Raw genomic sequence first — 72,089 nt, 5'->3', positions numbered from 1 at the left:
ATCAATCTTCTAACACTTTCGCCCCCACACAGATATTAAGACGTTCTGAATCGAATGATCAAAATAAATTGAATGCTACTGCATCTACAACAACCAGTCCCACGGAACAACAACAGCCACAACAAGCGGCTAAACAGTCGGAAGAAAGTAAAGAGCAAACACATAAAACTGAAAATGATTTGCAAGCTAAGCGTACGGAAACTGAGACAAATACGCGCAAAGAACTTTCACCTAATGTGGGAGATTCGGATAACGCCAAGTCGCAGCAACATGAACAGGAACAACGAGCTCCTTTGCCACAAAGAGAAAAACGTCCCAGTCCTAGAAGCGGCGGAGGACGAGATTCTGCTGGTGGTGGACGTGGTAATGACAGAGATCGTATTTCTCACTCTCGTAGTTTTGGAGCCAGTGGAGGTTCCTATCGTGGCGGCAGAGGAGATGGCGGCGGTTGGAATCAACGAGGTGGTAATTCGAGAGGTGGACGTTATCAAAACTCGGGCAATAACCAAGATATGCATTATTCAGATCATGATAATGAGGATAATGATGATGATCACCATTACTCAAGCGGCAGACGCTCGGAGCGCAGTCCCAAAGTACCACGTAAAGATGGTGGTGGTGGAAGAGGCCAGGGAGGTCGAAGCAATGCCGGTTCTTCAGACGAAAGAGGTTTTGCTCCTCGTGGTGAACCCTCACGCAGAGGTCGTGGTGGAGGCGGTAATGTAGGTGACAGAGGCATGAATTCTTCCTCCTCGTTTAGAACACGCTATGTACAGAGTTATGATGATCATAACAAAGACTTGAAACGCACCTCAGAGTCATCGGAGAACAATAATACCGAAGTAGACAAAACCAAGCAAAATCAAATGGCCTTAAGTGCAGGTCTCACTAAAGTCAAAGACAAAGATGGTGGAGAACGTTCTCAAACCCAAACAGTAGCGGGAGGCAAACAACAGTCGCCACCACAACAGCAGCAGCAATTGAAAAAATCCAATGAACCTGAAAAGAAAAACTCGACCACTACACCACCCAAACAGTTTGCAGGAAGTGGCCAACAGCAACGTAAGGAAAGTATTTCAAGTACGAAAACCGATGATGAACGCAGCAACAACTCAAACAACAGCAGCAATACTAACAACCAAGAACGGGACAAGAAATCTGCTTCTAAGGAAAAAGACTTACCCACAACGGCGGCTCCGACTTCAAGAAGCTCCTCCAATATTACCGGTTCAACAAATAGTGCTTCACTGGCGGCTGGAACACAAGCTAAAAAACAAGATTTACCAATGACAACACTGCCAAATGCTGTTACTCAAGGTACAACCATAACAGTAAAACCTACTCAGCAACAGCAGGTAATGCAACAACAACAGCAACCACAAACCATAACCAAACCGCCACCAGGTCTAGGAGGCACAATTATCAAACCAGCCGTCTCAACGTCTGGCATTTCCTCTTCAATGCAGCAAAAAGCGGCGCAAGATTTACAGAAAAGTAAAGCGGATACAAATGCCGCTGCGCAAAAACTCGAAAATGAAAAATCCAAAATGTCAACGGTCAGTTCCATTAGTGTAGACAATAAGTCCAGTACAGGAGGTCTACTTATTGATGGCACACCCGTCAATACCATAATATTCGAAAATACCAATTACAAACAACAAGCACAAGCAGCGCAAATGAAACGTTCCTCGGAATCCTTAGTGGCTTCTTCGGTGGTTGTTTCTAATGTTTCGGGTGTTAATGTTTCGGTAACCGGTGTAGATACTCTAACCAATGCTCTATCACAAATGACATTTGGCGGTAACTCGAAACAAGCAGCCGACAGTATTGTGCAACAGTCTACAGTAGTTGGTGGTAGCGGTGTATCAGCTAATGATTATGATAAGGAAATGAAGCTTGGCTTTTCATTTGGTGATGCCACCGAATCCTACACTTCAGCCACCAAAGGTATGACACAACAACAGAATGACAATGAAACAAAACAAACGAATCAAAATCATCAGCAGCAGCAACAACAACAGCAGCAACAGGCACAAGCTGCTATGCAACAGCAACAGCAGCAACAACAACAACAGACTCCCCAACATCAGCAGCAACAATCTCAACAGGCTCAAAACATTATATCGGCAGCAGATTTAAATATGAAAATTGCCAGTGTCAAGAAAGTATGGGAAAATGTGCAACCGACTTTGTCCAACGAGGCGGCATCTACGGTATTGCAACAACAACAGCAACTACATCATCAACAGCAGCAGCATCAACAACAACAGCAGCAGCATCAACAGCAACAACAAATGGAAGCTGTAGATACTAGCGGTCATATGACTGCCGCTTCTTTTGTAGCCGCTGTGGCCGCCTCCCAACAACAGCAGCAACAACATTTGCCTCACTATGCTGTAACTGCGGTACACATGCAACATCATTCTTTATCTTCACCCGGCACTGTGCCCTCGGCATTTGGTGGTCATGCTTCAGCATTCGATGCTGCTCAATTGGAGCAACAGTTTAGTCAGACTGCCGCCGGCATTGTGGTGGGAGCCAATGATGATAACTCCGTAGTAGGTTATCCCAGTCCACAACAACAACAAAATGTGCAACAGCAACAACAACAGGGTCTCAAACATCCCTCGGATGTTGTGAAACAACAACAGCAGCAGCAGCAACAACAAGTATCAGCTGCCGCTAAACAAATGCAACAGCATCATGCCTCCTCGATGGGTATGTCACCACCACCCAATCTCCAGCAACAACAGCAGCATCAACAACAACAACAACAGCAGCAGCAACAACAACAACAACAATCGGCTGCCCAACAACAAATACATGCACCTTTCTATCAGGCTTCACCACAATTCACGGGTATGCCCACCATACCCAGTCCACCGGCAGCTGTTGTTTACAATTCATCACAAATGCCACCTCCACCCTCGCAGGGAGGACTCTACGCACCATTCCATTCTCTTGATCATTCAAGTCGTTCACAGTTTTCGGCAGCTGCGGCCCACAGTTTTCCCGGACACTTCGGTGCGGCCGCCGCAGCGGGAGGACCCTTTAATGCTTATCCCATACAAACACCACCGAATATGGCTACTGCACCCACCCCCGAAATGTACTCTAACCTCACTTCACAATTCCGCATGGGTGGAGGACCCTCACCGTTTGGCAATCCCAATTCGCAGCAACTAAACAATCCCAATGCCGCAGCCGTGGCCATTATCTCTTCGAATTCCAATTCTTTAATGTCCACAGTGGGTTCTGTCAAACCGCCTCCCTCCTCCCAACAATTAGGCACCATTGGCTCTAAGGGAGCTGGTGGCGGTGGACCCTTTGCCGCCGCTCAACAATATATGAACTTGTATGCTGCTGGTCCACCACCACAGCATCCTCAAGGAGGTCCTCCTGGACCTCCACCGGGAGCCCATCAATTGCAATCGAATAGCTACTATTCAAATTCTGCTGGCGGACCTAGTGGACCTACCGCTTTCTATGGTGGTCCACCACCACAAGGCGCTGGAGCTGGTGCTCAAAATTATGGTCTGGCGGCTGCAGCCGCAGCTGCTAGCCTTTATGGAGGACATGCTGGTCATCAAGGTGGTCCGCCAGGTTCGAATGGACCACCTGGTCCTCCACAAGGTCCCCCAGGTCCACAATCTCAACATACAATGGGCAACTTTAATACACAATTTATGAACTCACAACTGTTAACGGCGGCGGCTATAAATCAATTTCGTGGCGGACCAACGCCACAGCAACAGGCAGCGGCTGCCGCGTACATGAAGTCGAGTCAGCAACAAACGCATCTACAAGATTCGGTAAGTGTTTTTAAAGAAGTGTTATAATTAGTATGAAATTTTATGTTTGTTTTTGTAAATTAATTTTAGATGGGCCGTCAATTGAAAAGCCCTTTGGGCGCTGATGTCAGTTTAAATTTGGTTAAACAAGCTCAATCACAACCAAGTCCACCACATCATAAAAATTATGGAAGTGTAAGTAGTAGAATAGTGATTATGTATAATTCATAATGAGGGAATAAACCTTACTACTTACTAACTGACTGACTCACTTAGTATCTGAGTAACTTGTTAATGAACTATCTATCGAACGAAATAACTATATATCAAGTTAATTAACTATATGTCTAGCTAATTAACTATATATCTGGCTAATTAACTATTATCTATCTAATCTATCTATCTATCTATCTATCTATCTATCTATCTATCTATCTATCTATCTATCTATCTATCTATCTATCTATCTATCTATCTATCTATCTATCTATCTATCTATCTATCTATCTATCTATCTATCTATCTATCTATCTATCTATCTATCTATCTATCTATCTATCTATCTATCTATCCATCTATCTATCTATCTATCTATCTATCTATCTATCTATCTATCTATCTATCTATCTATCTATCTATCCATCTACCTATCTATCTATCTATCTATCTATCTATCTATCTATCTATCTATCTATCTATCTATCTATCTATCTATCTATCTATCTATCTATCTATCTATCTATCTATCTATCTATCTATCTATCTATCTATATATCTATCTATCTATCTATCTATCTATCTATCTATCTATCTATCTATCTATCTATCTATCTATCTATCTATCTATCTATCTATCTATCTATCTGCTTACTTACTTACTTACTTACTTATCCCATCTTTTTATCTCTCTTTACAGTGGGATCAAGTAATGCAACAACAGGCTGCTGCTCAGCAACAACAGCAACAGCAATCTCAGCAGGCCGTGCAACAAAGAATGGCTGGTGGCCCTGGTGGTAATAATCAAAATATGAATCCTAATAATCGTGGGGGAGGTGGTGCTGGTGGTCCACCAGGATCTCAAGGATCCCAGGGACGTTATCCTACGCCCATACAAAGGCCCACTAACTATCCACAACATCCACAGGGACCACAAGTTCAGCAACAGCAACAAGTACAACAGCAACAACAACAGCAGCAGCAACAACAAGCTCAAAGAGGTCAACAACCTCAAAACCTTCGCCAAGGAGGCGGAGGTGGTGGCAATGGTAATGGCGGACCGCAAGGTGGTGGCCCTGGTGGTCCCCAAGGCGGTGGCCAAGTAGGTGCTCCTGGTAATGGAGGAGGCCCTGGTGGTCCCGGTGGTAATAATCAAGGTGGCGGCAATAATAATCCACAATCGGCTAATCAACAGCAACAACAACTGAATAAACCCTATTATGCGAACAATGCGGCCAGTGCTGGTCCAAATCGAGGTAATTAAAAATTACTTAGATTTACTGAAGAACAACATCCACACACATACAAACAAACACAACCACCCATCTCCCTTCCTCACCACAAACATTAAACAATCATCTTTAACTTTATTATCATCAACATCGTTATATATGCATCATAACTTTCCCTCACACACACTTTCCTTTTTATCCTCATCACACACACATACATTTTTCGTGCATTTTGAATTTTAATTTGTTCATAAAAACATGTTTAAAATAATACAAACAAACAAAACTTTAATTAATTTACTTAATAATGCAATAATTGCACATTATTTTTATTATATACATTTTTTTTTTTAATTTATATTTAAATATTGAAAGAAATCTTACTCTTTATATTAGAAAGAATAAAAAAAAGAACAAAACAACAAACTTATTTGCTAAAGAAATATATACTATTTAATAATAATTAACAAAAAGAAAATTTAAAATTTGAATAAATTTATATTTATATGCGTAAAAGCAAAGAAAACTACAAAAAAAAAAAAACTTTCTCTTTTGATTGGTTATTTTATACTTTTGCATAAAGTTTAAAAAAGTGAATTTTTATGGAATTTTAAAAGATCATGAAAGTATTTTGGACGGACAGTGAAATGTCTTTGGCGTTTGCGGGTAATATAATACTTTTGACAATTGGCGTCTTCTTTCAAAAAAATAAATAAAAAAAAAAAAATGCAATTTAAGTACAAAGTGCAAAAAAGGCAAAATTTTTATCAAAAAAAAACTCTATATTTTTTGGAGAAAATAATAAAAGTTAATATTGTTTTTGCTGCAAATTTGAAGTCCTAAAAATTTGTTCATTTGTGGAGCAACAGTTTGCAACATTTTTTAATAAAATACAATTTAAGTGCAAAAATGCAACATTTTTATCAAGAGAAAAAAGAAACACATTTTATATGCAAACAGTCTTGTTTACTAATTTGGTTGAAAGTGTAAAAAATACAAAATAATTCAGTCTATAGACTATTCTGTAGTCTAGTCTATAGACTATTCTATAGTCCAGTTTTTAGACTATTCTATAGTCGAGACTATAGATAATTCTGTTGTCCAGTCTATAGACTATTCTATATTCTAGTCCATAGACTATGCTATAGTCCAGTCTATAGATAATTCTATTGTCCAGTCTATAGACTATTCTAAAGTTCAGTCTATAGACAATTCTATTGTCCAATCTATTACCAATTCTATAGTCCAGTCTATATACTATTCTATAGTGCAGTCTATAGACTATTATATAGTCCAGTCTATGGACAATTCTATGATCCAGGCTATAGACTATTCTAAAGTTCAGTCTATAGACAATTCTATTGTCCAGTTTTTAGACTATTCTGTTGTCCAGTCGATATACTATTCTAGAGTCCAGTCTATAGACTATTCTATTGCCCATTCTATAGACTATTTTATAGTCCAGTCTATAGACTATTCTATATTTAAGTCTATAGATATTCTATAATCTAGTCTATAGACTATTCTATCATCCAGTCTATAGACTGTTATATAATCCAAGTTGAAGACTATTCTAATGTTTAGTCTATAGACAATTCTATTATCCAGTCTATAGATTATTCTATAGTCCAATCTATAGTCTATTGTATTGTCCAGTCTATAGACTATTCTATTGTTCTTTCTGTCGACTATTCTATAGTACAGTTTATGGACTATTCTATAGTCCAGTCTATAGAGTAGTTAATTCTATAGACTATTCTATAGTCCAGTCTATAGAGTAGTCAATTCTATAGACTATTCTATAGTCCAGTCTATAGACATTTGTATAGTCCTATCTATGGACTATAGAATAGTCTATAAACTGGGCTATAGAATAGTCTAAATATATTCCAATCTATAGACTATTCTATAGTCCAGTCTATAGATTATTCTATCGTCCAGTCTATGGTCTATGTTATAGTCCAGTCTATATACTATTCTTTAGTTCAGTCTATAGACTATTCTATAGTCTAGTCTATAGACTATTCTTTAGTTCAGTCTATAGACTATTTTTTAGTCCAGTTTATAGACTATTCTATAGTCCAATCTATAGACTATTCTATAATCCAGTCTATAGACTATTCTATAGTCCAGTCTATAGACTATTCTATAGTCCAGTTTATAGACTATTCTATAGTCCAATCTATAGACTATTCTATAGTCCAGTCTAGACTATTCTATCGCCCAGTCTATAGATTATTCTATAGCCCAATCTATGGACTATGTAATAGTCCAGTCTATAGACTATTCTGTAGTTCAGTCTATAGATTATTCTATAGTCTAGTCTATAGACTATTCTTTAGTCCAGTCTATAGACTATTTTTAGTCCAGTTTATAGACTATTCTACAGTCCAATCTATAGACTATTCTATAATCCAGTCTATAGACTATTCTATAGTCCAGTCTATAGACTATTCTATAGTCCAGTCTATAGATTATTTCAGTCTATAGACTATTCTATAGTCTAGTCTATAAACTATTCTTTAGTCCAGTCTATAGACTATTTTTTAGTCCAGTTTATAGACTATTCTATAGTCCAATCTATAGACTATTCTATAGTTCAGTCTAAAGACTATTCTATAGTCCAGTCTATAGACTATTCTATAGTCCAGTCTATAGATTATTTTATATATAGTCCAATCTATGGACTATACTATAGTCCATTCTATAGACTATTCTTTAGTCCAGTCTATAGACTATTCTATAGTCCAGTTTTTAGACTATTATATAGTCCAGACTATATATAATTCTATTGTCCAGTCTATAGACTATTCTTTAGTTCAGTCTGTAGACTATTCTTTAGTCCCGCATTAAAACTATTCTATAGCCCAGTCTATATACTATTCTATAGTCCAGTGTAAAGACTATTTTAAATCCAGTCTATAAACTATTCTATAGCCCTTTCTATAGATTATTCTATAGTCGAGTCTATAGACTATTCGATAGTCTAGTATATTAGCTATTCTGTAGTATATTCTATAGTCCACTCTATAAACTATGCTATCGTCCAGTCTATAGATTATTCTATAGTCCAATCTATGGACTATGCTATAGTCCAGTCTATAGACTATTCTTTAGTTCAGTCTATAGACTATTCTATAGTCTAGTCTATGGACTATTTTTTAGTCCAGTTAATAGACTATTCTATAGTCCAATCTATAGACTATTCTATTGTCCAGAATATAGATAATTCTGTTGTCCAGTCTATAGACTATTCTATAGTCCAGTCTTTAGACTATTCTATAGTCCAGTCTATAGATAATTCTATTGTCCAGTCTATAGACTATTCTCAAGTTCAGTCTATAGACAATTCTATTGTCCATTCTATTACCAATTCTATAGTCTAGTCTATATACTATTCTATAGTGCAGTCTATGGACTATTCTATAGTCCAGTCTATGGACAATTCTATGATCCAGGCTATAGACTATTCTAAAGTTCAGTCCATAGACAATTCTATTGTCCAGTCTTTAGACTATTCTGTTGTCCAGTCGATATACTATTCTATAGCCCAGTCTATAGACTGTTCTATTGTCCATTCTATAGACTATTCTATAGTCCAGTCTATAGACTATTCTATTGTCCATTCTATAGACTATTCTATAGTCCAGTCTATAGACTATTCTATTGTCCATTCTATAGATATTCTATAGTCCAGTCTATAGACTATTATATAATCCAGGCTAAAGACTATTCTAATGTTTAGTCTATAGGCAATTCTATTGTCCAGTGTATAGATTATTCTATAATCCAATCTATAGACTATTGTTTTGCCCAGTCTATAGACTAGTCTATTGTTCTTTCTATAGACTATTCTATAGTCCAGTTAATAGACTATTCTATAGTCCAGTCTATAGACATTTCTATAGTCCAGTCTATAGACATTTCTATAGTCCTGTCTATAGACTATTTTGTAGTCCAGTCTATAGACTATTCTATAGTCGAGTCTATTGACTATTCTATTTATAGTACACACAATTCTATAATATTGTAGATTGTATCCCACTGTCCCATAGTTCAGACTATAAATACACGATTTATAGTTTACACTTTAGACTATTCTATGGTCCAGTCTATAGACTACTCTATAGTAGATAAATATTAATAAAATGTTTACTTGTGTGAACCAAAAATAGAGAATATTATAGTATTTTCATTACTAATAGTTTTATATTTCAAATTATTTATATTATTTTTCCTTTACGTTTGCCTCATACAATTTTCACACATTTCAAACTTCATTGCGTTAATAAAATTCACACATTTTTTCGAGTAAATCACTCTTATTTATTTAAAAACCTTAACCTAACAATTGTAATTACAAATTTCTTTTCCTTTTCAGCTAATCACAATTAAATTACAAAAAAAATACTGGCAAATTAATAAAAAATAAAACATTTAAAGAAAAGTAAGTTAATTGCTTTTGGTTTTAGTGAAAAAAATTACAAAAAAAAAATAAATTGCGAATTAATAGAAAATTATTATTACATACAAAACATAAACTTAAATAATTTTTCTATTACATAAATAAAAACAATTTCTTATATATTTAAATATAAATGCAAAAAAACATTTCAAAAAAAGTAATTGAAAAAATCTACATACCCAAATAAAACATATAAAAACAAATTATATAAAATATAAAAAAAGGACTTTCTCCCAGAATTATAAAAATTCACACACACACACACGTTTGTAAACCGGCGAACAGGATAGAAACACTTATTTAAACAAAATATTATTATAAATAATAATATAATTAAAGAAAAAGGATTTATAACTAAAAAAAGAAACAATTTCTTTTAAAAAAAGTAAAAAATATAAAGAAAATATTTTATATTTTAATTAAAACATTAAAATATAAAATTAAAAAAAAGAAGTTTATTAAAAAAACAAAAACGCATAGCAAAAAAATGTTTTTACTTCTTGTATCTCTACGAAACTCTACACAACCACAATGTTTATAATTAAAAAAAATTCATTACAAAAAAAAAATTATTTAATTTTTTTTCTTTTCTTTTATATTTAATTTAAATTTTATTATTATTACCATTAAACAAAACCTTTATATTATTATATTAATGAAAACATAACATTATAATTATGCATAATATACATACATATATACATATATATTTTTAATTTTAGCATACAATTTCATCTTCTTTTTTTTAAATAAATAGTTTATAAATTATTATAAAAAAAAACAAGTAAAAAAACCCATGGAAATTAACCAATAATAATGAGTTAAAGTAAACAAAAAAAATATTTATAATATTTTTTATTACAGAAATTTTATATTTAAAAGAAAATTTTCGTTGCACGGCAAGGACATGCCTATAAAAGGACATAAAAATTATGGATTTGTTAAAAAGTGACAGCAAAAAAACTTAACTGAAATTTGTTATTTCGATTTTTGGGGAATATAGCAATATTCCAGACATAGATGGATCAATCTATAGTGCAGACACTATACACTATTCTAAAATCCAGACACAATCGACTCTTCTATAGTCCAGACACTATAGACTCTTCTATAGTCCAAACTATAGACTTTTTTATAGTCTATTTTATAGTCTAGAGTATAAACTAATGTACAGTCCAGACTATAGACTATGCTATAATTCAGACTATAGACTATTCCATAGTACAGATTATTGACTATTCTATAGTCCAGACTATAAACTATTCTATAGTCCAGACTATAGACTATTCTATAGTCCAGACTAAAGACTATTCTATAGTCCAGACTAAAGACTATTCTATAGTCCAGACTAAAGACTATTCTATAGTCCAGACTAAAGACTATTCTATAGTCCAGACTAAAGACTATTCTATAGTCCAGACTAAAGACTATTCTATAGTCCAGACTAAAGACTATTCTATAGTCCAGACTAAAGACTATTCTATAGTCCAGACTAAAGACTATTCTATAGTCCAGACTAAAGACTATTCTATAGTCCAGACTAAAGACTATTCTATAGTCCAGACAATAGACTGTTCTATAGTCCAAACTATAGACTATGGTATAGTCCAGACTATAGACTATGTTATAGTCTAGACTATAGACTAAGCTATAGTTCAGACTTTAGACTATTCCATAGGATAGATTATGGACAATTCTATAGTCTAGTTCATTGACTATTCTATAGTCCAGACTATAGACTATTCTATAGTCCAGACTATAGATTATTCTATAGTCCAGATTATAGACTATTCTATAGACCAGTCTATAGACTATTCTATAGTCCAGTCTATATACTATTCTATAGTCCAAACTATAGACTATGTTATAGTCTAGACTATAGACTAAGCTATAGTTCAGACTTTAGACTATTCCATTGGATAGATTATGGACAATTCTATAGTCTAGTTCATTGACTATTCTATAGTCCAGACTATAGACTATTCTATAGACTATTCTATAGTCCAGTCTATAGACTATTCTATAGTCCAAACTATAGACTATTTTATAAGTCCAGACTATAGACTATGTTATAGTCCGGACTATAGACTATTCTATAGTCCTGACTATAGACTATTCTATAGTCCAGACTATAGACTATTCTATAGTCCAGACTATAGACTATTCTATAGTCCAAACTATAGACTATGTTATAGTCTAGACTATAGACTATTCTATAGTCCAGACTATAGACTATTCCATAGTTCAGATTATATACTATTCTATAGTCCAGACTATAGACTACATATTCTATAGTCCAAACTATAGACTATATTATAGTCCAGACTATAGACTATGTTATAGTCCAGACTATAGACTATATTATAGTCCAGACTATAGACGATTCTATAGTCCAGACTATAGACTATTCTATAGTCCAGACTATAGACTATTCTATAGACTATTCTGTAGTCAAGTCTATAGACTATTCTATAGTCCAAACTATAGACTATTCTATAAGTCCAGACTATAGACTATTCTATAGTCTAGATTATAGACTATTCTATAGTCCAGACTATAGACTATTCTATAGACCAGTCTATAGACTGTTCTATAGTGCAGTCTATAGACTATTCTATAGTGCAGACTATAAACTATTCTATAATCCAGACTTTAGACTATTCTATAGTCCAGACCATATACTATTCCATAGTCCCGACTATAGGCTATTCTATAGTCCAGACTATAGACTATTCTATAGTCCAGACTGTAGACTATTCTATAGTCCAGACTATAGACTATTCTATAGTCCAGACTTTAAACTATTCTATAGTCCAGACTATAGACTATTCTATAATCCAGACTATAAACTATTTTATAGTCCAGACTCTAGACTATACTATAGTCTAGACTATAAACTATTCTATAGTCCAGACTGTAGAGTGTTCTATACTCCAGACTATAAACTATTTTTTAGGATAGACTGTAGATTGTTCTATACTCCAGATTATAAACTATTCTATAGTCCAGACAATAGACAATTCTTTAGTCCAGACTCTAGACAATTCTATAGTCCAGACTATAGACTATTCTATAGTCCAGACTATAGACTATTGTATAGTCCAGTCCAGAGTATAGTCTCAAGCCTATACTGATTTCTTTATTATTCCTCTAAAGGTCTCATCAATGTCAATCGAGATCGAAATAGAATTTAAATCTGAATTTCGATTGTTCAAATACCAGTTGGACCTTTTTTAACTTAAATTTATAAAAACTTTCAATACAAAATATGTTGTCACTTAAATAACTTGAAAAAATCTATAATACCCAGACTTTCTTATAAAATTAAACAGTTTAATTAATGGAACAAGTTTTAAAACCACAAATTTCATGAAAATTATATAAAGAAATTCAAGAAAACTTTGGGAATATTTCTTACGAAATGGTAAATTGAACAAAAATATATTTTTAACAAAAATTTAAACCAGAAACTTCAAATTTAAAGAAACTTTAATATTTTTATAAAAAATGTAAATGAAAATCTTTAAATTAAAAAAAAAATCTTGGGCAAACCCATTAACAACTCCCCTGCTGCTAAAGAAGTCAAGGTTTTCGAATTACAAATTCGCACGTTTTTCACTATTATTATGAACTAAATCAACTATTGTGAACTCTTCGGCTAGTCTACAGTTGTCGAATTTCTATTGTGAATGAGTTACTTGAGTGTAAAAACGTTAAGAAATGTTTTTAGAATAAAGTTTGGAATTACTCTTTAAAACTGTTTAATTAAATTACAAAAAACTCGGACTTGACTTTAAAATCTTAAAAAAGAAATTTAAATAAAACAAACAATGAATAAATGAAATTGAGGTTATGAGAAATATATATAAAATTTATTTAAAAAAAAAAATACATAAAAATCCCTTAAACATATTTAAATAATAAAAAAACGTTAAAAACAAATTAAGCATTAAATTTAAAAAGCCAGCTTATCACTGATATTTAAAAAAAAATCATTAACAAACATTGACAAAAAATGGAAATTATACGAAAACAAATTACTGCTAAAAAAAAATTAAAAAAAAATCACACAAAAATTAAATAAACTGAAAAAAATAATTCAATGTTTTATAAAAAAAATTCTTAGATGTTTCTTAAAATTAAAAAAATACAAAAAACCTAAATAAAAAAACCATTATATAAAACATATACATTTAATTATAAAAAATAAAACGAATTATAAAATTAAAAAAAAAAAAAACGTCTTTGAGACAAAAAAATTTAAAAACTTTTATTAGTTTAAACAAAAGTTTAGTAAGCAGCTGTTAAAAAGCGAAATCTGAAAATAATTTTCAGTTTGAGAAAAACTTATGACTGTTTATTAAACTTTAAAAATAAATTTAAGGTAAATTTCAGTTAATTACAAAAACTTTTTTACTAAATTTCAACAGATTTTAAAGCAGACATGTTTATGTTTTAAAGTACTACTAACCTAATTTTCGCTAGACTATAGATAGACTTGAGTATTGTCTAATCTATAGACCATACCGTCGATTTAACTATAAACTAGACTATAAAATAGCCTATAGACTAGAGTACATACTAGACTTGACAGTAGATTAGACTATAGACTAGACTATAGACTAGACTATACATTAGACTATAGGCTAGACTATAGATTAGACTATATACTACCGTAGAGACTAGACTATAGACTAGAGTAGAGATTAGTCTATAGATTACAGTAGAGACTAGAGTACAGACAAGACCATAAACTGGACTATAGACTAGACTATCGACTAGACTATAGACTAGAGCATAGATTAGACTATAGACTAGACTATAGACTAGACAATAGGACTGGACTGAGACTAGTCTATAGACTAGACTATAGACTAGATTATAGACTAGAATATATTAGACTATAGACAAGACTATAGACTCGACTATGGACTAGACTATAGACTAGACTATAGACTAGACTATAGACTAGACTATAGACTAGACTATAGACTAGACTATAGACTAGACTATAGACTAGACTATAGACTAGACTATAGACTAGACTATAGACTAGACTATAGACTAGACTATAGACTAGACTATAGACTAGACTATGGACTAGACTATAGACTAGACTATAGACTAGACTATAGACTAGACTATAGACTAGACTATAGACTAGACTATAGACTAGACTATAGACTAGACTATAGACTAGACTATAGACTAGACTATAGACTAGACTATAGACTAGACTATAGACTAGACTATAGACTAGACTATAGACTAGACTATAGACTAGACTATAGACTAGACTATAGACTAGACTATAGGCTAGACTATAGACTAGACTAGACTATAGACTAGACTAGACTATAGACTAGACTAGACTATAGACTAGACTATAGACTAGACTATAGACTAGACTATAGACTAGACTATAGACTAGACTATAGACTAGACTATAGACTAGACTTTAGACTAGACTAGACTATAGACTAGACTAGATTATATACTAGACTAAAGTCTAGAGTATAGACTGGACTATAGACTGGACTATAGACTAGACTATAGACTAGACTATAGACTTGACTATAGACTAGACTATAGACTAGACTATAGACTAGACTATAGACTAGACTATAGACTAGACTATAGACTAGACTATAGACTAGACTATAGACTAGACTATAGACTAGACTATAGACTAGACTATATACTAGACTATAGACTAGACTATAGCGTAGAATGTAGATTAGCCTATAGCCTAGACTATACTTTACTGTCTAAACTATAGACTAGGCTAATTATAGACTAGACTAGGAAACTAGACTATAGACTAGAAAAAATACTAGACAGTAGATTAGACTATAGACTAGAGTACCAACTAGACTATAGGTTAGACAATAGAATGTACTATACACTAAACTATAGGCTAGACTTATACTAGATTATAGACTAGACTATAGACTACACTATAGACTAGATTGTAGACTAGACTATAGACTACACTATAGACTAGATTGTAGACTAGACTATAGACTACACTATAGAGTACACTATAGACTAGGCTATAGACTAGACTTTAGACTAGAATATAGGCTAGACTATAGAGTAGACTATAAGCTAGACTATAGAATAGATTATATACTAGTCTATAGACAAGACTAGACTATTAACTCGACTATACTAGTCTATAGACAAGACTAGACTATTAACTTGACTATAAACTGGATTATAGTCTATAGACTAATTTATAGTCTAGTCTGTAGTATAGTCTAGTCTTTAGTATAGTCTAGTCTATAGTTTAGTCAATAGTCTAGTCTATACTTTAGTCTATTGTCTAGTCTATAGCCTACTAGTTAGACTACAGACTAGATTATTAACGTTTTCCATGCCTATTCTACAGCTGTTATCTTGTAACAAATTAGCTCATTCTAATTTATAGTCTAGTCTGTAGTATAGTCTAGTCTTTAGTATAGTCTAGTCTATAGTTTAGTCAATAGTCTAGTCTATACTTTAGTCTATCGTCTAGTCTATAGCCTACTAGTTAGACTACAGACTAGATTATTAACGTTTTCCATGCCTGTTCTACAGCTGTTATCTTGTAACAAATTAGCTCATTCTTCAAAAAAAGAAATTCTCTTAAGAATATCGTTCTTAATCGAAAATTTTAATTTGTTCTCTGGCTTTTTTAATTATTTTTCATTTAAAAGTTTTTTGTTTAACTGAAATTTACCTTTTTTTAAAAAATCAAATTTTACAAAACTCATTTGAAAAGCAAACAATTTAATTTATTATTTTATTAACATTTTAACCCACAATTTATTTAATTATTTAATTTTTTTAATTTATTCTTATTTTTTTACATCAATTATATATAAAAAAACAATTAAATTCATCTCTATTTTAAACAAATTGTATGTATATCAAAAAGAAATCATTAAAAAAAAGTTTTACATTCATATATTTAAAATACAAAAAAAAAATACATAATGTTTTTTTTAATTTTTTAGCTGCTGCAATATTCTCTATATATATAAATATAAACAAATGCTATAATAGTAAATGATAAACCCACAAAACATAAAAAAAACAAACAAAAAAATCATTTTTATAATAAAATAATAAATTTATAAAACAAAAAACAACTTTTTAATTTCCTTCGCAAAACAATTATAACAAACAACAACAACAAAATCAAGTAAAAATTGCATTAAAAAACAAACCATAAACAAAACAAAAATTTATCCATTATATAAACATGGAAATAATTTAAATAAACAACAAAAAATATATAATAATTATATACCTATTATTAAAAAAAATAAATAAAACAAATAACAACAACAATATTATATAAAACACAACAACAACAAAATGGTATAAGAAATTAATTTAAACAAAATAAAACAAAAAAATATGAGAAAAAAATAAAAAAAAAATGAAAACAAAACTTACATTCTACCCCAAGAATAAAAAAAACAAGAAAAAATAAAAAAAATTTAAATATTTTGTAGTTTTATTTATAATTTTATTAAAGGAAAAAGTTCTAGGGCAAAGTTTATCTTCTTTAGAAGATTGTTTTCATATAGTAATCCTGTCTTAACTAAGGAAGACTGTTTCAAAATATTATGCTTCCCGAACGATTAGAACAGATTCTACATTAAACAGAACAGATTCTACATTAAACTAAACACCTGACTATAGACTAGACTATAGACTAGACTAGATTATAACTAGACTATGGACTAGAATATAAACTAGACTATAGACTAGACTATAGACTAGGCTATAGGCTAGACTATAGACTAGACTACAGACTAGACTATAGACTAGGCAAGATTAAACTACAGACCAGAATATAGACTATAGACTTATCAATAGACTGGAGTGTAGATTATGGACTATATTATAAACTAGGCTATGGGCAAGACTGCAGACTAGACTGTAGTCTAGACTAGGTTAGGTTAGGTTTTCTCAGGTAGCCGATTTCGGCTTGGGTCCATGTTGATCCCTTTGTAAAATACCTGTAAGAAAAAGAAAAGAGAAGAGAGGGAGAAATAGGGGAGAGTGAAAGAACAGAGACAGTTGCAAAGAGAAGGAGATGATGAGAAATGAGAAAGCCAGGGCAGCTGCCGTGGATGAGTAGTGTGAGTAATAGAATACACACCCATTTTGACAAATTAATCCAAGCGTCCGAAAACGGGCCTCCGCCAAAGCAGGACAATCGCAGAGAAGATGAGTAATAGTCTCTTCTTCATCCTCGTTTTGACAACTCCTACAGTAATCGTTGAACGGGAGACCAATGCGTCTGGCATGGTTCCCAAATTTACAGTGGCCAGTGATTATCGATATCAGCCTACTTAATTGCGGTCTTTGGAGACCAAGAAGATATTTAGACCTTTGAGGATCCATTTGTGGCCACAGTACTCTACATGTTGAGCACGTGTGTTCACGCGACCATTTGTCGCGAGCGATGCAGAGGCATTTTTCACTGATTTGCCTCTTAATTGCAAGTAGTGGTATACCGCAGAACTGATATATATCCTTTCTGCTAAGCATAGTGCCAGCTCTTGCCAAGGTGTCAGCAATACCATTGCCATACGAAATCCCATGTCCCTTTACCCAAATTAGGGTGATGTTCGAATGTCTCGCCATCTCATTGAGAGACGTCCGGCATTCATGGACAATTTTGGATGTGGAGAACACAACAGTTAGGGATTTAATAGCAGCTTGACTATCAGTATAAATTCTGATATCCCTGTTAGATATCCGATAGTACCTTAGCCAATTTACCGCCCTCCTTATCGCCGATATTTCAGCCTGAAGGATACTACATTCATCATTGAGTTGGAAGGAGATTTTCGTTCCAAATTCCTCAATGAAAATGATACCACCAACTCCTTTCGTCGTCTTGGATCCGTCTGTATACACTCGGAAGCAATTATTTGGCGGAAGGAGAGATTCTTCAGACTCCGAAGAGATATAATATTGGAACTTTCTCACTAGAGACGGTACCGGAATACAATAATCAACAATGTACTGATTATTCGGTATAAGATCTATGATCCTAGCATGGCCTATGGAGCATTGTTTCCACTTGCCAGTTACACTCAATCTGGCCGCAGTTGACATAGCCAATTTCCTTGCAAGGAGATCGACCGAGAGCCAGTTGAACATAGTGAACAACGCCTTCGAAGGAGTTGTTCTGAGAGCGCCTGTGATAAGAAGCGCGGTTGATCTCATTACTTTTTCCAGTTGTTGTCAGAGTGAAGCCTTTTCAAGTGCCTGCCACCAGACAACAACCCCATATAGCATAATAGGTTTAATAACTGCCTCAAAGATCCAGTGAACATTCATTGGATTTATGCCCCAGCATGTTCCTATGGCCTTCCTACAAACATATAGTGCCGTAATGGCTTTAGATGCCCTAGAGAGTACGTTTGTACTCCAAGATAGATTCTTATCAAGGATAACGCCCAGATATTTAGCGCTGTCCGAGAGTTTTAATACTTCGCCGTTTAGGCAAGGAAGAGGAAATAAAGGAATCTTGTATTAGCTAGAGAATAGCACAAGTTCCGTTTTACTAGGATTTACACTAAGACCACATTCGACACTCCACGAGCTAATGATCTTTAGTGCTTGTTCTAGCCTTTGGGATATGGTTTCAAGATGATCGCCTGACACCGCTGCCGCAACGTCATCAGCATAGGCGACTGTTTTATAGCCAAGAGAGTCTAGTTTTACCAGAATATAATTTATGGCCATGTTCCATAAGAGTGGTGATAGTACTCCCCCTAGTGGAGTTTAAAGCTTTTATAGAGATTACACTATAGACTAGACTATAGACTAGACTAAAGATTAAACTGTTGAATAGGCTATAAACTAGATTATAGACTAGAGCGTAAACAAGACTAGACTAAAAACTAGACTGTAGAGTAGACTTTAGTTAAACCTACATAGAAGGTTATAGACCAGATTATAGACTGGGCTATAACGATACTATAGACTATACTATAAACTAGCCTTTAGAAAACACTGTAGTCTAAACTATAGACAACACTATAGGCCAGACTAACGATTAGACTATAGCCTAGACTATACACTAGGCTAAAAAATAGACTAGACCATAAACTAGACAATATATTATAGACTCAGCCAGACTATAGACTCATGACTATACTATAGATTAGACTAAAGACTAAACTATAGACTAGACTAGATTATGGACTTCATTATAAACTATGATACCGACAAGACTGCAGACTAAACTATAGTCTAGGCTATAGACTAGACTACATATTATACTATAGAGTAGACTATAAACTAGGCTATAGAAAATACTGTAGATTAGACTAGAGTATAGACTAGGCTATAGACTGAACTATAGAGTAGACTAGACTATGGACTGAAGTATAGACTAGACTCTATACTCTTGTATAGGTTTAGGTTAAGAAGGGTGCATATCCACTCGGAGACCTTAAGGTCCATTGTGATTCCCTTCAAGGAGTGAGAATTCAAAAGCAGAGAAACAAAATAAAACACACTACAAGCAGACGCGAAAAAAAAAATGTGAAAGGATAGGTATAATTAACAAGTCAGTACCCCAAAGAATAAAGAGATAAGAGAGAAAATCTTCGCCCCCCCTTTAAAACCCAGTCGAAGAAGTGACTAATGCCCTGACAAGACCCACAATATACCCATTTACGTCGTGGAACCTATTTCCTAGCAATTTTAGCCTAAGACTCTGTATCCTAGGACAGCGGCAAATTATATGCTCGATCGACACTACTTCCTCCTCATCCTCGCATAACCTACAATAGTCCGGTGTATTGCTCTCCCATTTACTGACAAAGGCCCAAACTGAGCAGTGCCCCGTTAGCATCCCTATCAGAATTCTTAGACTGCATCTATCATGTCCTATAAGTATTTTGGTAGCTCCTATATCAAATTTCGGCCATAGGGCCTTTGATACATTGCAATCCAATCTACTATTCCAGGACTGGTTTATGATGTCACGTATTCTTTTGAATATCAGCCTGTAATAGTGACAAATGGGCAGTTTTACCATCCTTTCTCTGTCATCTATATCAAGGTTCGAACCTAATCTAGCTAGTTCGTCCGCAACCTCATTACCATGCACATAACAGCGCCCCGGCACCCAACACAATCTAATGACAAAGTCTCATAATGTCCCTATTGGCATTTCTACAATCAGGAGCGAACGTGTATAATCCTGTCTAAAATCTAGACTATAGTCCAGTCTGCAATCCAGACTATATTCCGGTTTATCGCCCAAACAATGTTTCAGTCTAGAGTCCACACTACAGTCCTGAATATAGTCCAGTTTTCTTTAAACCGATTAGCAGCTGAAAAGTTTAACGGAAAATCGATAATTGTTGTAAGAACCGTCTTTTCCAACAAAAATCACACATGAAATACCATTTATTAACTTCATTAAAAACTCAAAATTACTTTTAGTTTAAAACTACTTTTTTATTTTCTTTTCATCAATCACTCCCAACAAGTAGTTCGACTTACAATAGACAGAGAAATTAGTAGATCACACAACTATTTTATATAATAAAAAACTATTTGTAAACTTAATAAATTAGAGCGAAGAAACTGTCAGAAACAAGCAAATCTTAACAAACAAATCAACCTCTCCAGACGACCGGCTGGTTGCCTTCAAACATTTGCCTGTGTGATTGTTAACAACGTTCTAAACTTGTGTTTACATTAGAGCATGGAAATAACAAACAAATAGTTTACTTCTTCTTGGGCTTCATCATGTTGTAGGCGATGATCAAGCCAATAACGGCGTAAGTGGCCTTGCCGACCTAAAAAAAAAACGAAATTTTTATTTCAACCAGCAGCCCCACAAAAATGATTAAATAACACACGGCCGCATTCTGCTGCATTTTAACTTACATTAGCACGTCCAGCAGTGGTGGAACCATTGAAGATTTTGGACAAACCAGATAATTTTTCAGCTTCACCGGCCATTGTTGTTAGTTTCCTGGAAAAATACAAAATATTATTTAATTATTTAGTTTAAAAATTTTAAATTTTCCACAAGAATTTCTTACTTTCGCTTAAAGTGCGTGAAATAAAATTTTCTGCTCTTTTTGCAGTAGAACAAATGTCAAAATTTTCGAGGTTAGGTTATGTTATGTAAAAAAATTCGCAAACTTAAATGTCAAATTTTCGTATTTTCGAAGTTGATTGTAGTATTGCCAGTTGTGAAAGAGAAAACAGCAAAATTTCTTAATTTTATTGTAAATGGTGAAATGTTAATAGATACTGCCTTATCATAATAAGGTGTATAAAGCCAGTTGTATTAAAAAGCGTAGTATAATTTTAGGAGTTATTAAATAACTACACTGTATGCTGCCACCTGATTATATATAAATTTCCGTTAAATAATATTTTCTGTTAATGTAATAAGCTGCCAGACATAACGATTTTTTTTATGTTTTTCCACTTTGCTAAACCGTTACTGACATATCAGAAATTACGTATGAGGACGAATTGAAATTTTTAGCAATTCTTTTAGGGATTAAAACATTTTCCTTTTAAGTATTAGGCATGGCTCTATCTAATTAAATTCTAGATTCTATATCTTAACTAGGTCTGAACTAGAACTGAATAAGAATTAAAATAGAACTAAACTAGAACTGAACCAGAACTGAACTAGAATTGAACTAGAACTGAACTAGAACTGAACTAGAAGTAGAACTGAACTAGAACTGAACTAGAACTGAACTAGAACTGAACTAGAACTGAACTAGAACTGAACTAAAACTGAACTAGAACTGAACTAGAACTGAACTAGAACTGAACTAGAACTGAACTAGAACTGAACTAGAACTGAACTAGAACTGAACTAGAACTGAACTAGAACTGAACTAGAACTGAACTAGAACTGAACTAGAACTGAACTAGAACTGAACTAGAACTGAACTAGAACTGAACTAGAACTGAACTAGAACTGAACTAGAACATAACTAGAACAGAACTAGAACAGAACTAGAACTAGAACTAGAACAGAACTAGAACAGAACTAGAACAGAACTAGAACAGAACTAGAACAGAACTAGAACAGAACTAGAACAGAACTAGAACAGAACTAGAACAGAACTAGAACAGAACTAGAACAGAACTAGAACAGAACTAGAACAGAACTAGAACAGAACTAGAACAGAACTAGAACAGAACTAGAACAGAACTAGAACAGAACTAGAACAGAACTAGAACAGAACTAGAACAGAACTAGAACAGAACTAGAACAGAACTAGAACAGAACTAGAACAGAACTAGAACAGAACTAGAACAGAACTAGAACAGAACTAGAACAGAACTAGAACAGAACTAGAACTAGAACTAGAACAGAACTAGAACAGAACTAGAACTAGAACTAGAACTAGAACAGAACTAGAACTAGAACAGAACTAGAACAGAACTAGAACAGAACTAGACAGAACTAGAACAGAACTAGAACAGAACTAGAACAGAACTAGAACAGAACTAGAACAGAACTAGAACAGAACTAGAACAGAACAGAACTAGAACAGAACTAGAACAGAACTAGAACAGAACTAGAACAGAACTAGAACAGAACTAGAACAGAACTAGAACAGAACTAGAACAGAACTAGAACAGAACTAGAACAGAACTAGAACAGAACTAGAACAGAACTAGAACAGAACTAGAACAGAACTAGAACAGAACTAGAACAGAACTAGAACAGAACTAGAACAGAACTAGAACAGAACTAGAACAGAACTAGAACAGAACTAGAACAGAACTAGAACAGAACTAGAACAGAACTAGAACAGAACTAGAACAGAACTAGAACAGAACTAGAACAGAACTAGAACAGAACTAGAACAGAACTAGAACAGAACTAGAACAGAACTAGAACAGAACTAGAACAGAACTAGAACAGAACTAGAACAGAACTAGAACAGAAGCTAGAACAGAACTAGAACAGAACTAGAACAGAACAGAACTAGAACAGAAGTGGAACAGAACTAGAACAGAACTAGAACAGAACAGAACTAGAACAGAACTAGAGCAGAACTAGAACAGAACTAGAACAGAACTAGAACAGAACTAGAACAGAACTAGAAAGAACTAGAACAGAACTAGAATAGAACTAGAACAGAACTAGAACAGAACTAGAACAGAACTAGAACAGAACTAGAGCAGAACTAGGACAGAACTAGAACAGAACTAGAACAGAACTAGAACAGAACTAGAACAGAACTAGAACAGAACTAGAACAGAACTAGAACAGAACTAGAACAGAACTAGAACAGAACTAGAACAGAACTAGAACAGAACTAGAACAGAACTAGAAAAGAACTAGAACAGAACTAAAACAGAACTAGAACGGAACTAGAACACAACTAGAACAGAAAATTGAACTTGATCTCAAATAAAACTGGAACTTAAGTACATAGAACTGAAGTAGTACTGAACTAAAAATGAAACAAACTGAAACTATACTAGAAGTGAACAAAAACTAGAACTCAACTATCACTAATCTAGAGCAGAACTGGAACAGAACTATCACTAGTTTAGTGCAGAACTAGAATGGAACGAGAACTGAACTAGAACAGAAGTAGAACAGAACTAGAATATAAATAGAACAGAACTAGAATATAACTAGAACAGAGCTAGAATAAACTAGAACGGAACAGAACAAGAACAGAACTAGTACTAAACAAGTAAGAGTGTTATATTCGGCTGTGCCGAATCTCATATACCCACCATCAAACCGTATGCCGTAAAAGGAATGCTCCCCTATAAACATCAGGGTGATATTTGGAATATGGCTTAAGTCAATTATGGACCGAGCTCTTTTGAACTAACAAAATATTAATTTTTAAAAAACAAATATTTTATTTCAATTCTTAAGCCGTGAGCGTCAATTATGAACCGATACTCATAAAATTTTGTACATAGATTATGTATAGAACTTGTTTATGCAAAATTTCAGCGCTATATTCGTATTTTAAATAAGGAACACTCGTATTTTATTAACCAAAACTCTTTCCTGAAGGGAATTACCGACACATTCCGCATGAAATTCGGAGCGAATTTCATAACCGTAACCGTATTTCATAACTCATATTTTTAAGCCAGTAATGATCGTTTAAGTAATTTTCTGAAGGGGACCTTATATGGGCTGTAGGGTAAATTATGGACCGATCCTACCTAAATTTGGTGGAGAGATTTTGGCACTCATTAAACTTATGTGCGTCAATTTTCGTCACATTCATATTTTTAAGCCAGTAATGAGCATTGTAGTTATTTGCAGAGGGGGACCTTATATGGGGGAAGGGTCATTTATGGGCCGATCAAAAAAAATTGGTACAGAGGTTTTAGCTCGTAAGAAACTTACGTGTGTAGCATTTCATCGCTTTACTCGTATTTTTAAGACAGTAATGAGCGTTTAAGATATTTCCTGAAGTGGACCCAATAGGGGGAGTAGGGCCAATTATGGACCTATCCACATAAAAGTTATTAAAAAGATTTTGGCTCGCGAGGAACTTAATTGTGTAAAATTTTATGGCTATATTCGTATTTTTTAGCCAGTAATGAGCGTTAAAGTCATTTTCAGAAGAGGACCTTATATGGGGGGTAGGGTCATTTATGAGCCGATCCTAAAAAAAATAAGTAGAGAGATTTTGGTTCGTAAGAAACTTACTTATACCGAATTTCATCGCTATACTCGCATTTTTGGACCAGTAATGAGTGTTAAAGTAATTTTCTAAAGGGGACCTTATATGGGGGGTAGGGTCAATTATGGACCGATCATTAAAAAAATTTGGTAGAAAGATTTTGGCTCACATGAAACTTATTTATGTTGAATTTCATCGCTATAATTGCATTTTGGGGCCAGTAATGAGTGTTAAAGTCATTTTCAGAAGGGGACCTTATATGGGGGTAGGGTCATTTATGGGCCGATCCTAAAAAAATTAGTTAAAAGGTTTTGGTTCGTAAGAAACTTACTTATACTGAATTTCATCGCTATACTCGAATTTTTAGGACAGTAATGAGTGTTAAAGTCATTTTCTAAAGGGGACCTTATAGGTAGGGTCATTTATGAGCCGATCCTAAAAAAAATAAGTAGAGAGATTTTGGTTCGTAAGAAACATACTTATACCGAATTTCATCGCTATACTTGCATTTTGGGACCAGTAATAAGTGTTAAAGTAATTTTCAGAAGGGGACCTTATATGGGGGGTAGGGTCATTTATGGGCCGATCCTCAAAAAATTTGGTAGAAAGATTTTGGCTTATATGAAACTTATTTATGTCGAATTTCATTGCTATACTTGTACTTCTAAAGCAGATATGCCCGTTAAAGCTGTTTTTTGGAGGTCCACTTGTATGGGGGCTATCCGAAAAAGTGGACCGATATTGCCCGTTTTCAATACCAAACAAACCTTAATAATAGAGAATATTTATGCAAAATTTCAACTGTCTAGGTCCACTCGTGTGGTCCCTATCGTGATTTCAACAGACAGACGGACGGACAGACGGACGGACATGGCTAGATCGTCTTAGAATTTAATAAGGACCCGGAATATATATACTTTTATGGGTCTATGACCAATATTTCGATGTGTTACAAACGGAATGACAAAATCAATATACCCCCCATCTTTTTTGATGGTGGGTATAACTAGATTTCAACTAGAACTTGAACTGAAATCGAACTAAAACTGAAGTAGGGGTGCACCAGAACTAAGGTAGGATTGATTTTGAGCGGAACTTAGTATAAATCCTTTAACTTCTTTGATAGGTACTTTTATATATTTTTTTAATAAAACACTGAGATTTTGAATTTACCATACAAGTGTATATATATTTTTTGATCATTTATAAGATTTTTTGTTTAGATTTTTTTGCCTATATTTTAAAGAGTTTTATATTACACAATCATATATTTCGTTCACATTATAATAGATTTATATTTAAAGTATTTTTTTTTAATTTAAGAATATAACCACTTAATTACTAAACGAAATTACTAATTAAAGCTAAAAAGTAAATTTTATATTATTATTATTTAGACATATTTATAATTTTTTTATTTTAGTTTTATAATTATTTTGTATTATAAACATTTAGAAATTAAGTGGATTTTGGTGAGTTTATATTTTTTAGATTATAACATTTACATTAAAAATTAAATGCACTGGTTTTAAAAGGGTGTGTATTTTATTATTATTATTATTAAAATTTAGAAATTATATTTAGAAAAAAATAAACTAAAATCACAATTAGCTGCTTAGAAATTAATAAATAAAACTATTTTTTTTAAAGAAATTTATATACAGTTTTAAATATGGTTTTTGTTTTTCTTTAATTTATAATTTATTATATTTTACACATTTTTTAAAAAAAGAAATTCGTTGTTATTTTGTGTAAAATTAAAGATTTTCAAAATGATTTCGTTTGATTTGTTGTGCTGAGGGTTTTTGTCTGGACTAAGTTAAGTTTTGAATAATATATTTTAAAAGTATTTATTATTAATAAAACTAAAAATTATTATTATTTGTTTGTGTTTTTGTTGTGTTATTGATTTTTACCATTAAAGTGTCTAAAAGCGTGTTGATTTTTTTTTAAAAACTATTCTTTTAAATTTACAATAAAACATCGATAAATAAATTTCATCTATTCTCTACTTCTTCTCGTTTGATCATTTTAATATCTTTAATGGGATCCTCATCGGTATCATCACAAATATCAATCTCTTCTTTATCACAATCATCATCATCGTTATCGTCCTCAGCCATAAGATCATCATCATGATCATCATTAAAACGTGCTAAATGTTGAGATTGTTGTTGTTGCTGTTGTTGATGTTGTTGTTGTTGCTGCTGCAGATGATGAGCACTTAAATCTCTTTGATGTTGTTCTCTCTGATATTCCTCCTGACGGCGGCGATGTAATTCAGCAGCCTCCGCCATCATTAGCTGATGTTGATGCTGTTGCTGCTGCTGTTGTTGTTGCTGCTGTTGATGTTGCTGATGCAATTGCTGAAGATGATGTAAATGTTGCTGCTGATTGTAGGGATGATGCTGCATACCCGTATGATGTGAATTGGTCATAATATCATGATTTACAGGAGCCAAACCGCCGGCGGCACTAACATGTGTTTGAACTTTATGTTTACCCTGATGATGGGTGCTATTATCGAACAGCAGTCGTGAAATAGAGAACGACGATATGGGTGAGTTGTGAGTACTGCCGGCCGAATAAGAGGTATTTGTATCATCCGAGGTGGGAGTTTCACGATCACTATCATCCGATTTTAAAACATCGGCTGCCTCGAGTGATTTTTTATGCATTCCTAAAAGCCAAGGCGCCACCGATTCATCTTCTTTGGCAGATTTGATAATGGTTTCAGGCAGAGGTAATGAATGTCTAACCATGGCTCCGTAAAGGCCATACTCGGCCATTTTGGTACTGTGGCCCCAACATTTTTCGGTTTTACGCCATTTAGCACGACGATTTTGAAACCAGACCTGGAAGTAAAGAAGAGAAAGAGGTGTCGAATAAATAAAAGGCTTTAGATAGGAAACATGTAGAAATTTCGGAATAAATACTAGAAAAGAACTAGAACAGAACTTGAACAGAACTAGAAAAGAACTAGAACAGAACTAGAACAGAACTAGAACAGAACTAGAACAGAAGTAGAACAGAACTAGAACAGAACTAGAACAGAACTAGAACAGAACTAGAACAGAACTAGAACAGAACTAGAACAGAACTAGAACAGAACTAGAACAGAACTAGCACAGAAATAGAACAGAACTAGAACATAACTAGAACATAACTAGAACAGAACTAGAACAGAACTAGAACAGAACTAGCACAGAAATAGAACAGAACTAGAACAGAACTATAACAGAACTAGAACTGAACTAGAACAGAACTAGAACAGAACTAGAACAGAACTAGAACAGAACTAGAACAGAACTAGAACAGAACTAGAACTGAACTAGAACAGAACTAGAACAGAACTAGAACAGAACTAGAACAGAACTAGAACAGAACTAGAACAGAACTAGAACAGAACTAGCACAGAAATAGAACAGAACTAGAACAGAACTAGAACAGAACTAGAACAGAACTAGAACAGAACTAGAACAGAACTAGAACAGAACTAGAACAGAACTAGAACAGAACTAGAACAGAACTAGAACAGAACTAGAACAGAACTAGAACAGAACTAGAACAGAACTAGAACAGAACTAGAACAGAACTAGAACAGAACTAGAACAGAACTAGAACAGAACTAGAACAGAACTAGAACAGAACTAGAACAGAACTAGAACAGAACTAGAACAGAACTAGAACAGAACTAGAAAAGAACTAGAACAGAACTAAAATAGAACTGAACTAGAAAAGAACTAGAAAAGAACTAGAACAGAACTAAAATAGAACTAGAACTGAACTAGAACAGAACAGAATTAGAATTGATCTAAAACAGAACTAGAGCAGAACTAGAACTGAACTAGAACTGAACTAGAACTGAACTAGAACTGAACTAGAACTGAACTAGAACTGAACTAGAACTGAACTAGAACTGAACTAGAACAGAACTAAAACTGAACTAGAACTGAACTAGAAAAGAACTAGAACAGAACTAAAATAGAACTAGAACAGAACTAGAACAGAATTAGAATTGATCTAAAACAGAACTAGAACAGAACTAGAACAGAACTAGAACAGAACTAGAACTGAACTAGAACTGAACTAGAACTGAACTAGAACTGAACTAGAACTAGAACTGAACTAGAACTGAACTAGAACTGAACTAGAACTGAACTAGAACTGAACTAGAACTGAACTAGAACTGAACTAGAACTGAACTAGAACTGAACTAGAACTGAAGTAGAACAGAACTAGAACAGAACTAGATCAGAACTAGATCAGAACTAGATCAGAACTAGAACAGAACTAGAACATAACTAGAACGGAACTAGAACATAACTAGAACAGTACTGGAACTAGAACATAACCCGAGCTAGAACAAAAGTAGAACAAAAGTAGAACTGAACTAGAACAGAACTAGAACAGAACTAGAAATGAACTGAAACTGAACTAGAACTGGGCCCAAATTATGGCATACGATATAGATCGAAATCTCCATTTAGATTCTATAGAGAACTAAAACTGAACTAGAACTATACTAAAACTGAAGTAGAACTAAAACTGAAGTGCAACTAAACTAGAACTAAAACTGAAGTGCAACTAAACTAGAACTGGAACTGAAGTAGAAAGAGAAAAAATTAAAATTTTTGAACCTGAAAGCAAATTTTGTTAGAAATTCAGTGACAACTTGACGTACATTTCAAGAGCTGCAATTCACAGAAGAACTGTGAAAGTAACAAGTAACATTTTTTTTTTAACTCACTTTAAAGAACTTGTTATGAAATTTATATCTAATTAAAGCGAAAAAAAACTGAAATAATTTCTAATTAATTTGGCTACCGTTTTGGAACAACGTTTTGACACGTTTTTCAAACAACGGGTGGCAATTGTTACTGTTGCAAAGTTTTGAGTACAAACCCCCGAAAATCCACCACCAAATCTAAATTTAGTTTTGTTTTAAAATCAGCCGCAAACAAACCATTTTCAAAATTGACAAGGCAATTGAATATACAGGGTCATTATCATAAAGATTTATTTTCGCCAAAAAAAACTGTAATTTGATCTACAATTAAATAAAATATAATACAAATGAATATGTTCTATATATGAGGAGATAAGCAAATATATTTGCCATTTTTTTTTTGTTCTGTTTTGTTGTTTTGGCACAAAAAAGGTCATTTGAAAAATATATTTTTCAAAAATATAAAAATATCCTGCATGTGGCGGTTTTATATCCTGTTTAACTCTTCTTTTTTTTTTAAAAGGTTTTATATTGGTCATTGGTTTTTGTGTAGTTTTTGTTGTTTATTGCGGCTTAAAATTTTAATTAAATTATAAAACGCTCATGTTTCAGTTATATTCTGCATTGAATTCGTACAAAAAAAAAAACTGATGAAAAAACAACCTTTAAAAATAAATGTAAAAATATTTTGGGTATTATGTGTATTTATTATGAAATTTTTTGGACAAATATTGAGTAAATATTTATAAAAGAGTTTTATTATACTTTTTTTGTAATATTTTCTATATTATTTGTGGATATTCTTTCCATAACGGAAATATTAATAAACTTGTTTTGTTTTTGCTTTCATTAAGGAAGTTTTTGGGTAATTTTGTGAATATGGGGAAACCGTTATTAAAGTTTGAGATTGTTAGTTTAACACTTGCTTGAAAGTTTTCTAATTGTATAACATAAAATACTGTTATACAGATAGAACATACTAGTTCCCGTTCATTCAATTCTAAATAACTTATATTTCTATTTTAGTTCTAGTTATGTTCTAGTTCAGTTCCGGTTCAGTTCTAATTCAGTTTAAGTTCAGTTCTAGTTTTAGTTCTAGTTCAGTTCTAGTTCTGCTCTAATTAATTTCTAGCTCAGTTCTAGTTCTGCTCTAATGCATTTCTAGTTAAGTTCTACTTCAGTTCTCGTTCAGTTCTAGTTCATTGCTAGTTCAGTTCTAGTTCAATTCTAGTTCAGTTTTTTTTTTTTTTTTTTCTAGTTCAGTTCTTGTTCAGTTCTAGATCAGTTCTAGTTCAGTTCTAGTTCAGTTCTAGTTCAGTTCTAGTTCAGTTCTAGTTCAGTTCTAGTTCAGTTCTAGTTCAGTTCTAGTTCAGTTCTAGTTCAGTTCTAGTTCAGTTCTAGTTCAGTTCTAGTTCTAGTTCAGTTCTAGTTCAGTTCTAGTTCAGTTCTAGTTCAGTTCTAGTTCAGTTCTAGTTCAGTTCTAGTTCAGTTCTAGTTCAGTTCTAGTTCAGTTCTAGTTCAGTTCTAGTTCAGTTCTAGTTCAGTTCTAGTTCAGTTCTAGTTCAGTTCTAGTTCAGTTCTAGTTCAGTTCTAGTTCAGTTCTAGTTCAGTTCTAGTTCAGTTCTAGTTCAGTTCTAGTTCAGTTCTAGTTCAGTTCTAGTTCAGTTCTAGTTCAGTTCTAGTTCAGTTCTAGTTCAGTTCTAGTTCAGTTCTAGTTCAGTTCTAGTTCAGTTCTAGTTCAGTTCTAGTTCAGTTCTAGTTCAGTTCTAGTTCAGTTCTAGTTCAGTTCTAGTTCAGTTCTAGTTCAGTTCTAGTTCAGTTCTAGGTTAGTTCTAGTTTATTTCTAGTTCATTTCTAGTTCATTTCTAGTTCAGTTCTAGTTCAATTCTAGTCAGTTCTTGTTCAGTTCTAGTTCAGTTCTAGTTCTAGTTCAGTTCTAGTTCAGTTCTAGTTCATTTCTAGTTCATTTCTAGTTCAGTTCTAGTTCAGTTCTAGTTCAGTTCTAGTTCAGTTCTAGTTCAATTCTAGTTCAGTTCTAGTTCAGTTCTAGTTCAGTTCTAGTTCAGTTCTAGTTCTGTTCTAGTTCTGTTCTAGTTCTGTTCTAGTTCTGTTCTAGTTCTGTTCTAGTTCTGTTCTAGTTCTGTTCTAGTTCTGTTCTAGTTCTGTTCTAGTTCTGTTCTAGTTCTGTTCTAGTTCTGTTCTAATCCTTTTCTAGTTTTGTTCTAGTTCTAGTTCTTCTAGTTCTGTTCTAGTTCTGTTCTAGTTCTGTTCTAGTTCTGTTCTAGTTCTGTTCTAGTTCTGTTCTAGTTCTGTTCTAGTTCTGTTCTAGTTCTGTTCTAGTTCTGTTCTATTTCTGTTCTAGTTCTGTTCTATTTCTGTTCTAATTCAATTCTAGTTCAGTTCTATTTCAGTTCTAGTTCAATTCTACTTCAGTTATGGTTCAGTTCTAAGATTTTTTAGTGTTCACTTCCCACCATAATTTATCAATTTTATTTTATTGCCTAACACGCCCACTTTTAAAACTTGTTTATGAAATAAGAATCTTCCTTTTTTCGAGAATTCCCAAAACTAATTACATTAAATTTAACATTCAAACATGACATTAAACGGTCAATTTTCAATTTGTTAACAAACTTTTAACGCAAAAACCCCAGGGACAACTTAATCTTAAAATTCAAACAAAACATTTTCCCACAATTTCAAGTGTAAACGCGTGTCTACTGGAAAGATTTTCTTCTTTACTCTGGGGATTAAAAGTAAAGTAAAACGAACTGTGGATATTATAATAATTATCATGTTATTGTTGTTGCTGTTGTTTAAAAAAAAAACTGTTAATGAAACTGCAAGAGAGGGTGTGGATAATATTTGCATTTATATGTTTTATACAATGAAACATGAAAAAAAAGCGGCAGAAACAACCAAATTATTTCCACTAGAATTAACAACACTTAACACCCTCTGTTTACATTAGTTTGTTTTTGGGTAAAACAGTTTCCAATGTTTTTTGTTGTGTGACAACATAGTTGCATTTTTTAGGCTGTTAAAGCAGTAATTTTCTTCTCCCTTTGTGTTTTTTACAAGATTTTATGATAAATGTCTTTTTATAGCGTAGATTTTAAAAGTATTTTAAAATGTAAATGTTATTTTTCTTTTATTAAATAAAATTTTTTACACTTGACTTAATAATTCGATTATAAACTTTAATGTTTATATATTTTTTCTTTTTTTTTGTCCATGTTTTGTTTTAAATGTTAATTACATAATTATGCAATTTTCTATGAATTTTTTTTGGATTTTTTCTCTAGTTTTTATACAAATGCTTTTGTTAGAGGAAAAAAATTAACAGCTCATTATACAAATTAATGCAAAATATCCGAGCAAGAGTAAATAATTAATGGTAGCATTGTGTTAGATGAAAAAGGATTCAATGCAGAAAAAATAAAAACAAAGCAACAATTATTATAACAATTATGTTATTATCCTGTTATACAGCAGTAATATCATTATGGAAATATGTGAATTATAAATATGAAAATTTGCAATTTGCTTTAAAAGAGAAATGTTTTATATATTTTTAAAATTTGTAACCAAAGTATGATTTAAAAAGGCTATTTGGTTTTCAAATTCGTATTTTTACTTAAAAAAGGATATTTGAAAGGAAATCTTAAGGCAACTTAAGTAAAATCATTCAATATTTTTAAAGGCTTTTAAATAAATCTTTTACATTATATTTCTTTTAACTGTTTTCAATATTTCCCTAAAAGAACACTTCACAATTTACTTTTTTTAAAAAACCTAATTGCTCATTTTATGTTAATTTTCTCTTTAGATTTTAAAGGATATCCTTAACAAAAAATCTTTTTAAATGCATTTTGCTTGAAAAATGCATTTCCTAGCACATTTTTTTTTCTTAGTTCCGTGGCTTTTGCCTAACTGTGGTTATTATTAAACCTAAATTTTTGTGAACAGTTGTTTAAGTATTATTGTTATATACTTGAAAATTTATGATTTTTTTTAATAAATCTAAAAACACCCTAAACATTTACGAAATAAAATAACCTGCAGATGAAATACCACAAGAAAAAGGGAGTAAAATGCAACAGAGTTAAAGGCAAGTAAAGAAAAAAAAAAACACAAATTGCTAATTTGAAGAATTCAATTAAATAATTTTAGCAAATATTTCTATTGTTTTATAAATTTTAATAATTAAATTGTGTAATATTTAAACAAAAGATTTAGTAAAATATTAAACATTTTAAAAATTTGACTTTTAAAAACGTTTGTTTACATTTCCTTTAGAGATTGTTTGCCGCTCTTTTTGGCAAAAGGGTTTGCTAGTTTTACGTAGAAGTTAAGTTATTGTAAAATTGTTTATTTGAATAAAAAAAAATAAGATATTATTAATTAAATAGCTTTAAATTTTGATAATTTATCTTTTGTTTACATTTTGTTCTAAGATTTTGTGAGATTCACTGTAAAATTTACGTTTGTTAGTTTTATAGGCAAACTATAGACAATACCCTAAACGATAGATGAGGGTATAAACATGACTATAATCCAGAATATATACTGTACTATAGTCCACACTATAGACTACACAATAGTCTAGACTATACTCTAGACTATAGACCAGTTTATGTCCAGTCGGGTCTATAATCTAGACTATAATCTAGACTATAATCTAAACTTTAATCTTGACTATAGTACATACTATTGACAAGACTATAACATAGACAAGACTACATTCCAGACTATAGACTTTAGTCCATACTGTAGACAATGTTATAGTTCATACTATGGACAAGACTATATATAGTCCAGAATATAGGCTATACTAAAGACTACACTATATTCCACTTTATTTACAGTAGAGTCTATAATTTAGACATTAATCTGAACTATAATATCTATTCTATAGTCTGGACTATAGTCTAGTCTATAGTCTGGACTATAGTCTATTCTATAGTCTGGACTATAGTCTATTCTATAGTCTGGACTAAAGTCTAGTCTATAGTCTAGTCTATTGACTATAGAATAGACTTTAATCCAGACTATAGAATAGACTATAGTCCAGACTATAGACTAGACTATAGTCCAGACTATAGAATAGACTATAGTCCAGACTATAAACTAGACTATAGTTCAGATTATAGACTAGACTATAGTCCAGACTATAGACTAAACTATAGTCTGGACTATAGACTAGACTAATGGCTGGACTATAGTCCAGACTATATGACTACACTATAGTCTAGACTATAACCTAAACTATAGTCCAAACTATGGACTAATCTACAGTCCAGACTATAGACTAGACTACAGTCCAGACTATAGACTAGACTATAATCCAGACTATAGACTAGACTATAATCCAGACTATAGACTAGACTATAGTCCAGACTAAACACTAGACTATACTCCAGACTATAGACTAGATTATACTCCAGACTATAGACTAGATTATACTCCAGACTATAGACTAGATTATAGTCCCGACTTAGTCTATTCTATTGACTAGTCTATAGCCCCGTCTAGAGGTTAGACTATGAACTAAACTATATAGTTTCGACTGTATTGTAGTTCAGAGTATAGACTAGTTCATAGCCCAGGCTATAGTCTGGCCTTCAGTCTTTACTACGAACCAAACTATAATCCTGACTGCAGACTATACGAAGAGTCTCCGACTGCGATTCACCAATCACATTTCAGAATAATGGTTCTTTCAAATAATAGCATATTTACAAAATAAAGTATTTATAATTTTAGAAATTATTCTATTCTTAATAAATTACTTCTTTTCACATTGATCTTCTCTTTTCTAGTTTTTCACTTTCCTAAAAGAACCTTTCAAAAATTCTAATGACAACTTCACGCAGAAAAGTAAACAACTAATGAAAGTTGTTTTTTAATATTTTTTGTTATTATTTTCATAAAATCTGGTTAAAATTGGTTTCAGATCTTAATATTCACATAGTTTTTGCATTTTTTGTATTTCTTTTCCTTAAATTATTGCTGGTTTTCTTTAAATTCAACTTTTCGCCTTGAAATTCTTGTTTTGTTTACATTTCACAAAACAATAATATTGACAACTTTACTTACAAAACAAACAAATTTATGACGCCTTTAAATTTTGCACATTTTCTTAATTAAAAGTAAAAAATTTTTATGTAATAATTAGAAAATTTATTTAAATTCATTAATTTCTTGTAATAAATAATACAAGAAAACAAAAACAAATTCTCATTTAACTTGAACTTGCACAGGCGCTTTTTTTCGCTTGGTTTTTGCTTTTGTTTTTACTTTTGTGGGTTTGTGTGTGACTTAAATACAAAAAAAAAATGTGTTAGTGTAACTGTATGTGTGTTTGTATGTTTATTTTCTGGTTTGTTTTGTTTGCTAAAAGACAGCCATGTTTGTTTTTTTTTTTTGCTTTACTTTTTTTCTTGACTTTCAATATAACCAAGCAAGCTTTTTTCTCTATACAATTGAAATCCTTGAAATTTTTACGCAAAAAAAACCAAACAAAAAACGTAAATAAAAAGGGAAGAAAAACTTGTTAAAAAATCAACACTCAAACCTTTTATTTACAAATTAATGGCTGAATATAAAAAGTGAAAAAAATATTGTATATTTTACGGGTGTAATTGTTTGAGAGTATGACAACGTATGATGATTGAACAACACCAAAAGGGTAAGGGGTAACAAAAAAGTACTTGTATGTTTGTATGTATGTAAGTAAGTAAAATTGTATTTTTGTAGAGGTTTTTGTTATTGCCATATTATCCTTTTATGTCAATTTTTCCACTACAGCATATTTTTAATTGAAGTGTATTTTTGATTTATGTACGCAAATGTAAAAATCTGTCTGTTGTAGGCAATATGTGTTGTTGCTCTATATTGGCAATTGTTGTTTAGTTAATTGAATTTTAATTCTTTTTTTAGTATTATTTCGTAAAAAAAAATCCCCTAAGGGTTCATTTACTTACACACTTGCTTATTCATTTAAATTTCTTTTTTATTCAATTTTATTTTCTATAGCCTAAACTAAAGGCGTTGCTAATTTTTGCAACGAAGAAAAAAATTCACGCAAAGTACTTGTTATTGCAACGTTATGCAACCGCCATAATGCAGTTGTCAAATGTGTGTGCTTGTCAGTCATTGATTTAATTGGGGTTGTGTTGATGTCTCGTCTAACTTGCATAATGGCTGCAATTGTAAATTTGCCAGAGGTAAATGTTGAGACTTGTGCGAGTGTGTGTTAAAGGAAAGTTGCATACAAAGTTTCTTCTTTAAAATCAAAATTTTCAAGTTTAAAAACGTGTAGAAATTAATTAAAAACTTCTTAAAATAATATAAAAGATTAAAGGTAATTTTTGAAGGGTTTTTCGAAAAAGAAGTGTTTCATTGTTAATGGAATTTGGAAACTCTTGATTAATGAACAAATGGCTAAACAAATAGTCCAGAATTTAGACAATACTTTACACTAGAATATGGACTAGACTATTGACTAGACTATAGACTAGGCTATACTATAGACTAAACTATAGACTAGACTATAGACTGGACTATAGACTAGACTATAGTCTAGACTATAGACTAGACTATAGACTACACTATAGACTAGACTATAGACTAGACTATAGAGTAGACTATAGACTAGACTATAGACTAGACTATAGACTAGACTATAGACTAGACTATAGACTAGACTATAGACTAGACTAGACTAGACTATAGACTAGACTAAGACTAGAATATAGACTAGACTATAGACTAGAATATAGACTAGACTATAGACTAGACTATAAACTAGACTATAGACTAGACTATAGACTAGACTATAGACTAGACTATAGACTAGACTATAGACTAGGCCATAGATTATACTATAGACTATACTAAAGACTAGAATATAGACTAGACTATAGACTAGAATATAGACTAGACTATAGATCAAACTATAGACTAGACTATAGACTAGACTATAGACTAGACTATAGACTAGACTATAGACTAGACTATAGACTAGGCTATAGACTAGACTATAGACTAGACTATAGACTAGACTATAGACTAGACTATAGACTAGACTATAGACTAGACTATAGACTAGACTATAGACTAGACTATAGACTAGACTATAGACTAGACTATAGACTAGACTATAGACTAGACTATAGACTAGACTATAGACTAGACTATAGACTAGACTATAGACTAGACTATAGACTAGACTATAGACTAACTATAGACTAGACTATAGACTAGACTATAGACTAGACTATAGACTAGACTATAGACTAGACTATAGACTAGACTATAGACTAGACTATAGACTAGACTATAGACTAGACTATAGACTAGACTATAGGACTAGACTATAGACTAGACTATAGGACTAGACTATAGACTAGACTATAGACTAGGACTATAGAACTAGACATAGACTAGACTATAGACTAGACTATAGACTAGACTATAGACTAGGACTATAGACTAGACTATAGACTAGACTATAGACTAGACTATAACTAAGACTATGACTAGACTATAGGACTAGACTATAGACTATACTATAGACTAGACTATAGACTAGACTATAGACTAGACTATAGACTAGACTATAGACTAGACTATAGACTAGACTATAGACTAGACTATAGACTAGACTATAGACTAGGACTATAGACTAGACATAGACTATAGACTAGACTATAGACTAGACTATAGACTAGACTAGTAGACTAGACTATAGACTAGACTATAGACTAGACTATAGACTAGACTATAGACTAGACTATAGACTAGACTATAGACTAGACTATAGACTAGACTATAGACTAGACTATAGACTAGACTATAGACTAGACTATAGACTAGACTATAGACTAGACTATAGACTAGACTATAGACTAGACTATAGACTAGACTATAGACTAGACTATAGACTAGACTATAGACTAGACTATAGACTAGACTATAGACTAGACTATAGACTAGACTATAGACTAGACTATAGACTAGACTATAGACTAGACTATAGACTAGACTATAGACTAGACTATAGACTAGACTATAGACTAGACTATAGACTAGACTATAGACTAGACTATAGACTAGACTATAGACTAGACTATAGACTAGACTATAGACTAGACTATAGACTAGACTATAGACTAGACTATAGACTAGACTATAGACTAGACTATAGACTAGACTATAGACTAGACTATAGACTAGACTATAGACTAGACTATAGACTAGACTATAGACTAGACTATAGACTAGACTATAGACTAGACTATAGACTAGACTATAGACTAGACTATAGACTAGACTATAGACTAGACTATAGACTAGACTATAGACTAGACTATGACTAGACTATGACTAGACTAGACTAGACTATAGACTAGACTATAGACTAGACTATAGACTAGACTATAGACTAGACTATAGACTAGACTGTAGACTAGACTATAGACTAGACTATAGACTGGACTATAGACTAGACTATAGACTAGACTATAAACTAGACTATAGACTAGACTATAGACTAGACTATAGACTAGACTATAGACTAGACTATAGACTAGACTATAGACTAGACTATAGACTAGGACTATAGACTAGACTATAGACTAGACTATAGTCCAGACTATAGACTAGACTATAGACTAGACTATAGTCCAGACTATAGACTAGACTATAGTCCAGACTAGTCTATAGTCCAGACTATAGATCAGGTTATAAACTAGACTATAGTCCAGCCTACAGATTATACTATAGTCCAGACTATAGAGTAGACTATAGTCCAGACTAAAGACAAGACTATAGATTACACTACCGTCCATATTATAAACTAGACCAGAATCAAAAAATATTTTTATATTTCTGCTTTCTTTAATCCTTCCGGCTATTAAAAAGTCCTTGTGCTGTGCTTTTTAAATATTTCAAAATTTAATTTTCTAAATCTAAACTTTTATTTGCCAAACATTTTATGGTCACTGCAGTAATCTCCTCAAAAGCTATAACTCACTATAATGGAATTTAAAATGAAAACTAAATATAGCTCAAGCAACAAACAGCAACAAATAATTTAAAATGTATTCCTTTTATAGGAAACATTATTACATTTTTAGGTAATAAATAGAACACCTACCTGTATACGATCTTCGGCTAAACCCGTTTTCATAGACAACAATTCTCTGGCACTAACATCCGGATAGTGGGCATCTTTAAATGCTTTTTCCAATTCCTCCAATTGATTACTCGTAAATATTGTACGACCATGACGACGTTTATTTTTCTTTTTACTACCCCCGGCAGGACCCAGCAGTACACCATCTGGCCCCGTAACCGGATGATGACCCAACAAACCATTTGCCGCAGCACTGGCTGAACCATTAAGGAAAGCCTCATGATGTGCGGCAGGATGTTGATGGGCAGCATGATGATGAGCTGCTGCAGCAGCCGCAGCATGATGGGCAGCCATGGGATGGGCATGAGGATGTGCATGTGAGTGAGCATGATGAGCTGCAGCGGCTGCTGCGGCATGATGTGCCAAAGCGGCGGCAGCATGTTCGGCCGGTGAGAGAGTGGGTCTAGTGGGTGTTGTAGATTGATTTGCTGGATTATTGGAATTGGGTGTATTGGCATTTGAGTTTGAGGAGTTATTTTGGCTACTCGTTGAGGTTGAACTAGATTTACTGGGTGAGTTTTCGTCAATATTGTTGTTGTTATTCGACTGAGATCCTGCATATTCATTATTGCCACGTGAGTTTTGTTCTGTAAAAGTAAATTGAAAGAGGATTTTCAATAATTTTCTTTAAAATTCTATTAATTTTTAAATTTATGTTTAACAGTTTTAAATTGTTCATTAGAGAGAGAAAAAATTCTTTTCTAACCCTTTATTCTCATATGTATATGTATTTGCAAAAAAAGGTCCTTTTTGACATTTAAATAATCTTAACTTATCAATCTTGTCTTCAGGTTTCTTTCACAGTTGTCAAAATATTTTAACAAAAGAACTAAAAGAATTTTATCGTTTCATAAAAAATCTTTCAAGTATTTATTGTTTACAGGGATTTTGGTTACAAGGAAATAGGTTTAAGTCTGCTCTTTTTGTTCACATTTCAGTTTTATTTTATTTTTTTTTTCTTTCTTTAGTCCTTAAACATACAGAACAAATCCTACATGTGTTTTGTGTGAAACGTGCCAGGGATTTGTATGTGGAAACATGAAAATTTCTTCTTTTATTGTTATGGGTGCGGTATATTGTGACAGTTTTAAATGCTGTTAAGTGAAAGGTGCAAAATTGTTATACGATTTTCCATTTAACCCCTAACAATTGTAAATCAATCCTATCAGGAAATATACATACATACTTATTTGTATGTAAGTGTTAAAGGAATAAGAAAATTATCAAATAATTTGTTAAACATCTTTATAAAAGTCTCATAAATGCATATTGTTAGGGCAATTATTGGCATAAAAGGTGAGCAAATTAAGAAGGCGTTTTTTTAATGGGTGTTTTGTTGTAGGTTTTTTGTTTAAAATATATTTATTAAGAATTATTGAAAGAGAAAAGGCTTAATATTAATTTTAAATAGATTAATATTGGCAGATTTCAAAGAACTTAAGATATTTGCATTCATAAATATTCAAAGACGATCAATTGGATAATGAAAATAAGATAAACTATACTAGACAACTGTACAGATTACTAATTATATTACAGACCAGATTATACACTAAAGACTATACTATAGACTGGATAATAGTACTGAAAATAGATGTGACTATAGTCCAGACAATAGATTTTACCATAGATCTGACAATATGCTAGACAATAGGCCAGATACAGTTCAGACCATAGTAGATTATATACTAAACCACAGACTAGACTATATACTACACTATAAATTAGACTATAGACTTGACTAAGGACTAGACTTTAGACTTGACTATAGACTAGACTATACACTAGAAAGGGCACTAAGCACCAATACTCTGTTTTTGATATTTTGTGCAGACTATAGACTAGACCATACACTAGAATATAGACTAGACTATAGACCAGACTATAGACTAGACTGTAGACTATACTATAAACTAGACTAGACTATAGACTAGACTAACGATAAAACTATAGACTAGACTATAGACTAGAATATAGACTAGACTATAGACTAGACTATAGACTAGACTAAAGACTAGACTATAGACTAGACTATAGACTGGACTATAGACTGGACTATAGACTAGACTATAGACTAGACTATAAACTAGACTATAGACTAGAATATAGACTAGACTATAGACTAGACTATAGACTGGACTATAGACTGGACTATAGACTAGACTATAGACTAGAGTATAAACTAGACTATAAACTAGACTATAGACTAGACCAGATTATAGACTATAATATAGACTAGACTATAGACTAGACTATAGAATAGACTATAGACTAGACTATAGACTAGACTATAGACTAGGCTATAGACTAGACTATAGACTAGACTATAGACTAGGCTATAGACTAGACTATAGACTGGACTATAGACTAGAATATAGACTAGACTATAGACTAGACTATAGACTAGGCTATAGACTAGACTATAGACTAGACTATAGACTAGACTATAGACTGGACTATAGACTAGAATATAGACTAGACTATAGACTAGACTATAGACTAGACTATAGACTGGACTATAGACTAGAATATAGACTAGACTATAGACTAGACTATAGACTAGACTATAGACTAGACTATAGACTAGACTATAGACTAGGATATAGACTAGACTATAGACTAGACTATAGACTAGGCTATAGACTAGACTATAGACTAGGCTATAGACTAGACTATAGACTAGACTATAGACTAGACTATAGTCCAGACTTTAGACTGGTCTAAAGTCCAGACTATAGAATAGACTATAGTGCAGACTTTAGACTAAACTATTCTCCAGACTATCGACTAGACTTTAGTCCAGACTATGGACTAAACTATTGTCCAGACTATACACTAGAGTAAAGTTCATACTATAGATTAGACTATAGTCCAGACTATAGATTAGACTATATACCAGACTTTAGTTCAGACTATAGAGTAGACTATAGCCCAGACTATAGACTAGACTATAGCCCAGACTATAGATTAGACTATAGTCCAGACTATAGACTAGACTATAGTCCAGACTATAGACTCTAGACTAGATAATCTAGTCTTGACTATAATCTATACTATAATCATAACTATAATCCAGACTATTGAATAGATTGAAGTCCAAACTATACACTACTTTCTTAGTTAATGGAAACAACCAAAAATCGTTTAAATAGAAATCTTTTCGTTTTCGAATCAAATTACATTTGTAGCTGTCATTTTCCTAAACTTAGTTTAACCTTTGTTATATATGTAAGTTAAATTTTGACAGCTGTTTATGCTACTACCTTTTTTCAATTGGTTTTACTTTCATTTTCTCTGCCGTCTTTTGGTACTTTCTTTAAGTAAATAGTTTTTCCTTTAATATAGAAATCTGATAGGGAAAATATATTTCTATTGAAACTATTATGAATGGTTAATTGATTTCACTCAGTACTTTTCTTTTGTTTTTTACTTAATTAAACAATTAATTTGCCAATTTAAACAAAACCTAAGAAATGTTATAACAACAACTTACTATTTTTATTAAATCAATTAACAAAGAAAAGGAAAAAGTATTAATGTTAACAAAAAGAAAAATAACTTAGTAAAGTATCGCATGTCTATAAATAGAAAAAAGAAAATTTTTACAGAAAACTAAGAGGAAAACTGATATTAATATAGTAATAATAATAATAAAGTTTAAGCATAAAAGAGGGGTCAGTGTGCTAATAGCTGGTATCTATTGTTGAGGTTAGAAAGGAAAAAAACAGGGATGATTTTTTTGTGTTTGAAAACAAAACATAATTGTTAATTGATGTGTATATAATTTGCTTATGGCCAGTGGTCAGTAAAAATGTTTGTTATATGAACACTGTTAAGGTTTTTTTTTTGTTGTAAAAAGGCTTTAGGTAAATTGTTTAATTAGTTTTGGGATTATTAGCAATTATGTTTAAGCGTTAAACATAAAAGGTATATGAATAAAAAAAATATTAATAAAAACAATATAACTTAAAAGTAATTATCTAAGCATAAAATAAAAACAAATTCAATGAACAATAAAGTTTTTACAAAAAAAAAATTATTAACAGTTTAAAAGCTTATTATTTATTATACTCCCACATTTAAACAGCCAGGCTGGGATTACTACCAATTTTTGCAACTGTGTGCTATTGTTAATTAGAACATTGAACTTAATGATTAATTGAAGTGTAAATTTATTTGTGGGTGTTTTAATTAGTGTTATGTTTTTTATAAAAAGTTATTAATAGAAATTACGAAAAAATTTCGAGGAAATATTGATTTCTTTAAATTTTAAAAGAGAAAATGAAGCAGAAAGAGGCAATTTATTGAAAAAGCAAAAAACTGTCTTTAATTTTAAAATATCTACCAGACATTTCAATTATAATAAATTTTCATTCTTAAAAAAGTCTTGCAAACAAGAACAGAAGAAGCCATAGCTAAAAGGCAATTTAGCTAAACTATAGTATTTACTTAGTAATTTTCCACCATTTTTGTGTTAAATTTTTCTTTACTCCTCTCCTCTCCTAAGCTCAAATCTTAAGGCAAAAAGAAAAACGTTAAAAAACTGATGACTACCAGCGAAAGAGGAAGCAGCAAACGAAAAGGAAATTTTTGTTGACAGGAAATACACTCGAAATTGGCAATTTTGCATTTACGTTAATAATACTCAAGCGTATTTACTACTTCTACTACTATGATTACTATTAGGTTGTACTGCTACTTATTTGCTACCTTTTTTTTTCGTCCTATTCTACTACTTTTTTCTACATTTTTCTCTTATTAATAAAAAAAAAGAAAACAAACATCTTAAGGCAGACAAATACAGCAGAGAAAAAGAAAAACAACGTAATAAAATGTAAATAGGGGGGAAAGTCAAGAAGTAAAAATACTTTAACGAGCTTAAAAAAGGAATACATTTAGCGGTAAGCAGTAGGCAAAAGAATTTAGTTTTTAGGGGAAAGGTAGGTAGGGGGGGTTGTTGTATTTTTAAGCTGTTTTCCTTTTAGACAAGCCAATATTCATACATACATATTTACATATACATATGCTGCCTTAGCAGAGCAACAACAGCAATTATTTGTAATGGAGACATTTATATGAATAAAATATAACAAATTAAATTTTTCCTTTTATGTTTTTGGAAAATTGAAACAAAAAGGAAGATAATAACATAAATAGATTAATCGAGAGAAGGAAGTAAAATGAAATCTTTTGCTTTCTTTGGATTTTCTTAAATATATATATAGATCTAAGTCAACATCCAAGAATCAAGGCTATATGGTGTCTAGTCCATTGTCTTTGGATTTTCTTAAATATATACAGATCTAAGTAATCATGCAAGAATCAAGACTATAGTATATTGTCTAGTCTATAATCCAATATATAGTCTAGTGTATAGTGTAGTCCATAGACTAGTATATAGTCTAGTTTATAGTTAAGTATTTATATAGTCTAGTATATAGTCTGGTCTAGTTTGTAGTCAAGTCTATAGTCTGGATAATAGTTTAGTCTATAGTATAATCAAAAGTCTAGTCTATAGTGTAGTCTACAGTCTGGTCTATAGTCTTGTCTATAGTCTAGTCAATAGTCTAGTCTATAGTCTAGTCAATAGTCTAGTCTATAGTCTAGTCAATAGTCTAGTCAATAGTCTAGTCTATAGTCTAGTCTATAGTCTAGTCTACAGTCTGGTCTATAGTCTAGTCTAGTCTAGTCTATAGTCTAGTCTATAGTCTAGTCTATAGTCTAGTCTATAGTCTAGTCTATAGTCTAGTCTATAGTCTAGTCTATAGTCTAGTCTATAGTGTAGTCTATAGTCTAGTCTATAGTCTAGCCTATAGTCTAGTCTATAGTCTAGTCTATAGTCTAGTCTATAGGTCTAGTCTATAGTCTAGTCTATAGTCTAGTCTATAGTCTAGTCTATAGTCTAGTCTATAGTCTAGTCTATAGTCTAGTCTATAGTCTAGTCTATATTCTAGTCTATAGTCTAGTCTATAGTCTAGTCTATAGTCTAGTCTATAGTCTAGTCTATTAGTCTAGTCTATAGTCTAGTCTATAGTCTAGTCTATAGTCTAGTCTATAGTCTAGTCTATAGTCTAGTCTATAGTCTAGTCTATAGTCTAGTCTATAGTCTAGTCTATAGTCTAGTCTATAGTCTAGTCTATAGTCTAGTCTATATCTAGTCTATAGTCTAGTCTATAGTCTAGTCTATAGTCTAGTCTATAGTCTAGTCTATAGTCTAGTCTATAGTCTAGTCTATAGTCTAGTCTATAGTCTAGTCTATAGTCTAGTCTTTAGTCTATAGTCTAGTCTATAGTCTAGTCTATAGTCTAGTCCAACGGTTCCCAAAAGGGGGTCCGCGGACCCCTAGTGGTCCGTAGCAAAATCCTAGGGGGTCCGCGAAGACGAACGAAAAAAATCATGAATAAAAAATATTCTCTATATGTTAGAAAATATTAAAAATATCTCCAAATTTTTCATAAATACTAAAATACACAATTTTTATTCAATAATCCCAGATTTGTTGGTGACTCTTTGAATTTTATTGTTTCGGTCGTTTATCAGGATGAAGCTAGGCGCTACAAATTTATTGTTTCACTTTTATAAAGTAAAGTATTACGTGATTTGTAATTTTTATAAATATAAATGTTTTTATAGCAGACGGATAATGATTTGCCTTAGAATTAAATACTGATACTAGTATCCCGGAATATGAAGTTAGGTCACATTTCATAATATTTTTTTAAATTGTAAGCAAAAGTGTTAATCTAGTTAATTTTAAATATAAATATTCCATTCCAACGTGATACACAGATTTTAACTTCATTTTGTTGTCCAATATTATTAAATCAACATCAGAAAATTCATAGCGTTTTGCGTAAATAGTCAAAACCACGCAGTAAAATAATTCGTAGGTATTTTAAAATTCAAATTTAAGATCCAAATTCACAGTACATTCGCAAAGAGTTCAAGTCATATTTTATGTGGGTAACGCATTCCGCAACAACATCGAAGAAGTCTAACTTTCACATATTTTCCCGAAAATTTAGCTTACATACTCAGCTCACTCCTATGCAATCGCAAAAAAATTTAGAAACATGACTCTTTAAGCACATGTCGACAATACTTGTTAAAGAAACCTTTTCTCTACCTTGACGAGAAATGAACATGAAAGCTCTCACGATCATAAAATTAAACATCATGTTAGAAGTCATTCTATATTTAAAACCATGAAATTGAAAACATCTCCGAAATACTAAATGTTCTCAATGTACGGGAATATTTTATAGGGTTTATGGACCAGGACTAAGACAATTTTCGAACAATTACACAGTGATACAGCAAAAAAATGCAGGGGTTCTCATATACCAATTCCATTTCGTTATAGTCCATAGAGTAGGAATTTATTTTTAATTTTTCCCGATCACTTCGTTTAGTTCCTTTTTAAGAGCAAAAGTTGTGAAAAAGAGCTATTTCTGAAGTTTTAACTTTAAAAAAATATATGTCTGGTAGTTTGCAACCGATTTTCAAATTGGATATTTTGTTTTAAAGATACAAGTGTTGTCTTTCAACCCAAAAAAATAAATCCAAAATTTATGATTAATGTCTTGGTTACGGCCATTTAAGTAAAAAAACTCACACTTTTTTCACAATTTTTAATTTTCATACTGCTCTACGTTGGCCATGAAGCAATAACTTTAGCTTTTATTACATTTGAAAAAAGCCACATTAAGTTGGGTTTCCAATGATGGTCAATTTATGATAATCGATGAAAAAGGTTATGAGTTGTGCTAAGTTTTATAAAAATATAGCATATTTCTTCCATACAAAAACGTTCATGTTTCTGGTTTTCTTTGTAACAAGTTTAAAAAATGTTTATAAACATTTTTATACAAAAATTAATTTGTATGGAGAAAACCAAAAATTCGAGAAACATGCTATTAGAAAAATTGGCATAAATTATCCAGTTTTTCATAGATTTTTATGAAATAACAAGTTTTAGAAACCTTCCTTTATGTGATTCTTCAGGAAAGTAATAAAAGATGAACTCACTGCCTCATGGTCAAAGTAGAGCATGATGAAAATGAAAATTTTTTAAAAAAGTGTGAGTTTTTTTACTTAAACGACCGTAACTCAGACATTTGACCATAAATTTTGGATTTCTTTTTTTGGATTAAAAGACACTTGTATCATTAAAAAAAAAATCGGATTTGAAAATCGGATGAAAACTACTAAACTTATGATTTTTCAAATTTAAAACTTCAAAAATGGCTCTTTTTCGCATCTTTTGCTCTTAAAAAGTAAGTTAACGAAGTGATAGGGGAAAACTAAAAATATATTCGTACTCTATGGACTATAACGAAATAGAATTGGTATATGAGAACGCCTGCATTTTATTTTTCTTCACTTTTGTATCACAGTGTTATTTATAACAATAAGATATCAAAATATGTATGGGGGTCCGTGAAATTAAATAAATTCCTCAAGGGGTCCGCGAAGTAAAAAATGGTGGGAACCGCTGGTCTAGTCTATAGTCTAGTCTATAGTCTAGTCTATAGTCAAGTCTATAGTCAAGTCTATAGTCTAGTCTATAGTCTAGTCTATAGTCTAGTCTGTAGTCTAGTCTATAGTCTAGTCTATAGTCTAGTCTAGTCTAGTCTATAGTCTAGTCTATAGTCTAGTCTATAGTCTAGTCCATAGTCTAGTCTATAGTCTAGTCTATAGTCTAGTCTATAGTCTAGTCTATAGTCTAGTCTATAGTCTAGTCTATAGTCTAGTCTATAGTCTAGTCTATAGTCTAGTCTATAGTCTAGTCTATAGTCTAGTCTATAGTCTAGTCTATAGTCTAGTCTATAGTCTAGTCTATAGTCTATACTATAGTCTAGTCTATAGTCTAGTCTAGTCTAGTCTAGTCTATAGTCTAGTCTATAGTCTAGTCTATAGTCTAGTCTATAGTCTAGTCTATAGTCTAGTCTATAGTCTGGACTATAGACTAGACTAGACTGGATTATAGTATAGTATAGTATGCACTATGGACTCGCCTATAGTCTGGACTATAGCCTAGATTATAGTATTGTCTATAGTTTGGGCTATATTCTAATCTGTAGTCTGGACTATAGTCTAGCCTATAATCTTGACTTTACTCTAGTCTATAGTCTGGACTATAGTCTAGCCTATTATCTGGACTTTACTCTAGTCTATAGTCTGGACTATTCTAGTCTATATTCTGAACAATAGTCTAGTCTATAGTCTCGACTATAGTCTCGTCTATAGTCTCGACTATAGTCTAGTCTATAGTCTGGACTATAGTCTGGTCTATAGTCTGGACTATAGTCTAGTCTATAGTCTGGACTATAGTCTAGTCTATATTGTCTATAGCATAGTCTAGTCTATAGTCTTGTCTATTGCGTAGTCTAGTCTATAGGCTAGTCTATAATCTAGTCTACAGCCTGGTCTATAGTCTAGTGTATATAATGGTCTAGTCTATAGTTTAGTGTATAGTCTAGTGTATAGTCTATAGCCTAGTGTATAGTCTAGTGTATAGTCTAGTGTATAGTCTAGTCTATAGTCTAGTCTATAGTCTAGAGTATAGTCTAGTCTATAGTCTAGTGTATAGTCTAGTCTATAGTCTAGTGTATAGTCTAATGTATAGTCTAGTCTATAGTCTAGTCTATGATTTGAACTATAGTCTGAACAATAATGTGGTCTACAGTCTGGACTATAGTCTAATCTATAGTCTGGACTGTAGTTGAGTCTATAGTCTGGACTATAGTCTAGTCTACAGTCTGCACTGTAGTATAGTCTATAGTGTGGTCTATAGTCTAGAAAAGAACTTCTTTACAGACTGTATTTAGTCTGTAAAGCACAAATTATGTATATCTTAAAGGAATTTGAGTAATACTATGCTAAAGAAATTTTCCTTGATTTTTTGGATTTTATAGAAATTTCTTTTTAACTAGAGTTTGATTTAAAAAAATTTCTATTTGTTATGTATTTTCCTATTTAATTTCCTTTTTATTTATTTTGCTATTTTTTGCATTCTCTTTTTCCATTTGTTTGCCAATTTTATATGAAAGCTACTGATTGCTAACTAGCATGACTGTTTTTTAAGCTATTCATCATTTGATACTCGAGAGTTTTAGATATGTATGTATGTATATATTTTCCTTCAGCTCTAACCATTTTCATTGTGCCATTATTATTATTTCTTTCTACTTCATTTTTTAACTTTTTTTTGCTCTGCAATACAACAAAAATATGTATTTCTTGACTAAATGCCTTTAGAAAAGGCGGGGGAGGGGGGTTAAGTGTAAGGGGGCTTTAAGAGGTGGTAGAGTAGTTAACAAATATATAGCAGTGCAGGGCATTCTAACAAATACTTTAAACACAAGTTATTTGCTTTATTTGAAAATCATCTCTTATTTACAAAGTTGTTGTTGTTAAACTTTTAAAGTTCGATTTATATTTCCTTTACACTTAAGCTTTGATTTTGTAAGTTGCCCTTAACTGTTTAGCTTTTGTGTTGTTGAAAGCATTGTTCGTTTGCTTGGTTTTGTGTTACGCTTATTTTCCAATTTTCTCTCTTGGTTTTTTTTTGACTCTTTTTCCCCTGGAGTTTCCTTCCTTACATTTCAGTTTCTTCCTCGTTTTTCAAGATTTTTATATAAATTTTTTTTTAGATATTTTTTACTCGTTTGCATTTTAATGATTGTTCTGGTATTGTATTCTCAAAAAGCTATTGTTGTTTTGACTATGAAGTTTATGTTTTTTTTGCATACTTTTATTTATAAACGTCACTGAAGCTTAAATTAAATAATTAGATAATTTGTAGAGAGGTTTAGATTTTCACTAGAGTACCATGAAAGGTATGTATGAATATAAAAATTTGAGAAAGTTTTAAGTAAATAATAGGGGAAATGTTGGGAATAAAACCAATAAAGAATAATCAATTATTAAACAATTAGTTGGGTTGAAGTTAAAGTTAAATTTTTTCAAAGGAATTTTTAAGGAAATTCTCAAATTTGAATAAATTTTAAAGGAAAAGTTATAGGAAACAAAACCTCTCTGGAAAATTTTGAGCTTTTTTGTCTAAAAACTTTCTTACAAAGTTAAACATACATTTTATTGTTTTAAAACAAAACTAGGTAAAAAGCTTTCTTAATTTCACTGTTCTAAAAGCTCTCACATGATTAAAAAACAAGTCAAAGTTCTCATTTGTTACTCTTTGCCGATGCTTGCTTTGCACTCAAAGTCCAAATGCTTACATCCAAATCTTTACATTAAGTTAAATATAGATTTTATTGTTTTAGGCTAAAAGCTCTCTTGGTTTAACTGCTCTAATGGATAAACTCTCACATGTATAGAAAAGCTAGTTATAAAGCTCATTTGTCACTCTTTGCCGTTGCCAGTTATAAAACGACACATTGCTATGCAACCAAAACTAACTCGTTTTGACAACTTAGCTCTCCGAGTCTAAAAGTTTTCGTCCAAAGCTTTACATTAAGTTAAATAAACACTTTAGTGTTTTAAAACAGAAATAGACTAAAAGCTCTCATGCTCATTTGTCACTTAACTTAACAACTTTACTCTGAATGTCTAAAAACTTTCATCCAAAGCTTAATTGTAACTTTAACAAATATTTCATGGTTTTAAAACAGAGTTATGCTAAAAGCTTTTTAGCTTTAAAAGCTTTAACATGCTTAAAAAACATATAAAACAAGTCAGAGAGCTTTTTTGTTACTCTCTGCCGATACCTAATCGAAAACGATACCAGACAAGTTTGCTAATCTAATCAATTGCGCATTTGTTTTGACAACTTTGCTCTCAAAGTCTAAAAACTTTCATTCCAAGCTCTAAAGTTTGTCTAACCTACATTTTGCTGTTTTCAAACAGATATAGGCTAAAAGCTTTCTAGTTTTCACTGCTCTAAAAGCTTTAACATGCTTAAAACATATAAAACATGACACAGAGCTTATTTGTTACTCTCTATCAATGCCGGATCTAAAATATATAATAATACCAAAGAAGTTTGCTCTCAAGGTCTAAAAACTTTCATCCGAAGCTTTACAGTTAGTCTAATCTACATTTTATTGTTTTAAAACAGAGATAGGCTAAAAGCTTTCTAGTTTTCACTGCTCTAAAAGCTTTAATATGCCTAAAAACATTTAAAACACATCAGAGAGCTTAGTTATTACTCTCTACCGATGCCTAATCTAAAAAGATACCAGACAAGTTTGCTAAACTAATCAATTACTCATTAGATTTTACAATTTTGCTCTCAAAGTCTAAAAATTTTCCTCCCAAGCTTTACAGTTAGTCTAACCTACATTTTATTGTTTTAAAACAGAGATAGGCTAAAAGCTTTCCAGTTTTCACAGCTCTAAAAGCTTTAACATGCTTAGAAACATATAAAACTCATCAGAGAGCTTATTTGTTACTCTCTGCCGATGCCTAATCTAAAACCAGACAAATTTGCTAAACTAATCAATAATTCATTTGATTTGACAACTTTACTCTCAAAACATAAGTTAGCTTAAGCTTTAATATTGTTTTTACCACCCAAAATTGTCTTTCTCATTACCATTTAAATTTCTAATAAAAAGAAAAACAAAATTCCATTTATTTAAATGTAAATTTTTCTTCAATTTTCAATTACATTAAAATTCGTTCTGCCTTTACAACAAAAAAACATGTAGTTTTTACAAATAACTTGTTCTGTTTTTGCCTTTAAAACAAAAAGCACGTTTGTAATGGTTTAATAAATATTTAAACAACATATTATATACCTATAACATATGGTTTTTTATTTCTGGTACATTTCTTTTTAACACCCCCTTTTTATAACATTTACCCTTTCTAGCGATATATGTATTACATACATACATAGGTGTTTCATTTGTGTATGTGTGTATCTGCCGTTATATCAGTCAGGGTGGTTTGTTTTAAAGTTTTTCGTACAATAATTTGTTAACTTTTTAACCCCATTTTTTGGGTAACTGTATACAAAAAAGGGTGTTTTCCAAAAAGGTATAGCAGTTCAAAAAGAAATTAAAGACAAATTAAAGTTATATCGTATTAAATACTTAATTTAAATTTTTGGAACTTTCGTCAGTTTGAATTCTCCATCACATTTAAATTTTTGGAACTTTCGTCAGTTTGAATTCTCCATCACATTAGGAAAAGAGAGATGTCTTCTAGTCTAGATAAAAGTTTGAATTCTTATTGTCTCCTTGTGGAAGGATGGTGGTAAAAAGAAGTATTTGAAAGTCTTTAACTAATATGGATTTCTTCAAAGTTCTTCGGGTTTAAGCCCCTCTAAATACAACCTCAAAAATTCAGAAAATTTTAAAGCGACTAAAACCTATTCTCCAGCCACATGAAATAATAAGAAAGAAACTAATTTTCAAAATAATAAAGCACTCAAAGCTCTCATGATATCATCGCACGATCCAGATCGCTCTTTTAGGACCATGAGATCAGTGATCATTCGAATATCATCTGCAGATATAAGTGAAGAAGAAGAAGAATATTGAAATGATATATATTTGTATTGTATGTAGTTCCAAAGCTTGTCTCGTAAGTTCTTTGGCCATATTATTTGCTCAGAACAACTGGGAAATAATAGGCTATAGTCATGACTTGATCAGTGATCTCATTCCCGTAAGAAACTTCCCATTACAATAAGAAAAAACGGTTTTAGGGTTCCCTTTGGATTCCCTTGAGGATTTCCTCTTCGAATCCGAGAATTTTCGCTTATAAAATATCTTCTGATCGCTGATCTCACAAAGACTATAGACTAGACTATAGATTAGACTACAGACTAGACTATATACTGGACTATAGACTCAGCTATAGACTGGACTATAAACTAGACTGTATACTAGACTATAGACTAGACTAAAGACTAGACTATAGACTAGACTATAAACTAGACTGTAGACTAGACCATAAAGTAGACTATAGACTAGACTTTAGACTAGACTGTAGACTAGACCATAGACTATACCGTAGACTAGAGTATATACTAGACTATAGACTAGACTATAGACAAGACTATAGACTAGAATGGACCATAGACTAGACTATAGACTAGAATGGACTATAGACTAGACTATAGACCAGACTGCAAACTAGACTATAAACTAGACTATGGACTACACTATAGAATAGACAAACAAAGAACTAACTAACTAACTAACTAACTAACTAACTAACTAACTAACTAACTAACTAACTAACTAACTAACTAACTACTAACTAACTAACTAACTAACTAACTAACTAACTAACTAACTACTAACTAACTAACTAACTAACTAACTAACTAACTAACTAACTAACTAACTAACTAACTACTAACTAACTAACTAACTAACTAACTAACTAACTAACTAACTAACTAACTAACTAACTAACTAACTAACTAACTAACTAACTAACTAACTAACTAACTAACTAACTACTAACTAACTAACTAACTAACTAACTAACTAACTAACTAACTAACTAACTAACTAACTAACTAACTAACTAACTAACTAACTAACTAACTAACTAACTAACTAACTAACTAACTAACTAACTAACTAACTAACTAACTAACTAACTAACTAACTAACTAACTAACTAACTAACTAACTAACTAACTAACTAACTAACTAACTAACTAACTAACTAACTAACTAACTAACTAACTAACTAACTAACTAACTAACTAACTAACTAACTAACTAACTAACTAACTAACTAACTAACTAACTAACTAACTAACTAACTAACTAACTAACTAACTAACTAACTAACTAACTAACTAACTAACTAACTAACTAACTAACTAACTAACTACTAACTAACTAACTAACTAACTAACTAACTAACTAACTAACTAACTAACTAACTAACTAACTAACTAACTAACTAACTAACTACTAACTACTAACTAACTAACTAACTAACTAACTAACTAACTAACTAACTAACTAACTAACTAACTAACTAACTAACTAACTAACTAACTAACTAACTAACTAACTAACTAACTAACTAACTAACTAACTAACTAACTAACTAACTAACTAACTAACTAACTAACTAACTAACTAACTAACTAACTAACTAACTAACTACTAACTAACTAACTACTAACTAACTAACTACTAACTAACTACTAACTAACTAACTAACTAACTAACTAACTAACTAACTAACTAACTAACTAACTAACTAACTAACTAACTAACTAACTACTAACTAACTAACTAACTAACTAACTACTAACTAACTACTAACTAACTAACTAACTAACTAACTAACTAACTAACTAACTACTAACTAACTAACTAACTAACTAACTAACTAACTACCTAACTAACTAACTAACTAACTAACTAACTACTAACTAACTAACTAACTAACTAACTAACTAACTAACTAGCTAAATCTTCTCTCTGTAGTATTGAACCTACAACTCTGAAACAGAAAACTTTTTTATCCACCTTTACCTCTTTATCTTGCTAAAACAGCATTAACAACTTTAAGTTACACCCTGTTATTTTTCTCCCTGTTCCATAGCTTTTTCCTTTATTAAATTAACTTTTTAACTTGAGTTGTAGCAAAAAACAAGATGAAACCTGTTAAATTAAAATTCTTATAGATTTATAAGCTGCACATATGAGGGTGTATTTTTTAAGTAAAATTCCTAAGGGATAATAATTTTTGCAAAACAGAACAAAAAATGCGAGAGTGGAAGTATAAGTGATAAGTAAAATTAAGATTAAAAATAAATTGGGAAACAAACTTGAACGTTTTCAAGAAAACTACCAAATGAAAACTTTTGAAAAGAAAATAGCAAGTTTTGGACTTTTCAAACCTGCCTCGTTAGAGCTGTTATAAGCCATTTGCTTTTTACTAAATTTCTTGTTTTTCAGAGGCGGGGGAATTGGTTATTTATTAACTTGAAAATTAGTAGTTAGATTTGCGTAAAATTTAATGAAATTATTGGAAATTTTTTCTACAAATTGCAAAAAAACAGTTGATTAACTGTTTTTTTAATTGAAAAATAAAATCGTTTTTTTTTTTGGGTTTATTATACATACCTAAAGGGAGTTAATAAATAAGGGAAGAAAATTAATTCCTGACAAAAAAGGGAACTAAATTTTGGGTTTAAATAACAAAAAAATAAACAAAACATTTCCTGGTGCAAAAAAGTAGCAAAGAAATAAGATATTTTGTAATAGAAAAGGTATCCGCAAAAAAGGGCAATTAGTAGGTTAGAAACTGATAAATATCTAAAGAAAATTGAGCTGGAAATTAGTAAAGAAATGTTCTTTTTTTTTGTAAAAAATAAACAGCTTGTTAAATTTTGAAATTAATAAAAAGATCTTTATTTAAAAATAATAAAAAGAGCAAAATTGTAGAAAAAAATTTCTTTTAGTCATTATTTTCTTTATAATAATAACAATTTTTTTTAATTAGAAAACCTACTCAGTTTTTGATATTCTTTTTTATTACAATAAAAATAAACATTTCATATTAGAGATAATTTGAAAATTGGTTTTCTACTTTTATAAAAATAATAATGAAAACAGGTTGTTGTTTTCTCGTCTGTTAACACTTGAGTTGATGTGTTTTGTTTTTGAAGATGACAGTTGTTAAGAAGTCTTACTTTTTTTTCTAAAATTTCTTCTGGCTACCTTTTTTTCTCTCTTAAATTAAATTTCTTTTGTTAAAGGTTTTCTTTTAAGAGATAATTTCTGTGAAAAGTACTTTAACATGTCAGCGTTGTAATAGGGATCAAAATATTAAAGTTGTTGGGAAAAATATATTTTCAAAACTCATGTTTAGAAGTGTTTAACTGGGGATTCTAGGAAGCGTGTGCCTTGGAAAAACCACTTGAGTTTTTTTCTACAATTTTTTTTATTAAATAAACTTAGATTCTTATTTATTTAATAGAAATTCTTAATAAAACAAGTGTTTTTATATAAAAGTTATCAAACTGTTATTTAAAAACTTGAAACGATTAATTTTTTTAATTCATTCAATTAAAACTTAATTTCTTTCTGAAATTAATCAAATTTTTGATCATTTTGAAGCTTTTTTGTGTTTCCAAAAGTAAACATTACTTTTAAATAGTCGGCAAGGCAGTTTAATACAGTGTTGCCATTTACAGATTTGCAGTGCATAATGTAGAAAATGGCTTAAAGAAGTAAATGAAGATGGGACAGAAGACTAGACTGGTCTATAGTCTATCTTGACTATTTATATATAGACTGGACTATAGAAAGGTTTATAGTCAAGACTGTTCTATGGTCAAGACTATAGACAGGTCTATAGTCTTGACCATAGACCAGTCTATAGTCAAGACTATAGACAGGTCTATAGTCAAGACTATAGACAGGTCTATAGTCAAGACTATAGACAGGTCTATAGTCAAGACTATAGACAGGTCTATAGTCAAGACTATAGACAGGTCTATAGTCAAGACTATAGACAGGTCTATAGTCAAGACTATAGACAGGTCTATAGTCAAGACTATAGACAGGTCTATAGTCAAGACTATAGACTGGTCTATAATCAAGATTATAGAATGGTCTATAGTCAAGACCATAGACAGGTCTATGGTCAAGACTATAGACTGGTCTATAGTCAAGACTATAGAATGGTCTATAGTCAAGACCATAGACAGGTCTATGGTCAAGACTATAGACTGGTCTATAGTCAAGACTATAGACTGGTCTATAGTCAAGACTATAGACTGATCTATAGTCAAGACTTTAGACTGGTCTATAGTCAAGACTTTAGACTGGTCTATAGTCAAGATTATAGACCGGTCTATAGTCAATACTATAGACTGGTCTATAATCAAGATTATAGAATGGTCTATAGTCAAGACTATAGACTGTTCTATAGTCAAGACTATAGACTGTTCTATAGTCAAGACTATAGACTGTTCTATAGTCAAGACTATAGACTGTTCTATAGTCAAGACTATAGACTGTTCTATAGTCAAGACTATAGACTGTTCTATAGTCCAGACTATAGACTGTTCTATAGCCAAGACTATAGACTGTTCTATAGTTAAGACTATAGACTGTTCTATAGTTAAGACTATAGACTGTTCTATAGTTAAGACTATAGACTGTTCTATAGTTAAGACTATAGACTGTTCTATAGCAAAGACTATAGACTGTTCTATACCCAAGACTATAGACTGTTCTATAGTCAAGACTATAGACTGTCTATAGTCAAGACTATAGACTATTCTATAGTCAAGACTATAGACTGTTCTATAGTCAAGACTATAGACTGTTCTATAGGCAAGATTATAGACAGTTCTGTAGCCAAGTCTATAGAATGTTCTATAGTTAAGACTATAGACTGTTCTATAGTTAAGACTTTAGACAGATCTATAGTCAAGACTTTAGACAGATCTATAGACAAGACTATAGACTGTTCTATATACTAGACTATCGACAGTTCTATAGTCAAGACTATAGACAGTTCTATAGTCAAGACTATAGACAGTTCTATAGTCAAGACTATAGACAGACCTATAGACAAGACTATCGACAGTTCTATAGTCAAGACTATAGACAGTTCTATAGTCAAGACTATAGACTGTTCTATAGTCAAGACTATAGACTATTCTATAGCCAAGATTATTACAAGTCCTATAGTCAAGACTACAGATAGTTCTACAGTCAAGTCTATAGACTTTTCTATAACCAAGACTATATACTGTTCTATAGTCAAGACTATAGACTGTTCTATAGCCAAGACTATAGACTGTTCTATAGTCAAGACTATAGACTGTTCTATAGTCAAGACTATAGACTGTTCTATAGCCAAGACTATTATAGTCTGTTCTATAGTCAAGTCTATAGTCAAAACTATAGACTGTTCTATAGTCAATACTATAGACAGTTCTATAGTCAAGATTATAAACTGATCTAGAGATGATCTTGATATATATTTAATAATGAATTTTGAGTGTTCTCTATCCTTTCTCTCTCGTTTATAGTTAGTTGCTGAGAGAAGGGTAATATCATCATAAATTTTCCTAAATGAAGATCGTTTCCCATTTAAAACATAATTTTAAACTTATTAGGAATTACATGACTTTCATTTCATTCAATTAAATGATGCCTGGTTTGTTCCTTTTCCTAAAACAACATTTTTTTTGTGCCAAAATATCTAGTGTCTTAAGCTATTATATGCTCTAGAGTTAAGATCTAATGCAAAACAATACCTTTCTTTAAAAAAACCCACAATAGACATAAAGTAATCAAATTATGGTTAAGGAAAGTTGAGCCCATTCAAAAAAATGCACACAATAAAGTAATTGTTTATAGAGTGACAGTGTTAAAATTGTTAAGAATATCCACACAAAATTGAGGATGTCCGGACTTAACACGTATTGTTTAGGGAAGGAAAGATAGGCAGGCAGGCAGAGAGAGAGGGAGGGCATAACTTAAAGAAAAATATCACACCTTTTAACACAAAAAAATTAACATAGACAAACAATAGACAGAAAGGAAAGGAAAGAAACACACATAAGTGTAAGAAATACTTCTGCTACACGCACTTAACTACCTGCTAGAAAAAAACCCTACAGCAGTGATGGGCAGTTAACTAAAGTAAATGTTAAATTAACAGAATACAAGGCGCTTTTTGTGAATACTAGCAAAAACTTGCGCCCAGAGGTAGAGCTGTATTAACTGAGAAGCTTTCAGTTATTAGTTCCGACAAGCAGCAATTGTTGGACCCGACACTGGTATTGTGGTTATATTTAAATGCCCTTAACTGCCCTAAAGCTTTAGCTAAAGAAAACTTTAAATGTGTGTTGTTGTTTTTGCCTTTCTTTCAAAAATGTTAATGACACGTAAAGGTAGAAAAAAGGTGCAAATATTCACACTTAAACACTTAAGCAGGCAAACACTATAAAGGTGCGAAAAAGTAGGCGTTTTGTCTATTTAACCAAAAAATATATATATATATAAAATAAACATTGTCAATATGTTTAGACGAATAAGGTCTTACATTTCTGGCATTAGCAAGAAAAGAAAACACTTGAGAGGAAAGAAAATATGACCCAGGATTTTTCAAATAAAACTATTTAGGTACTTGTTGTTATTGTAAAGAAAATCCACTTGAATTTTTCTTCATTCTACGAATTATTTGTGGTATTTTTTTCTACATATTTTTCCAGAGGTTTAAGATACAGATCTTTTGGCAGTCTGTGGTTAGTTTGTGGTTTATTTATTTAAAGGCAAATGCTACTGTAAAAAACACGTAAAAAATAAGGTTTATAGTTAAAGTTACAAAACACTAAGAGAAATAGTTGATATAAAAGAGAAATAGACTTAATTTCATAATAGTTTAAGTCAAAGAAAGCCCTTAAGCAAAAAAAAAAAAAAACCAAACATTTGTTTAATCTATTTCGAAAAAAAACCTATTGGCCACACTGTTTATAAGCATAATTTGCACTGTTGTATCGACATTTACTATTGACAGCTGATCACAAAACAATTGTTTTGTTTAGTTCAAGCATTAACATTTTAATTAAATAATGCTTTAGAAAAATGTTTATTAAATAGAAAATTGCTATAATTTTAACAAAACCTTTCAAAAATTTCTTTTAATTTATAATTTTTCTCACTGTGTAAACTCTCTAAAGTTTGTTTTCTTTCAATTGTTATTTTTCTCGTTACTTTTCTATAAAACTGCTAAAGTCAATATTGTTTGTATTATAAACATCCTTAAAAAAAGTACTCTCAACACCTTACATATGTCCTTTTTAAGGATAACCATATGTTTTTATGCTATTACACTGTTTTCTTAATACATTTTTTCTTCTTTTAAAAGTAAATAATGTTACCTTTTTTATGGATACTTTAGGCTACAAATGTACTTTTATTGAAGGTGTTTTTTTTTACCAACTAAGGAGTACATAATACTTTGTTGACTTTTTCAACATTATCTAGTGGGTAGTTTTATTTTAATGCCCACTTTACCTTAATATGGGTATCAGTTTTATTTTTAGGGGTGATGTCAATAAATAACAAATTGACCAATTGACTTGTAGTTAAAGAAAGAAGAAATTGTTAATAGAGGGGGCAGTTCAATAGTGAAAATATTTGAATTAAAAGTGATCGTGCAGAGAGTTCATAATGATCAAATGCTAAACTAGAATCAAGGTAATACTTGCCAAAAACTTATACTGCTCGATTTTTTAACCTAATCTTCAGTTAAAAGATCTCTAATAGAACTTTAATAAACTGTTTAGTAGAGAAAATATCTGCTTCAAAAGTGATCATACAAACAAGAAGAACTCTAATACAAACAAGAAGATCGTCTAAGATCATTTCAAGTAAATTCATACATACATATATGATTCTTAAGCAAGATCGTTAATGAAGAAGTTCGAAAAAGTGAATATCATCTCAGATCATTCATGTTTTTACAAGATCTTCTAAGATCATTAAAACTAAACTTGCAAAAAAGATCGAAGAGTGTTACTAGATCGTAGAAATGAAAGAGATAACAAAGTTTTGTAAAACTTTTGATAACTAATAAAGTTAACTGCAACGATCTTCATAAGGAAAGATCACTTTTGATAACTAACAAAGTTAACTGCAACGATCTTCGTAAGGCAAGATCACTAGTAGGTTTATAAAAGATCGTTAAAGATAGCTTTCTTTAAACATTTGAGTTGAATAGAAAATTTGTTTTCAAAGTGTTAGAAAAGATAGACAAGATCGCTCTCGCTCTCTTACTGTTTTAGGCCGAGTTTGACTAAAGTTTTTTTGTTGAAAGACACATATTGTTGCTTAATTTTTGTATCAAGAGTAGACATCACTGTAAACATTTAATATGTATTTCCAATATGGCGTTAAACTGGTCTTTACTGCTAATGTGCGTGTGTGTATATAACTGATTAAACTCTTTTAAAATTATATAAATAGAAAACCCTTTTTAACACCTTAACAAAACATAAACTCATGCTAATTTTGAAATATGTGTTTCTCTTTGTGTTAATCTAAAAAGTAGAGTGGAAGGGGTGGGTTAATTTAACTAAAAATAGAAAATACTTCTTTTTTTTGGGTGACACCCCAGAAAAAGAAGTGACACATAAAGGTGTCATATTTAAAGGAAATTAAAAGTTTAACGGTTAAATTTTGGGAAACAATTTAAAAGAATTTTTGTTTTAGAGAGAGAGTATTTTGTAGAGAAATTTTTTTTTAAAATATTTAATAAGTTAAAGGATTTATTGTTATTATTTTGTAGTTGGAAACCATTTGCATGTTTTGTTTTTGTTCTCAAACACAGACATGTTATTTTATACATAAGGCTTATTAGAGGGAAAGAGTTGCCACTTGGTTGCCACTTTTATTGTTGGAGAAAAAAAAAAAAAAAAAAAAAACGAAGATGAGAGTTAGATGGGTGTGTATGTGTGTAAGTTTGTTTTCAGGCTTTTCTTTTCATTGCCGGTTGTTGTTGCTGTTTTCATATTATGTATTCATAAGCTGGATTTTTATGCTATTGTTGTTGCTTTAGTAGTAAAATGCTTTGTTGTCGTTGCAATTTTTTACGCTTTCGGTTATTGTTTTTACTCAATGGCTTGTTGTTACACTGAGCAAAATGCTGAAACGTTTTTTAAGTTTTTTGAGAGGAAATTGTTTAAACTGAAAGTTTTCCAGTCGACAGTCTGGAGTTTGTAGGTTCGATAGCTGCCAGGGGACGAGGTACCAGCGGACCAATATAATCCTTAGACCGAAGTACATATTTTGTAAAGGAGCACACAACATGCCCGATCATACATCTTACTTACAATCTAACTAACTAACTAACTAACTAACTAACTAACTAACTAACTAACTAACTAACTAACTAACTAACTAACTAACTAACTAACTAACTAACTAACTAACTAACTAACTAACTAACTAACTAACTAACTAACTAACTAACTAACTAACTAACTAACTAACTAACAAACTAACTAACTAACTAACTAACTAACTAACTAACTAACTAACTAACTAACTAACTAACTAACTAACTAAGTAACTAACTAACTAACTAAGTAACTAACTAACTAACTAACTAACTAACTAACTAACTAACTAACTAACTAACTAACTAACTAACTAACTAACTAACTAACTAACTAACTAACTAACTAACTAACTAACTAACTAACTAACTAACTAACTAACTAACTAACTAACTAACTAACTAACTAACTAACTAACTAACTAACTAACTAACTAACTAACTAACTACTAACTAACTACTAACTAACTAACTAACTAACTAACTAACTAACTAACTAACTAACTAACTAACTAACTACTAACTAACTAACTAACTAACTAACTAACTAACTAACTACTAACTAACTAACTAACTAACTAACTAACTAACTACTAACTAACTAACTACTAACTAACTAACTAACTAACTAACTAACTAACTAACTAACTAACTAACTAACTAACTAACTAACTAACTAACTAACTAACTAACTAACTAACTAACTAACTAACTAACTAACTAACTAACTAACTACTAACTAACTACTAACTAACTAACTAACTAACTAACTAACTAACTAACTAACTAACTAACTAACTAACTAACTAACTAACTAACTAACTAACTAACTACTAACTAACTAACTAACTAACTAACTAACTAACTAACTAACTAACTAACTAACTACTAACTAACTAACTAACTAACTAACTAACTAACTAACTAACTACCTAACTGACTAACTAACTAACTAACTAACTAACTAACTAACTAACTAACTAACTAACTAACTAACTAACTAACTAACTAAGTAACTAACTAACTAACTACCTAACTAACTAACTAACTAACTAACTATCTATCTATCTATCTATCTATCTATCTATCTATCTATCTATCTATCTATCTATCTATCTATCTATCTATCTATCTATCTATCTATCTATCTATCTATCTATCTATCTATCTATCTATCTATCTATCTATCTATCTATCTATCTATCTATCTATCTATCTATCTATCTATCTATCTATCTATCTATCTATCTATCTATCTATCTATCTATCTATCTATCTATCTATCTATCTATCTATCTATCTATCTATCTATCTATCTATCTATCTATCTATCTATCTATCTATCTATCTATCTATCTATCTACCTATCTATCTATCCATCTATCTATGTATCTATCTATCTATCTATCTATCTATCTATCTATCTATCTATCTATCTATCTATCTATCTATCTATCTATCTATCTATCTATCTATCTATCTATCTATCTATCTATCTATCTATCTATCTATCTATCTATCTATCTATCTATCTATCTATCTATCTATCTATCTATCTATCTATCTATCTATCTATCTATCTATCTATCTATCTATCTATCTATCTATCTATCTATCTATCTATCTATCTATCTATCTATCTATCTATCTATCTATCTATCTATCTATCTATCTATCTACCTATCAACATTTAGTTCCTTTCCCAATTTCTCACAGTGTTTTTACAATTTTGTTCTTATTTTTGTCTCTTTTTATCCTGCCCCCTTCCGCCCACTTAATACATATGAAGTGTTGCATCTTAGATAGCTAAGTTAGCCCACTTATTATTGTGGGTTCTTTTTTCTCATACACAGTATCATAGAAAAATTTTGCTACAAATTAACATATGTACATGTAAAAATATTCATACATACCTACGTAGGCTTTATCTTAAAAACATTGTATTATATGACATTGACTAAAAAACATAAAATTTTCTTTAGGTTTTTCTTTTGTTTTTTTTTTTCTTTTATTCATTCTAAGATGAAGAGGTTTTTTCTACCTTTTTCTAGTATTAAGTCTTTTCAACACGGTTCAAGTATACCCAATGGATGGGTTAAAGAAGAAAAGAAAGCAAAAAGAAACTAATTAGCCTAAGATTTTTCTTTTACACACAATGTACAAAATAAGTTGAGCAGGTTTTTTTTTTGGTTTAGAAAAGCTAATTTTTGTTTAAGGAAAAATAGAAAAAAATAAAAGTGAAAAAAAATTCTAAAAAAAAATTCACAGAATCTTCAAGTTTGAATAATAAAAATTTCATTAGTTTTGTTTTAGAAGATCATACCAGGAACTTTTTAAAAGCTTTCCATACTTCGCTTCGAGCAAAAATCAAGAATCTAGAAGTTTGGTTTACCATAGAGTTTGTTACTCAGTTATTCACTTTTCATTATAGCTAAAAGCTCACTATGTGAACTTTGTAGAAGCTTAAGTTCGGCTTTTTAAATTTCACATAAAGCTTTTAGCAAAAGAGTTTAAACATAAGCAGCTGTTTCAAAAAAAAAAAAATTAAGTAAGTTTGATCAGCATAGATGTTGTAATGTTTAACTTACTTTTTATTGTAATTAGAAGTTAAATATTTGAACTTTTTAAAAGCTTTAATACGGCCTTACTACTTTTTCTTATAAGATTTCTATTAATATGTTTAAAATGCGCTCAAAACTTAGAGAATCATTTTGATTATTTATGAACTTTGCTAGACTTTTACTCACTCTCTATATAAACTTTTAAATTTCAGTTAAAGCTTTTTTAAATTTTGTTTAAACTTTAGCCGCAGCTTCAAAATTATTAACACATTTTGATCTTCTCATCTATCCCTATGTTTAACACTCTATTACTCACGGTTTATTTAAGCTAGAAGTTTAATGTTCGAGCTTTTTAAAACCTTTGTAAGCTTTTTTAAAAATCTTTTAACAATTGTTTAAAACTTTACTTAAAACTTCAGGAAAACTTGGTACTTTATGGCAAAAGTTCGCATTTTAGTGGGCAAACTATAAAGCTCTATAACTAACTGGATATTTAAACTATATGGTTTAGACTTGCTGGTTTTAAAAGCTTTAAGCTTAATCTTTAGTTTGCGTATAAACTTTTGTTGAAAACTGTTTTGTTGAAAGAAGAACTTTTCTTAATAGAAATACCAAACTGAAATCGTTTTGTAAAATTTGTTGCAAATCGACTTGAACTTTTTAAAAGCTTAAATCCAGAGCTTTGATTTTGCACCAAGCCCTAATAAAACTTTCTACAAGTTTAACTTCAGAACCTTAATTTTCTTATTAACTTATGGTCTAATAAGACTGTGATCTTGAAATACGAAGAGAAAATCGTTTTGAAAAACTTGTTTTGACCTAAAGTTTTCAAAAGCTTAACCCCAGAACTTTGATTTTTCTATAAACTTTTGAACAAACTTGTTCAGTAGATATTTTGAAATCTTTTACAAATCAGTTTTGGGTCTAGAAATTCGAACAGAAACGATTTGAAAAATTTGTTGAAAATCGACTTGAACTTTTTAAAAGCTTAAGTCCAGTCTCGCCTTTTTACGCGTTAGGACTTTGTTTTGATAAAATCACTTTGAAGTTTATTTTGAAACACTTTTTTGACTAAAACTTTAGAAAAGTTTTGATTAAATCTTCTATAAAACTTTTTGTTGAATTCTTACACAATTTTGTTCTATTTTTTAAAAAAATTAAAAAAACTCACCCGCAAACTGTGAACCAAAATGCTGCTGAAAATGACCCCTAAACTCATGGGGCGTACTAAAACCGGGCGGCAGGAACCCTCTCAAATAAGCAGCAGCCGCCAAAGTGGTCATATGATGATGATGAGCGGCCGCATTCAATTGGCCAGCATGATCGGCAGCCGCATAACCGGCGGCCGCATAAAAATTGGCCGGATTAAAGACGGGTAATTGCACATGAGCAGCGGCGGCTGCAGCAGCAGCAGCGGCTGATAAACGACTAACATCGGGCGATAAAGATCTAGAGTCACGATGACGACCATGCGACGAAGAGGCGGGAGAAATGGGAGCATTATTACAATCACTGGGCGTGTGGGCGGCAGGAGGCGAAGAGGTGGACAAACGTTGGGCGGCAGGAGGCTGAGAACTAGAGCTGGAATTGTGTGAAGAGGGAGGTGGAGTGGTGGCGTTAACAGGCGGTAGAGCGGCATGTGGATGCAAATGAACGGGATGAGGATAGCCGGCGGCAGCGGCGGCTGCAGCAGAACCCACTCCCAAACCCAAAATTTCCTGTATGGCAAAGGGAGTGCGCATTTTGGTGGCTTGCATTTTTACCGACGGCCAACTGCAGAGTTGAACTTTTTTAGTTTTTCAGTTTTTTTTTTAATTTTTTCAAAATTTTTTTTAACAATTATAAATTTTTATTTAAATTTTTATAAAAACATTTTGTTTTTTTTAGAAATTTTTTAAAAAAATTTAAGAATTTTTTAAGTTTTAAATTTTTTAAACTTTTGTTTAAGTTTTATGTGTTTTTTCTTTAAACTGTTTTAGGGGTTTTGTTTAAAATTAAAATCAAGGCATATTTTTAGGCTTAATTTATTAAAAACTTTTCTTTTTTTTAAAGGATTTTCTGGGGTTTTTAATCTCTTTTTCGGGAAATTTTCTTAAAATGTAATTTTTTCTTTAATTATTTGTTAAATTTTTTTTATTAATTTTTAATATTTTTTTTTTAAATATTGCACTTTTTGTTTAAAAATTTGTTTAACAGTTTTTTTAAAAACTCATTTTTATCAAAATTTATTTTGAACTTTTTAAAACTTTATTAATTATCCGTTAGATTACACGTGTTTTAAGATTTTTCAAATATTTTTTTTTCTTTCTTGTTTTTAAAAATCCATTAGATTAAAAATTTTTGTGAAAAAAAAAAATTTTTCTTTAAATTTCATACACTCAAGACTTGACGCACGAAACGTTGCTTTTGCTCAAAGTACTAAAATGAACTGAATTGTGGCAAAGGTTTTGTGAATGGAAAAAGAGTATCCAAGAGTTTTGTGCTTAAAACACACTAATACCAAATTAACCCTTATTTAGCCATAAAGGTTAGACAATGACAACTGTTTTTCTCAACTCTAGCCATTTCAGTCTAACCAGTTTTTTTTTCGAATCTCAATACAAAATCCAACTAGAATATCTGTTAAATAAGGGGCAAAGCAGATTCCAATAAGTATCTTTTAAGTATCTAAATATCCATCAGATACATTTATTGCTTGGCTGCTCTTCCCATATATAAGGGGGAAATTTATCTCTTCTAAAGCTATCACTTTTACTCTTTTTTAAATACCCACCTCAGTCATCTCTTTATCTCTTTCTCTAACACTAGTTACAGTTACTATAGCTTTGTATCTCATAAATTTCCACTACAACCAGGTGTGAGTGAGAGAGTATGCGCCAGATTTTTCTATAAGAAATCTTTTTTTGTTGAATTTTCTTTAATGAAGTTCAGTTTCTCTTTCTCAAATTTTGTTTTAAACAGTCACTGAGCTTTGTGTTTTTAGGATTTGTAGACAATTTTGAACTGCTTTACGCACTTTAATTATAAAGATTTTTAACATATAGCATTTGTAAGCGGAAAACTGTCAAAACCCCACATACATCGAGTTCCATTTGTTGGTGAAATTAAAAAAAATTAGTTGTTAAAAAGCCCAAAAACTACATATCAAGTAAAAATTTCTATTCAGATTAACAAAATTTTTTTGAAGAAATCGTTTTAAAGTGTAACCGTGGCAAATGGCAAATTTTCCACATTCTTGAAAAGTAAATTTGTGATTATTCGGCAAACTTTGAAATGGGGCATAAACTTTAAAAAACGGCAACTTTTCAAAAGCTAAATGTTATAAATTTTTATTATAATTCATCAAAAAAGCTTTAAAACTTTCAAATTTGCCAGTTTCCTAAGACGCATTAGACGTGACCATGTGCCTGTCTGACAATTTTATTATGCCTGCTTTCGAGAAGTTTTCTATTTAAAATCAGTGAAATATTTTAAAAAATCGGAGATCGGTACATAATTTGTCATAGCTCCCATATAAAGTTCTCTTAGGAAAATCACTTAATCTTAAATAACTCACGAATTAATAATGATATCGTGATAAACATAGAATATACAAATCACTCAGTAAAAGTTTTATTTCCGTATAACCCCATTATTGGTTATATATTCCATATAAAGTTCTCTTCCGAAAATCACTTAATCTTAAATAACTCACGAATTAATAATGATATTGTGATAAAATTAGAGTTCTAATAAGTTTTGGATATATACAAGTCCTTTTGTGAATGTTTTTTCCTTAACGGCTCATAATTGCTCTTAGCTCTCACATAAAGCTTTCTTCTGAAAATCACTTAATCGTAAATAACTCACGAATTAAAAACGATAGCAGGATATTTACAATTAATCTGAATATAATTGATCTTAGCTACAATATAAAGCTATGTATTCCGATATCATTCTGCCGAAATAATTTTCTCTTAAAAAACTTCGTTGTTGCTGTTGAACAAGATATTTTCAAAATTATCAATATTCCCGATAAATTCGTGATGAATATGAAATGAATATGAAAGTTTTGGATATATCAAAATCATTCTGTGACTGTTTTTTTCCTTGCCGGCTTATAATTGCTCTAGCATTAAGTTCTCTTCTGATATTTACTTAATCGTAAATAATTCACGAATTAATAGTGATATCGGGATAAAGTATGAATCGAATATGTGTTTTATATTTAGAATCAATCTGGATATAATTTGTCTTAGCTTTCTTATCAAACTTATCATTCAGCCGAAATAATTTTCTCTAAAAAAACTTCGTTCTTGCTGTTGAGCAAGATATTTCCAAATTTCTCAATATTCGCGATAAGTTCGTGATAAATATGAAATAGAAAATTAATTTATTTAATTTTTAATAGTTTTATAATTTTTTAATATTTGTTTTTAACTAAATACTAGAAGTATAACTAGTGTCAAAGAGCTGGTTCCTTGAAAACTCCTTACAAGTACTTTGTGAATCACAGTAAAGATCTCCTGAGGATAGTAGAGTACCCTAGATGCTTCGCTACCTTTATGGAAGATAAACTAAAATGAAATTTCTATAGTCTAGTCTATAGTCTAGTCTATAGTCTAGTCTATAGTCTAGTCTATAGTCTAGTCTATAGTCCAGTCTATAGTCTAGTCTATAGTCTAGTCTATAGTCTAGTCTATAGTCTAGTCTATAGTCTAGCCTATAGTCTAGTCTATAGTCTAGTCTATAGTCTAGTCTATAGTCTAGTCTATAGTATAGTATATAATAGTCTAGTCTTGTCAATTTTTATTGAAAATGGTCATTAAAAATACTGTATAGTAGTCGATTATTACTTTTCAAATTTAAACATTTTATTAACAAATTAGTTACAAAAATAGTAATTTTAAAAAAAATTATAAACATATTTATGTAATAAATTTATTATACTTATTTATGTATATGTGTATAACAAACTTATGTACATTAAAAAGAATAATTTCTTTACAAATCCAATATTAGCATGAGGTCATCATTTAGAAAAAAAACTCTTTGAAGAGAGAAAGAAACAGCAATAAAATAAAATAGCCAAAACAACAACAATAACAAAAAAACTAACCTTTAAGTGACCATCATACAATATGTCTGCCATTAAGCTAATCGATAAAGTGCCTTTAATTGGCAAGAGTCAAATTAAAACCTCAGCTGAATATACTAAAAAACCAACAACACACGCATTTATACACACACATACTCATAAAACGACTAATATACAGTTAAATAACAACAAAAACATGCTAACTACTTAAAAGCTTAATTAACATGTTTCCTAGACAACAATAACAACACAAAAATTTACAGCAAAAAACAAAACATTTAATGGAAAAAGGGAGAGGAGCAAAGAAGAACATTAGGAGCAGGAGAAAGTTATTTACTACCGTTTACTACAGTTTTAAATACATACTAATTTATCTACATAGTTGTTGTTTTTGTTTTAAAAGAAAAACATTATTAAGGGGTATTTTTAAGTGTAATTGTGTTTTTTGGAAAAAGTACAAGTTTCCAAGAGAAAACAAATGAGCTAAATAAATTTTAAAAGGAAAAACAAAGAAAACCTCCAAAAATGTTTCAAGAATCGAGTGTAAAGAGAATTAGCAATAAAGTTAAAAAGTCCAAAAGAAGAAAGCGATTCTAGTCTAGGGAACATTAAAAGGATATGGAAGCAGTAGAAGTAAATATGAAAGAATTTGAAGAAGATAGAGCTTAGGAGGAATTAAATAACAGTTAAAGGGTGTGTGTGCGCTTTATGAAGGAGAGTTAATTAGTATTTAAAGTTTTACACTCAGAATTGTTTGAGAGAAAAGTTTAAAAATCTGAACTTGTTCGAGGGACTCAGACAATTATTACTTACTTACTTACTTACTTACTTACTTACTTACTTACTTACTTACTTACTTACTTACTTACTTACTTACTTACTTACTTACTTACTTACTTACTTACTTACTTACTTACTTACTTACTTACTACTTACTTACTTACTTACTTACTTACTTACTTACTTACTTACTTACTTACTTACTTACTTACTTACTTACTTACTTACTTACTTACTTACTTACTTACTTACTTACTTACTTACTTACTTACTTACTTACTTACTTACTTACTTACTTACTTACTTACTTACTTACTTACTTACTTACTTACTTACTTACTTACTTACTTACTTACTTACTTACTTACTTACTTACTTACTTACTTACTTACTTACTTACTTATTACTTACTTACTTACTTACTTACTTACTTACTTACTTACTTACTTACTTACTTACTTACTTACTTACTTACTTACTTACTTACTTACTTACTTACTTACTTACTTACTTACTTACTTACTTACTTACTTACTTACTTACTTACTTACTTA

At 31.3% G+C, this 72,089-nt stretch overlaps 3 protein-coding genes across 4 annotated transcripts in view; 1 reads left to right on the top strand and 2 right to left on the bottom strand.

The window, feature by feature from the left end:
- LOC119609549 (probable serine/threonine-protein kinase DDB_G0282963) overlaps positions 1 to 9,647 on the top strand; it is a 20,686-nt gene extending 11,039 nt beyond the window's left edge. For both annotated transcript variants that reach the window (XM_037964382.1, XM_037964383.1), the window contains exons 4-7: positions 1 to 3,812; positions 3,882 to 3,986; positions 4,708 to 5,263; positions 9,621 to 9,647. The exon at positions 1 to 3,812 is cut by the window's left edge and continues 2,961 nt beyond it. In XM_037964382.1, coding sequence (XP_037820310.1) covers positions 1 to 3,812; positions 3,882 to 3,986; positions 4,708 to 5,263; positions 9,621 to 9,634 — 4,487 coding nt within the window. In that variant the 3' untranslated portion in view covers positions 9,635 to 9,647. The remainder of the gene's footprint in view (positions 3,813 to 3,881; positions 3,987 to 4,707; positions 5,264 to 9,620) is intronic.
- Positions 9,648 to 21,160: 11,513 nt separating this feature from the next.
- LOC119609556 lies at positions 21,161 to 21,918 on the bottom strand. The gene is made up of 3 exons (XM_037964390.1): positions 21,779 to 21,918; positions 21,621 to 21,708; positions 21,161 to 21,529 (listed from the first exon to the last, which is right to left on the bottom strand). The coding sequence occupies exons 2-3, from the start codon at positions 21,693 to 21,695 to the stop codon at positions 21,458 to 21,460; spliced, it is 147 nt and encodes a 48-aa protein (XP_037820318.1). The 5' UTR covers positions 21,696 to 21,708; positions 21,779 to 21,918; the 3' UTR covers positions 21,161 to 21,457.
- Positions 21,919 to 27,048: 5,130 nt separating this feature from the next.
- Positions 27,049 to 67,538, bottom strand: LOC119609551 (homeobox protein unc-4 homolog). The gene is made up of 3 exons (XM_037964385.1): positions 66,850 to 67,538; positions 40,270 to 40,895; positions 27,049 to 28,233 (listed from the first exon to the last, which is right to left on the bottom strand). Exons 1-3 carry the CDS (start codon positions 67,433 to 67,435, stop codon positions 27,376 to 27,378), a joined length of 2,070 nt encoding a protein of 689 aa, XP_037820313.1. The 5' UTR covers positions 67,436 to 67,538; the 3' UTR covers positions 27,049 to 27,375.
- Positions 67,539 to 72,089: the final 4,551 nt, after the last annotated feature.

The sequence above is a fragment of the Lucilia sericata genome, unplaced genomic scaffold (genome assembly GCF_015586225.1).
Source record: "Lucilia sericata isolate MDLA Ls3-8-SP2 unplaced genomic scaffold, ASM1558622v1 Contig001004F_arrow, whole genome shotgun sequence".
Taxonomy (NCBI): domain Eukaryota; kingdom Metazoa; phylum Arthropoda; class Insecta; order Diptera; family Calliphoridae; genus Lucilia; species Lucilia sericata.
Note: the sequence above shows the minus strand (reverse complement) of the source record. Positions and strands in the feature narration are given on the sequence as shown.

Coding starts and splice junctions, on each gene's coding strand:
- LOC119609556 (XM_037964390.1), bottom strand. CDS start 21,695: ATGGCCGGTGAAGCTGAAAAATTATCTGGTTTGTCCAAAATCTTCAAT. Junction 21,530..21,620: donor CCACTGCTGGACGTGCTAAT/GTAAGTTAAAAT, acceptor TTTTTTTTTTAG/GTCGGCAAGGCCACTTACGC.
- LOC119609551 (XM_037964385.1), bottom strand. CDS start 67,435: ATGCAAGCCACCAAAATGCGCACTCCCTTTGCCATACAGGAAATTTTG. Junction 40,896..66,849: donor TTTTGGTTCACAGTTTGCGG/GTGAGTTTTTTT, acceptor TTACTTTTACAG/AACAAAACTCACGTGGCAAT. Junction 28,234..40,269: donor TAGCCGAAGATCGTATACAG/GTAGGTGTTCTA, acceptor CTTTACTTCCAG/GTCTGGTTTCAAAATCGTCG.